General features: G+C 42.2%; 5 protein-coding genes across 5 annotated transcripts; all 5 read left to right on the forward strand.

Moving 5' to 3' along the window:
• The first annotated feature begins 463 nt into the window (after positions 1–463).
• Positions 464–1411, forward strand: LOC141102313 (olfactory receptor 1G1-like). Its single transcript, XM_073591273.1, has one exon. The coding sequence runs from the start codon at positions 470–472 to the stop codon at positions 1409–1411; it is 942 nt and encodes a 313-aa protein (XP_073447374.1). The 5' UTR covers positions 464–469.
• Positions 1412–17856: 16445 nt separating this feature from the next.
• On the forward strand, positions 17857–18798 carry LOC141102314 (olfactory receptor 1G1-like). Its single transcript, XM_073591274.1, has one exon. The coding sequence runs from the start codon at positions 17857–17859 to the stop codon at positions 18796–18798; it is 942 nt and encodes a 313-aa protein (XP_073447375.1).
• A 6277-nt stretch (positions 18799–25075) lies between these two features.
• On the forward strand, positions 25076–26023 carry LOC141102315 (olfactory receptor 2A2-like). The gene has a single exon (XM_073591275.1). It carries the CDS (start codon positions 25082–25084, stop codon positions 26021–26023), a length of 942 nt encoding a protein of 313 aa, XP_073447376.1. The 5' UTR covers positions 25076–25081.
• Positions 26024–42592: 16569 nt separating this feature from the next.
• Positions 42593–43450, forward strand: LOC141102316 (olfactory receptor 5V1-like). Its single transcript, XM_073591276.1, has one exon. It carries the CDS (start codon positions 42614–42616, stop codon positions 43448–43450), a length of 837 nt encoding a protein of 278 aa, XP_073447377.1. The 5' UTR covers positions 42593–42613.
• A 12082-nt stretch (positions 43451–55532) lies between these two features.
• LOC141102317 (olfactory receptor 1G1-like) lies at positions 55533–56495 on the forward strand. Its single transcript, XM_073591277.1, has one exon. It carries the CDS (start codon positions 55554–55556, stop codon positions 56493–56495), a length of 942 nt encoding a protein of 313 aa, XP_073447378.1. The 5' UTR covers positions 55533–55553.
• The last annotated feature ends 15594 nt before the right edge of the window (positions 56496–72089 follow it).

Genomic DNA, 72089 nt, shown 5'->3' on the forward strand with positions numbered 1-72089 from the left:
TGACTATAAACTGTGCGATCCAATGAAGTTTTCCATTGGCAGCCTATATTAAGATGTAACTACAAAATGATGGAAGCTAAAAGAAAAGCAATATTCCTTTTACAATGCTTTAGATCACTCTGTCCACTAGCCAATAAAAAATAAAACAACTTCAGTGGATTTTATTTACAATTCAAATGTTTATAACTGTACAAAATGATATTAAAAGGGCTCTCAAGTCACAAAGGTGTTATAAATTAAATCTTAAGAGACCTTTAATGAGACTTTCAGCTTTGTGTTCTTACAACACGGGAGATGGTCCTACAGGACTTCCAACATCTTATATAAGAATAAGCCACTAACTGGCACAAACACCTTTAAGCATACTGTGTAGAGAGACCATATCTGTTTTCCTTTTAATAACTCCTCAGAATGATCATTGTATTCCTGTTCAATTAAAATAAATTTAAACAGACAAAAAAAAAACATTATGAGGAATCTTACAAAGGTTACGTCACTTACTCTTGTGGGTCTATCAGACCATCCACAGACCATGAATGCACTATTTGTGCTCTTCCTTCTGATCTATCTGATGACTCTTATCACAAACCTTCTTATTTTTTTCTTGGTCCTCACTGACTACCATCTGCACAACCCAATGTATTTTTTTCTTGCCAACTTGGCATTTCTGGACATGTGCTATTCATCTGTGACGGCACCAAGGATGCTCTTTGATTTGGTCACAAAAAGCCGATCAATATCCATTCCTGCCTGTATAGCCCAAGTCTTTTTCTACATCTCCTTTGCTAGCTCAGAAGTTTTCTTGCTCTCGGCTATGTCCTACGACCGTTACATTGCCATTTGCCACCCTCTACATTACAAACTAATTATGTCTTGGAGAGTCTGTGCTCGTATGTCCTCTCTGTCCTGGGTTGCAGCATGTTTTCACTCTTTGATTCATACTTTATTTTTGCTCAGGTTGTCCTTCTGCAGAACAACTTCCATCCACAACTTCTTTTGTGATCTCCCACACTTATATCAAATTACATGTACTGACCCCTTCATAAACATGATGGTCATATTTTTATTTAGTGGTAGTATAGGATTGGGAGTCTTTCTTTTGACCTTTATTCCATATGTCTATATTTTCAGTACCGTCCTTAGAATCCATAGCAAGACTGGAAAGAGGAAAGCATTCTCCACCTGCACATCACACCTCACCGTGGTCTTCATCTTTTATGGCTCCTTCATTTTTATTTACTTTGTTCCCTCCTCCAGTGATATGTTCAGTTCAAACAAACTGTTTACAGTCATATCTGCCCTCATTAACCCCTTACTGAATCCTCTGATCTACAGCCTGAGAAACAAGGACCTTATGGAGGCACTTATGAGATCCTATTATCACTTAAAGTTAATTCCGATATCATTCTGAAAACAAATATGTGAATATTGATACTTTTGCATTTCAAGCTAACTAAAAGTTTTAGTAGTGTCTTTCATAAAATGTAAAAATGTCAGTCACTTGTAGTTGTACTTAGCCCTTTCATGACCAAGGTTCAGTGTTACATAGTTACATAGTTGGTCAGGTTGAAAAAAGACAAGTCCATCCAGTTCAACCATAAAAAAAATATATATATATCGTACAATTCAATATACCCAATTCTATACCCACAGTTGATCCAGAGGAAGGCAAAAAACCCCAACAGAGCATGCTCCAATTTGCTACAGCAGGGGAAAAAAATTCCTTCCTGATCCCCCAAGAGGCAATCGAATTTTCCCTGGATCAACTTTACCTATAAATGTCAGTACCCAGTTATATTATGTACATTTAGGAAAGTATCCAGGCCTTTCTTAAAGCAATCTACTGAGCTGGCCAGAACCACCTCCGGCGAGAATCCTCTGATCTACAGCTTGAGGAACAAAGATCTCATGGAGGCACTTATGAGGTATTTTTATCATTCAAAATTAATCTGGGTGCAATGATGATAATAAAATTGTGACATTTAACACTTTTGTATTATGTTGACCAAATCTATATATTATGAGATTTAATATTTTCCTGATATGGTGCGGTAAATGAGAGTTCTTACCCCGAAGTGAAAGCTTCAACACAACAACAGCAATTTATTGGTAAATAGTATGAACTAATCTATCTCGTTACATAAAAGAAGAGCTCTAACATATTATTAATTACTACAAACATTTAGACATAAGTGCAAGTTATACATTCCATAATTAAAACGCCCCTGCACATGAGGGCCCCGTTCTGGTAACTGGTGTTCGGAAGATTTATCTTCCTACACCATCTAGTGTGTGCATTATGTGGATTTATTTAATCAGTGAAACTGCGGGGTACATTATGTTTATTTATTGTTTAAGCGGATGGAGTTGCATATAGATGTCTAATCACCCTGAGGAACGGCTCCCTGATATTCAAGGGTTGAAAACATGATTGGCCAACTGAGCCTATCGAAGGCTTTCTCAGCATCTAAACTGAGCAGAAGCGCTTCGGTATTTTGTCTATTATGATATCTATTAAGTTGATGACTCTCCTAGTGCTATCTCCCGCCTGACGTCCTGGGAGAAAGCTCACCTGATCTTTATGGATCAAGGAGGAAAGGACTAAATGTAAATGGAGGGAAAGCAGTTTCATAAAAAATGTCAAGTCTGAATTCAACAGAGCTATGGGTCTATAATTCCGAAACAATGTGTGGTCTTTATCAGGTATGGGTATTAGCATCAAATGAGAGGTCTGCATGTTCCTCGGAATGTCGTCTGTGCTCAATAATCCATTTAAAAAGCGAGCCATATGTGGAATTAGGCTGGGCAGAAAGGTCTTGTAATATTCATAAGGAAGACCATCGGGGGCCTGGCTGGGGCCTCACTCTTTGGCAGGAGAGTCTCATAAATCTCCTCTTCAGTTATCGGCAGCCAAACATTTTTCACTTTCATTATGAGCTTTGTATTCTGTGTGATCGATGCTGTTTAGTTTGCTTCTTAAGATATTTCTTTTGTCCTAAGAAAGACACAGACAGGAATAACACTCTTATAGAAGATCTAACTCCTCCCCACATTAGCAATAATAAAAAAGATAAATCATTGTTGGTTTTTAACTGGTTCAGGCAATAAGAATAAGAATAAGAATAAGTATCAATTCCACACAAAAAAGAAAAGTATATATCTAACCTAACTTAAAAATAATCTTATATACTGTATATACTCGAGTATAAGCCGACACGAATATAAGCCGAGGCACCCAATTTTACCACAAAAAAAGTGGGAAAACTTGACTTGAGTATAAGCCTAGGGTGGGAAATGCAGCAGCTACTGGGTAAACAATGCCCATCTGCAGCCTCACTGTGCCCATATGTAGCCTCGCCGTGCCCATTTGCACCCTCACTGTGCCCATTTGCAGCCTCACTGTGCCCATTTGCAGCCTCACTGTGGCCATCTGCAGCCTCGCTGTGCCCACCTGTATCATCAGTGCCCATCTGCAGCATCACTGTGCCCATCTGCTGCCTCATTGTGCCCATCTTCCTATCAATGACAGTTTGATCTAACATTTGCAGATGCAGCCATGGAAGGTCTTGGTTCCTTGGCTTCTCCACAAACCATTTCTTTGCCTACTATTTTTGATTCAAATTAAACTTTTGATGAGTGAAACATGGAAGCTTCCAATACAATGTATTATTAAAGCGAAACTAGAATTAAAATTGGGTTTACTGATAGTAAAAATCTTTTTTTATTTACACAGAATTTTATTTTTTTTATATAAAATGTTTTGTCAGAAATGTCAATAATCAATCTCTGTAAAACCAAGTATTGGTCACTTGGACCAAAGCTTGAGCATTTCTCTTATAGGGTTCACATAACATGGGCCTCTGGAGCAGGGACGTTCAGTCAGGGGAGGCAGGTGAGGCAGAGCCATGAACATAAAAAAAAAAATTATTGAGCTTCAAGGGTCATAGCTTACCAAAAAAAATGATCGAGCTTCAAGGGTCATAGCTTGGCGACCTGGGGTCACATCGACCTCCTGCCACCCATTGTTCTGGAGATTCGGGGGGTTCCTTGCGCAGCCTGTCAGAAGCTACATACAGAGCGGCCAGCTTAAATACAAGCTGGCACACTCTGTTTGCAGCAGACTGAGAGGATGAGCTCTCAGTGCCTCGCCTCACTTCTTGTCAGAGGCACCGAGCTCAATGGACAGCTTGGAGCCTTGGACCAATGGTAAAGTACCATTGGTCCAAGCTGTCCAATAAAAATGCTGCAGTGGAGGCTGTCCTCTCACTGCAATGTCATAGAAGGGGGCATGTGTGTAAAAGACACATACTCCATTCGGAAACACCATTTGATTCCACTTCAGTTTTAACTTCCCTCCACCTCACCTTCCAGCCCAGACCTCTTAACTAGAAGGAAAAAAACATGGGTTTATGTGTATAAGATTTACCCATATTCCCATGTTTTTCTCACATAGTTAAGAGAGATTGAGAATCTGCTGCTGAAAAGGTAATTTTTTTAATCAAGCTATATCATATATTATTATGCTATACGTTATAACATAATAATTTATTATTTATCTATTTACTGTGAAATTATTGGTTGGATGTTATAACTTCAAACTTTGAAAATATAGTAAATTACCTTAAATGGCAATTAACCCCTTGCCACCCAGGCCAATTCTGACACTTCATCATTTTTTGCTAGAAAATTACTCAGAACCCCCAAACATTATATTTTTAGCAGACACCCTAGAGAATAAAATGGTGGTCGTTGCAACTTTTTATGTTACACAGTATTTGTGCAGCAATTTTTCAAACACCTTTTTTTGGGAAAAAAACTTTCATGAATAAATAAAATAACACTAAAGTAACCCCTTTTTTTTGTATAATGTGAAAGATGATGTTACGCCGAGTAGATACCTTGCATGTCACACTTTAAAATTGTGCACACTTGTGGAATGGCGCCAATCTTCAGTACTTAAAAATCTCCATAGGCGACGCTGTAAAAAATTTTACAGGTTCCATGATTAGAGTTGCAGAGGAGGTCTAGTGCTAGAATCATTGCACTCGCTTTAACGTTCGCAGCATATATATCCTGTGTGTATCTGGCTCTGGCCTCACCAGTCACTGACCTCACCGCACATGTAAGAAATCTTAGTGATGAATCTCTGTAAGAGCGAGCATTGACCACCTGGACCAAAACTTGAGCCATTACTCTTCAAGATGGTCTCCAGGGTTCCACACTGCAGCCTCTCCAAGACCTCTGAGTCGACTAGGGTTCATACAACATGGACCTCTGGAGATATAAGCAACTACTGCACTTTTTATCCTCTAAATTCCTACATTACATTTCTGCTCCATTTTACAAGGAACATTGTGGACACATTTCCCTTTTGTTGGCTCTGCTGCTTAATCCTGAGCGAAACGTAATGGTGCTGTTGAGTACCATCATAGCCACCTTCTGACACCTAACCTCTTTCTCCTTCTTCCTTTTCTTGGCAAAAACGTAAAAAAAGAGCTGAAGCTTTAATTTTATTAGGAAGACACTGGGGGTCATTTACTATAGCGCCAAAAAATGATCCTGCAGTCCCAGAAAATAGCGCCCAATTAAGGCCAATTAAGACTTCAACTCTCATAAACTGAGCACTAATGCAAATGGAAAGCAGCGCTATTGTGGCAAAAATGCCCGTCAGATCACATATGCGGGAATAGTGGAAGTCAATGGGGCTCGAACCTGCAAAATCCAAAGTTCTCACTGAAGGCTTATATGCTAGTTATTTGCGATAAAAAGTGTATAGGGACCTGGGTCCTGCCCCAGGGGACATGTATCAATGCAAAAAAAAGTTTTCAAAACAGACTTTTTTTTCAGGAGCAGTGATTTTAATGATGCTTAAAGTGAAACAATAAAAATGAAAAATTCCTTTAAATATCTTGCCTGGGGGGTGTCTATAGTATGCCTGTAAAGTAGCGCACCTTTCCCGTGTTTATTACTGTACCGCAGCAAAATTATATTTCTAAAGGAAAACATTTAATCCAAAATTGCTCGCAGCTGTAATGAATTTCCGGTTCCCGGCAATATAGAGTTAAAATCAAAGATAAAAAGGGTGTAGGTTCCCCCCACCAGTCCATACCAGGTCCTTCAAATCTGGTATGGATATTAAGGGGAACTCCATGCCAAATTTGAAAAAAAAAATGGCGTAGGGGTCCCCTCCAAAATCCATACCAGAACCTTATTCGAGCACGCAACCTGGCAGACCACAGGAAAAGAGGGGGGGAGAGAGTGCCCCCCTTCTGAACCGTACCAGGCCACATGCCCTCAACATGGCGAGGGTGCTTTGGGGTCCCCCCAAAACACCTTGTCCCTATGTTGATGGGGACAAAGGCCTCATCCACACAACCCTTGCCCGGGGGTTGTGGGGGTCTGCGGGCGGGAGGCTTATCAGAATTTGGAAGCCCGCTTTAATAAGGGGAACCCCAGATCCAGCCTCCCCCATGTGAATGGGTATCGGGTACATTGTACCCCTACACATTCACCAAGAAAAGCAGTGAAATGTGACAAAAGTCAATAGCCGGTTTTTGACAATTCCTTTATTAAAAATGTCTTCTTCTTTCCCCGCTTCTTCCTTCGGTCTTCTCCATCTTTCTCCAGCTTCTTCTTCTCCCCGCTTCTTCCTCCATCTTCCTCTGCTTCTTCCTCTGATCTTCTCCATCTTCCTCTGTCTGGCTTCTTCTTCCCCCCGCTTCTTCCTCCATCTTCCTCCGCTTCTTCCCCTGGTCTGTCCTCCGGTCTTCCTCCTCCGCCGCTCCTGCTGAACATTCAAAAAATGAACCTCCTCTGATGCTGCGATGGGGCGGATGACATGACTATGAGACCTCGTCCCTTGTGACATTACCGCATGGGGCATGATGGGTCAGTGATGTTACAAGGGGGTGGGGTCTCCTGATGACATCATCTGGCTGCCACACCCCATGGTTATACATGAATTTGCGCTATGGAAGTGGACAGATCGGCTGGCCGCAGCGTTGCAAGTGGTTCGTTGTTTCCATATTCAGCAGGTCGGTGGCAGGAGCAGCGGAGGAGAAAGCCCGGAGCCAGAGGAAGATGAAGAAGACCAGAGGAAGAAGCGGAGGAAGATGGACGACAGAGCGGGGGAAGAAGAACCTGGAGGAAGAAGAAGAAAACCGAAGGAAGACCTGGAGGAAGGAGCGAGGGAAAGAAGAAGCTGGCGGAAGACCGGAGGAAGGAGCGGGGAAAGAAGAAGACATTTTAAATAAAGGAAATGTCAGAAAATGGCTATTGTCTTTTGTCACCTTTCAATGCTTTTTTTGTGAATGGGTAGGGGTACAATGTACCCAAAACCCATTCACATAGGGGGGCCAGGATCTGGGGGCCCTTTTGTTGAAGGGGGCTTCCAGATTCTGATAAGCCCCCCGCCCACAGATCCCCACAACCACCGGGCAAGGGTTGTGGGAATGAGGCTCTTGTCCCTATCAACATGGGGACCCCAAAGCACCCTCCCCATGTTGACGGAAAGTGGCCTGGTACAGTACAGGAGGAGGAGGGCGCTCTCTTGTTCACCCCCTCTTTTCCTGTGGCATGCCAGGTTGCATGCTCGGATAAAGGTCTGGTATAGATTTTGGGGGTGCCCCCCACGCCATTTTTTTTCAAATTTTGGTGCAGGGTTCCCCTTATTATCCATACCAGACCTGAAGGGCCTGGTATGGATTTTGGGGGGACCCCCACGCAATTTTCAGCGGGGAAGCCGCTGACAGCTGAAGATTCATTCAAGCACGCGGCAGCTGGCTTCCCAGTCCCCCAATTAGCAAACAGCTATATACAGTGTTAAAATAATAAACACATAAAAAATCACATCACAAATACAACAGTTGCGTTTCTGGTGCAGTTCCATTGAAATTTATTTCCCGCAAATCGCGCGGAAAAAGTCCCCGACCATTTCCAAAAATGCACTGGCCGCAAAACGCATAGATGTGAACTAGTACCATAGGAAACCATGTTAAATGAACTGTAGAGTGCTTCTGAAAACTGCAAAATGCACTAAAAAATGCATAGGTGTGAACCTAGGGTCACGGCCAGTTCGAACTGAAGCGATGCGGGAACCCTGCGAATCCAGTGCGGGTTCTCGCATCGCATACAACTCGCAAGCAATTCACACTGCCATATGCAAACTGCTGGGAGGGTCAGTAGAAAGCTAATGACCTCCCCAAATCAGTTCACATATCGCAGAGCGAACTGCAAATTCAGACAACACCCATGTGATCCAATTCTGCTGCGGACCAAAAAAAGGGTCCTGTGCGAGTTTGTTCCAAATGCAATGCAAATTCAACCATGCAACCTGTATGGCTGAGTTTGCATCACACAGACATCGCATGTGATTTGCAGTGCGGGGCAAATCACATCCCATGTTGGACAGCACAGCAGTGTGAACCTCGCCCTAAGGCCCCTTTCACACTTGTGTGACTTGTCCTGCGACTCCTGCATCCATAGACCTCAAGATTACACTGGCATTGCTTCAAATCACATCAAATTTGTGGCAAAAAGCACTGCAAAATCTTGGGACTTTTAAGTTGCACAAGTATGAAAGGGTCCTTATGGACCACAAGTTGTATGAAAAGTCAGCCAAGTGTGAAAGGAACCTTTGAATTAGGCAACATTTGCACTTGTGCAACCAATGCCTGTGTAATCGTACTGTATATGGACCTTAAGTCACATCAAAGTCAAACCAAAGTAGTGCAGGGACAAACTTGACCCACATGCAGGATGCACAAGTGAGAATAGGGCCTAATTCAAAAAGGTATTATCCATGAATCTCATTCACACTGCTGCAACCTGAAAGTCACACTATTTTGCTGCCACTTTGCTGCTGCAACTTGGCCCCAACTTCTGGGAATGCCTGTGCAATATTGCGCCCTATGTACCTCAAGTCACATGAAAGTCACACCAAAGTAGTACAGGGACTACTTTGAAGTTGTTGCAACTTGAAGTAGCACTGATCTGGTTGGTTATCATAGAGAATCATGGGGTACAACTTGTCATGCAACTCGGAGGTCCAAATTTGCTGGAAAAGTCACCCAACTGTGAAACAAGTCATATATATTTTAATAGAAAGGAGCTCTCATTTATACCTGCATAGTCCTTATTGATTTACATCAGCAGAACAAATGCAGGAAGTGATGTGTGCATATGGGCCAGAAGCAGACATGTGGTGATGTCAAACAAATCAATGAACCCCACCCACACCAAATCTAACTACCACATCCACCCCACATTCACTAAGTACATATCCTAGACTTACCCGGAAAATCATCAGCACCTCCTCTTTGCTAAAGAGGGACCTCGCCATGTCCACCTAGATGGAGATCCCGACCAGCACAGGAACTTCCGGGTGATTACAATGACTCATTTCCAGGTCAGAAGGTGAAACCACGCTCTTTTGATCGCAGCTGCGAATATTTGATCGTAACCACGATTAGAATTTTTTAAATTTTGTTTATTTGCAGATATGCAAATCTGTATTTCTACATATAATGATATTTGAAGGTAAACTTAAGGGAGTTCGATAGGAAATGGTGTCTCTGGGATAGCAGTAGGTGAATTACAAAGACAAAGGCCCAGTTTGAGCCCTGGTTCACACCGACAGCGGGAGGAAATCATGCAAGCTCAGCTGAACTCACACAATTCCATTCCATTGTCAGTCCCGACTGCAGGGGGAATTTCAGAGACATCTGTGCAGGTTTCTGCACTGATGTCAATAAAAAACGCCCACCAGTATCTTTCAATCCGTCTCTTCGTGTATGTCTAAAGTGATTGCACCTGATGAGCAGAAACACATAATAGTATTTGCAACTGTGTTAGCCCTTGGCTATGTGCATCAAATCTACAACTACAAGACAAAGATCGAAGTCCATTTGCATCCACATAAACAAAGCAACAGTTTTCTAAGCATATGTACCTGTGCAGTGTAAACCCTACAATTTGAAATGTCCAAATCCCTGGGCATGATTAGTGCTAATAAACATTAACATCAGTCCCTGGCTGCAATGAGCTTCCAATCTAAAGTCCAAAACTAACTTTCTTACATTAGAGACTATTTTGACAAGAGACAAATAAAATGCCGCTTATTTCAACCAGCACTATTGCTTATCATTACTATAGATAAGCAACAGAAGTCGTTTTTCTTCTCCTCGTTGGTACGCTGATCGACCAGGTCTGAGATTCCTAAGGATATGTGTATATGATGATTCCCATTATTGGTATCCATAAGGCTACTGAAAAGCAGAGGTGCCCCATACCTACAGTGAGGGGTGAAGCTCACTAAGATGAACACAGACCTTGATAGTTCTAACAAACTGGTAAGACGCTATATTGTGTTGATTTCTAAAGGGAAGCACCGGGTTTTGCACCCTGATTAAGAATCAGAGGAGATTTGCATGCACAATTTGGTTTTATCACCAGATGGACTTTATTCATTTTCTGGACACTTATTTTTTGATGGAAGCTAAAAGAAAAGCAATGTTCCTTTTATAATGTTTTAGTAATACTGACATATAATCACACACATAGGTTGGACTTGATGGACTTGTGTCTTTTTTCAACCTCACCTACTATGTAACTATGTAGAACACTCTGTCCACTTACCAATAAAAAAAATGACAAAAAAAGTTTAAAACTATTTCAGTGGATTTTCTTTCTTCTTCTTCCTCTTCTTCTTCTTCTTTTTCTTCTTCTTCTTCTTCTTCTTCTTCTTCTTCTTCTTCTTCTTCTTCTTCTTCTTCTTCTTCTTCTTCTTCTTTTGTAAATGTACCAAGTTATAGTAAAATGGCTCTCAAGTCACAAAGGTGTTATGAATTCAATCTTAAGAGACCTTTATAAGAGACCTTTAATGAGACATTCAGCTTTGTGTTCTTGTGTTCTTACAGCACAGCAAACGGTCCTGCAGGACTGCCAACATCTTATATCATCATCATATTAATATAAACCACAAGCTGAAACAAATGTCTTTAATGTGCAATTCATAGGTAGACCATACGTGTTTTCCTTTTAATAATCCCTCAGAAAGCTCATTGTATTACTGTTCAATTAAAATAGATTTAAACTGACAAAAAAGCAATATTATGAGGAATCTTACAACGGCTATGTCTTTTTTTTTAATACACGTTTTTATTGAAGATTAGTACAGAAGACATAGTGTGTCAGCAACATTAATTGTGGAAACTGAAGACTCTAAATTTAGTCCAAAGTCAATGTGAACAATATGGAAACATGACAGTTCTAGAAATCGTTATATCAAATATATATATAGTAGTCAAATACTTAGAAGTTACTAAGTGAATCATATTTAGCTGAGGAGGATTCCAGGTGGGAAAGGTCCTGTAGCCTAAAAAAGTACCTGAGAGTCTCTTCAAATATTTTGACACTTATGCAGTAATATTAAATGCTAGAAAATTTGTAAATCATAAAAAATAAAAGCAAAAAGAACAGAAACAAACGGATTTTCAACCACTAACGTGTGGAACAGAGAGGGTTACGGGAGACCAACTTGGGGCAAGCTGTAACTAATGCCACTAAATTAAGGGGTCAGTATTAATTTGTCCTTAAGGACGCCAAGTGCTTAAGGAACCCATGATTTCCATTTCCGGTAATAAGTGTGCATAGTGTCTGTAATTGTATGAGAGATTTTTTCCATAAGTTGGATGGCAGACATTTGTCTAAGGACCCGGTCCCAGGGGATCCCAGGTGGGCGCCAAAACAGGGCTATACTCCAATGGACCGCACTAAATAGTGTGTGGGAAAGTTTTTAGTCATGGGGAGAGGCCCCAGGGATATCTGCGAAAAGTAAGCCCATCTGGTAGGTTATAGTGACCTATACCACTGTGATCTCTGCCACCTTGGCTGTAACTTTCTGCCCCTCAAAGCAATACAATACACAAAAATGTGTAGATGGGTCCCCTGCTCAGGGCATCCTCTAAAGCAATTCTCAGAAACAGTGGGGAAGAATTTATGTAATTTTGCAGGGGTGTAGTACCAATTGTGTGAAGCTTCATCACTGTTTCTTTAACCGCTACGGACTTTGTACATTTATGTCAATTAGTTATCCTGTCTATCCATTTCTCAGGGGACACCACCTGTCCAGTCTCAGCTTCCCATTGGATCATGGCAGAGGATTTGTCCGGGAGGCCTAAGCCACCCAGATAATTGTATAACAGTGAGATTATCCCCTTGTCTCTGGATGTGGGGCCACAAAGACCCTCAAATGTGTTAACAGATGTGGAGTCCAGCCTAGGAAAGTGTGAGTTGTAAAAATTGTCTGATCTGCAGATATCTGTAGAATTCTGACCGGGGCAAGCAATTTGTTTATATCTCTTTGGATTGATTCAATCGTTTGTTGACACATAATTTGGAAGGGCTCTGAAAAAAAATAAAGGTTTGGGAAGAATCGACATTTTTATCGCCTGGATCACTGAACATTCACCCAACATTCACCAAACACCATTTGCTGAACATTCACCCTTCACTGAACATTCACCGAACATTCACCCTTCACTGAACATTCACCCAACATTCACTGAACATTCACCCAACATTCACCCTTCACTGAACATTCACCCACCCTTCACTGAACATTCAGAGTTACAGCCCGGTAGTCTAATCCAGGTGCAGGGCTGATGATATAATCCCCGAAACCCATGAACAAAGGCTCCCAAGAAACAACGGCTACGTCTTTTACTCTTGTGGGTCTATCAGACCATCCGCCAACACCGAAAATTCACCCAACATTCACCAAACATTCACCAAACAATATCTTCAGTGAAGGGTGAAGGGTGAATGTTTGGTGAATGTTGGGTGACTGTTCAGTGAAGGGTGAATGTTCGGTGAATGTTGATGTTGGCGGATGTTTGTGGATGGTCTGATAGACCCACAAGAGTAAAAGACGTAGGTTAGATTGCTAAAACTTGTTGATCAAAATCTAACAATCTTTTTTTCGACTTAATCGGCTTTTATTTTTTATACTATTTTAACCGCTTCAGATCCGGGCCATTGCCAAATGATGGCAACAGCGCGGATCTAAATTGCCGGGACGACGTCTATTGACGTCGTCCCGTGCACGAGCGGCCTGCGCGCCCCCTGCAGGGCACGCGCGGCGCGCTCGGTGATCAGTGAGTCTATGAGACTCGCCTGATCACGGATCAGAGTAAAGGGTCGGTCCCGACCCCTTACCACATGATCAGCTGTCAGCCAATGACAGCTGATCATGTGATGTAAACAGAGCCGGTAATCGGCTATTTTTCCTCCTCGCACTGACAGCGTGAGGAGGAAAAAAAACAGATCACCGGCGGCCGTGATCGGGACATCAGTCCCGATCATGGCGATCTTCTGACACAAAGCAATAGGCAGCAGTGCTGCTTACCAGTGCCCACCAGTGTTACCCATCAGTGCCCACAGTGCCATCAATCAGCGCCACCCATCAGTGCCCACAGTGCCACCCATCAGCACCCACATCAGTGCCACCCATCAGCACCCACATCAGTGCAACCTATCAGTGCCCATCAGTGTCACCTACCAGTGCCCATCAGTGCAGCCCATCAGTGCCCCCCATCAGTGCCACCCATCCGTGCCCCCCATCAGTGTTACCTATCAGTGCCCATCCTTGCCACCCATCCGTGCCAACCATCCGTGCTACCCATCCATGCCGCCCATCCATGGCCATCAGTGCCGCCTTATCTGTGCCCATCAGTACCGCCTTATCTGTCCCCATCAGTGCCGCCTTAACTGTGCCTATCAGTGCCGCCTTATCTATGCCTATCCGTGCCCATCAGTGCAGCCTATCAGTGACCACCAGTGCCGCCTCATCAGCGCATATCAATGAAGGAGAAAACTTACCTGTTTGCAAAATTTTATAACAAACTATTAAACATGGTTTTTTTTTTTTTTTTTTTCCATCTTTTTTTGTTTGTTTAGCAAAAAATAAAAATCCCAGCTGTATTTAAATACCACCAAATGAAAGCTCTACTTGTGGGAAAAAAATGATAAAAATTTCATTTGGGTACAGCGTTGTATGACCGCGCAATTGTCATTCAAAGTGCGACAGCGCTGAAAGCTCAAAATTGGTCTGGGCAGGAGGGGGGTTTAAGTGCCCAGTAAGCAAGTGGTTAATAAATACCCTGTTCATTTTTTCGTAATTTAAGCTGAAATAGACAAAATTTGTATTCTGTACGTCCAAAACTATATCTAAAGTATCACCAACAGAAAGTCAAAAGCTTGATTATTTTAGATTTTCAAGTAACAATTTTGCTTGTTTATTAAGGGTTTAACTTGTAAAGAAATCATCTTGCAAGTGATTAGACATGTGCAATTCTTTTAGTTACAAATTCGTTTTCAGATGAAATTTGACATATCCGTTCATTCGGAAACATCGCAATGAACGAAAGACTCTTCGACGAATGCGTACGAAAACGAATTGTCAGAAAGAACAAAAAAAAATCAGAAAGAACGAAAAATGATTCAACCTACAAGCTTAACAAATCTATTGCATTCGGATAATTTAATTTTTACGTATTTTTCGTTCTCTACGATCATTCGTTATCACTGAATATAAAGAAATAATAAATGCATTTTTTTTCTTTAAATACATGTGTTGTAGCCATTAATTAATCCCAGCACTGCACGCCGACTCCCAAATAATGAATAAAATTAAAAAATTCAAACTAACGAAGATTACGAATACAACCAATGTCCGAATGAAAGAATGGTCCGAGTCCAAAGTAACGAATGCCGCATCTAAACAAATGGAAAAAAAACAATATGAATGCATCCGAAGTTACGAATGCCGATCATAACGTATGATCCGATAAACAAAAAAAAATGAATGAAATGAAAAGAAACACATTTTTTCAGCAGTGCACATGTCTACAAGTGATACATTTTTTTTTAGATGATATATTTTGTGAGATTTTTACAAAAGTGTACTGCTTTTTGCTCTTAGAGAGGACAGACAGTTCTCTTGGACTGCAGAAATGTTTGTATCTGAAATGTTTGGTAGCTCGGCAAATTTCCACTTGAAAACAGTTCCTTGGATTGGTGATTGTATTACTGCTCTATGGCAATACTTTTATATTGAAAGTAATTAGTGAATAACTTGAACAATCTCATAAAGATTACTGCTCTTATATTTGTAGGCTGATCGGACTATTTGATGTTGTTGGACCCTGGCATCCAGGCACATAACTCAAAGTTTTTTTGGATGTTCCCAGCTTCTGGTCTTCAAATTTATTCAATGACAGTTTGGTCTAACATTTGCAGATGCAGCCATGGAATGTCTTTGTTCCTTGGCCCTGAGACAAAAAATAAGTGTAGCGCTAAAAAAATTAAAAGTCCAACATAAGGACAATGTAGTCCAACTAATGGTGAAAACATCTAAGGGAAACTTAGAAGAAAGTCCTCCATGTTTATAAGTCTCATGAAAGCTAATGGCTAAATTAAGTGACTTCATGTGAGGAACAAATCAATCAATGCGTGACATCTGGAGTGAAGACAAAAGAAGCACACCACCACCGACAATGAGAAGGCTTACCAGATCTAGTGGACTCGAGAGGACATACGCCCAATTGGGTCAAAGCAGGCTTGGGTGGTGGGTGATGGTAGATGTTCCGGAAGGGTGGTGAAGATGGAAATCCGAGGATGAACCATGGACTAGTATGTCCCTCAGGAGGATGTTGAGAAGCAGATAGCAATGATGTAAGGCAGGAAGAAAAAAGGCCACATAGTGTAATTCCATAAAACAGATCTGGTAAGCCTTCTCATTGTCGGTGGTGGTGTGCTTCTTTTGTCTTCACTCCAGATGTCATGCATTTATTGATTTGTTCCTCACATGAAGTCACTTAATTTATATGGACCATTAGCTTTCATGAGACTTATAAACATGGAGGACTTTCTTCTAAGTTTCCCTTAGATGTTTTCACCATTAGTTGGACTACATTGTCCTTATGTTGGACTTTTAAGTTTTTTAGCGCTACACTTATTTTTTGTCTCACTGTTATATGCTTATATCCTATCGGCCGTGTTATAATGTATATAATGTAAATATGTGAATTATGTTTTTGATGTTTGTCTTTGAATGATTAACCTTTTTTTTATTTTTTTTTATTTTTTTTTTTTTTGTTTTTCAGGGTGAGTACAGATGGTGATAAAGGGACAGTGTGGAGAAAGAATATAGGAGTGTTTTTGTTTGTGTAGGGATAGGGTGGAGGGATAGTATATAATAGGGATAGTTTGTCATTTATTCGCTATGAGGGATGGGAGTGGGTTGTTTTGTTAATGTTCTTTGTTATTTTTATTGTTTGTTTTGAAACATTCTTGATATATTTATTGTTGTGAGATGTCTTTATTTTTGCTGTTGTTATGTACATTTTTGGTTTTTGTGGGTGGGTTTTGGGAGGGAAGTGGGTGGGTTTTGGGAGGGAGGTGGGAGGGTTATGTAAATATTGTAAATACTTGTCTGATAAATGTACTTCAATGTTATTTTTATTGTTCAAACATATTCTTTTGATTTATGTTATCTATGTATTTTACTTGTGAAATTTTAAATAAAAGAATTAAAAAAAAAAATCGGCCGTGTTAGCTGCTTATTCATTTTTTTGGGCAGCGCAGAATTATTTGGTACACTGTCTTCTCCTTGGTTCCTTGGCTCCTCCACAAGCCATTCACTTGTCTACTATTTTTATTTCAAAGGAAACTTGTGATGAGTGAAACATGGAGGATTCCAATACTAACTTCTTTTTCTAAAAATTTCAACTTACTGAATGTACTTTGTTTCCTCCTCCAGCAATGTGTTAGGTAGAAACTGTTTTTGCCTGATTTTTTTTGTCCTCATCTCTTGTTGTTTTCTGTTGCCTGATTATTATTAAAATGTAAAGAGGCCCTTAGACAATCAATTTATTTTTAAGACTGAACAAAAATTTAAAAATTTAAATTGGGTTCACTGAAAGCAAAATTTATTATTTTGTATTTACACAGAGATTCAGTGGGTTTTTTTTATGCTTTTGTAAGAAATTTTAGTAATGAATCTCGAAGCATTGATCGCTTGAACAACAGCTTGAGCCTTTACTCTTAAAGATGTCCTCAGGGCGTTCCACAATGCAGCCTCTCCAAGACCTCTGAGTCAAATAGGGATCACATAACATGGACCTCTGGGGGGGACCAGCAACTCCTACGCTTTATATCCTGCCAAAAAGTTAAAAAGGGGCTGAAGCTTTACTATTATTAGGAAGACTCTATGACTTCTGTTTCTGCATCTTAGCTTGTTTTTTCTGCCACAGTTTTCAAACTGCGGTGCTACTGATAAATGTATATCCAATAAAACCAACCAAAAAAAAGGGGGCTGCAGTACTAATTTTTTAGGAAGATTGCTGACTTTGACATGTGTCTCCACTTTTAGGCCTCTTGGTTCAGCCACTAGCCAATTTTTACCTATCTATAAATGAAGGATATTTTTTTAGGATACCTTTCCCTTAGCCAATTAAAAAGTGACAAAAATATTAAAACAATTTCAGTGGATTTTATTTACAATTTAAATGTTTATAACTGAACCAAATTATTTTGAAAGGGCTCTCAAGTCACAAAGGTATTATAAAATAATTCTTAAGAGACCTTTAATGAGACTTTCAGATTTGTGTTCTTACAACACAGCAGAATGTCCTGTAGGACCATCAACATTTTATATAAGAACGAATCACTAGCTTGCACAAATATCTTTAAGTATAATTTGAAGGCAGACTGTACATGTTTTAATTTTACTAATTCCTCAGAATGATAAATGTATTAATGTCCAATTAAAAAAAATTTAAGCAGACAAAAAGCATTATGAGGAATCTTACAAAGGTTATGTCTCTTACACTTGTGGGTCTATCAGACCATCCACTGACCATGAATGGACTTTTTGTGCTCTTCCTTCTGATATATCTGATGACTCTTATCACAAACCTTCTTATTTTTTTCTTGGTCCTCACTGATTACCATCTGCACAACCCAATGTATTTTTTTCTGGCCAACTTGGCATTTCTGGATATCTGCTATTCATCAGTGACCACACCTAAGATGCTCTTTGATTTGGTCACCAAAATTGGATTAATATCCATTCCTGCCTGTATAGCCCAAGTCTTTTTCTACATCTCCTTTGCTGACTCTGAAATTTTTTTGCTCTCGGCTATGTCCTATGACCGCTACATCGCTATCTGCCACCCTCTACATTACAAACGAATTATGTCTTGGAGGGTCTGTGCTAATATGTCCTCTCTGGTCTGGGTTGCAGGATGTTCTCTGTCTTTGGTTCATACTTTATTTTTGCTCAGGTTGTCCTTCTGTGGACCAACATCCGTCCACAACTTCTTTTGCGACCTTCCACACTTATATCAAATTACCTGTACTGACCCCTTCGTAAACATAGTGGCCATGTTCTCGACAGGTGCTAGTCTTGGATTGGGAGCCTTTCTTCTTACCTTCCTTCCCTATGTCTATATATTCAGTACCATATTTAGAATCCGTAGCAAGACTGGAAAGATTAAAGCATTCTCCACCTGCTCATCACACCTCACCGTGGTCTTCATCTTTTATGGCTCCTTTATTTTCATTTACTTTGTTCCCTCCTCCAGCAATATGTTCAATTTAAACAAACTGTTTACAGTCATATCTGCCCTCATTAACCCATTGCTGAATCCTCTGATCTACAGCCTGAGGAACAAGGACCTTATGGAGGCACTTATGAGGTCCTATTATCACTTAAAGTTAATTCAGATATCATTCTGAAAACAAATACAGGTATGTGAATATTGATACTTTTGCATTTCAGGGTGTCTAAAAGTTTTAGTAGTGTCTTTCATAAAATGTAAAAATGTTAGTCACTCGTAGTTGTACTTAGCCCTTTCATGACCAAGGTTCAGTGTTACCTGGGTGCCCAGGCAACATTTAGCAGATTCAATGTGCATTGCTTAACTTCACAATCACTCTGTGACTACTTAAGCTCTTTCAGTTTTATTTATTTGGTTCCCATCTCAAGCAATATGTTGAATTTGTACAAACTGTTTACAGTCATATCTGCCCTCATTAACCAATTGCTGAATTATCTGATCTACAGCTTGAGGAACAAAGATCTCATAGAAGCACTTATGAGGTATTTTTATCATTCAAAATTAATCTGGATGCAATGATGAAAATAAAATTGTGACATTTAACACTTCTGTATTATGTTGACCAAATCTATATATTATGAGATTTACCATCCTTAGAATCCGTGGCAAGACTGGAAAGATGAAAGCATTCTCCACCTGCTCATCACACCTCACTGTGGTCTTCATCTTTTATGGCTCCTTTATTTGTATTTGCTTTGTTACCTCTTCCAGCAATATGTTCAGTTTAAACAAACTGTTTACAGTCATATCTTCCCTCATTAACCCCTTGCTGAATCCTCTGATCTACAGCCTGAGGAACAAGGACCTTATGGAGGCACTTATGAGGTCCTATTATCACTTAAAATTAATTCAGACGTGCTACTGAACATAAATAGCTGAAGATTGACACTTCTGTATTTCTAGTTGACTAAAAATTTCAGAAAGTGTCTTTCATAAAATATAACAAATATCAGTTACTAGTAGATGTACTTAACCCTTTAATGACCAAGGGTCAGTGTATTCTGGTTGTCCAGGCCACATTTAGAAGATTCAATATGCATCACTTAATCTCACAATACCCTGCCAAAATGTTTTACACATATTCTATGGACAAGGATGTTTACTGGTGTACAGTTTAAAAAAATAAATAAAAATTAAACCATGTTTTTTGTCAGATATATTATGTTTTGCATCTTACAAACATGTGCCACTGTATAAACAAACTTTGTATCAGCTTCTTCTGTTCACCTTACTTGAAGGAAGCCTTGAACTTCTTCTACAAAAAATTTAGGTCATTATTTTTGCTAAAAACTGACAAATAGAGAAAAATGTGAAAAAAATACAGTTTTAGTTTGAATAACTCTCCACTTGCACATTTCACAATATGATGATCTTCCTCTGTAATGGTTCTTTCATTTTTTCAAATGTAGCTGTTATTTATTTGGTCCCCTAGCCCCAGCAATGTGTTCCGTTCCAAACTAACTTTTTTTTCAGTGACAAATGCCATCGTCAATCCACTGTTTAACCCTCTAATCTACAACCTGAGGAACAAGGAACTTATGAGATCTTATTATCATTTAAAGGGTAACGCCACTTTCATGGTGATAAATAGCAAATACAAAAAAAAACAATATAGTGTATACCGTTGTGACACAAGTCCTATTGTAATTGAATGTTTTTAAAAATTACCTTTCTTTTTCGATTTGCAGCTGCTGTAATTTTCTGAAAAAGCAATATGGCCACCTGGAGGTGTTCTATACACAGAATGTGTACAGACCTCCCCCCCCCCTCAAATAAAAAGCATAATTTCCTGCTTGTGTAATTGGCTCACCGATTTTCCCAGAAATCTGCACTAAAATACAAGTCAGATTTCTGGCATCCCCTGGAATAAAAATATAATCTTTGGTGAGATACTCCCATTAGGAACACATCTAAAGGGATGCAGGCCCAGCAGGTTTCCTCATGCAGGCCCTGCAGCTGATTGATAATTATGAAACCACTCCCATTAGATTCACTTTCCCACATGGATACAGAGAAACACACAGGAATTTCATCAGAATAATAAATGGTGGGAATCTGCAACAAAGTTTGTTAAAATATTTGCAATGCACATAGATCACCCAGGGGGCAATGTTTTTTTTTCAATAAAAATGGAGTTAGGCTTTAAAGTTAATTTGGGTGCAATGCTACAAAAAAAATGTGGAATTTGACATATTTATATCAAAATTAGATCAAAATGAGGTGGTTGTGAATAAGATATTCGAAGTTTCCAAATTTTGTAAATGTTTCATTGAATTGTTTAAAATTACTGATAGCGTATCAATAGACATGATGCCAATGAGTTTGTTTTAATGGCTTCAAAACTTATCATGAGTTTGGTGGCTGTAAATATCTAAATGTTTGATGGGATTGCTGAGTAAAACCTCAACAAGATCCATTTCTGCAATTACTAACTGTGATAGAATATCCAACTACTCCTCATCTTTCAGGCTAAGGGGCCTGTAGCATACCTCCCCTATTAATTTTTCCACTTGTTTCTTCCCTTTGAAGTTCCACCCACACGGATTTTGCCTCCCCCCTTTCCCTATTTGCAATGTCATCCCTCACGTTCATTAGCAAATAATTCTTGATATACAGGCATACCCATCCTTCTCTTTTACCCTCCCTGTCCCTCCGATACAAGGAATAACCCCTGGATAGTTGCCAGACAGTCATGTGAGCTGTCAAACCAAGTTTCTGATATTCTCACAAAGTCAAAATCCTCCTCGTGTATCACCAGCTCCAGTTCTTCCATTTTGTTAGCTAGGCTCCTGGAATTCATGTACATGCCTCTCAGTTTTGTACAAGCACATGTTATTTCCTCCTTATTTGTTCTGTGGCTGTAATTTTGTTTTGCCAATCCACCCAGGGTTTAAGTATTATGGTTATACTACCTCTAATGCCTCTATTAGCACCCTCTGACCTTCACTCACTGCTGGTTATTACTTCCTCTAAACCTGCCCCCCTCACCAGTTTAAAAGCACCTCCAACTTTTTGGCCATCCTCTCCAACTTTTTGGTTTCAGCCTCTCCATTACGGTGCAGTCTGTACCTACTATAGAGCCAGTAACCAAATGAAAAGTCAGCCCAGTTCTCCAGGTACCTGAAACTCTATTCCCGGCACCAATTCCTCTGCCACTTGTTAAGTTATCTGAGTTCCTGCTGCCTCTCTGGTGTGGCTCGAGGTACAGGCAATATCTCTAAAAAGACCACCTTGGAGGTCCTTCTCTTCAATATAGCCCCTAGATCCCTGAAATAATTTTTTTAGGACTGCTGTTGCGAAACTACAAGTCCCATCATGCCTCTGCTCATGGGAGTCATGCTTCTAACTGTCAGCCTTGCAATGCCTCATGGGACTTGTAGTTTCTCAACAGCTGGAGGGCCACCAGATGGAGACCCCTGGTTTACAGTCATCAGTGCTGGTCATGGACATGGTGCAGGTGGCCGCGGGGCATGCTTTTTTTCTGCTACTGGCCGTGTTATTGAGCCAGAACATACAGAAGAGTTGGTGGAGTGGATAACAAAGCCGTCCTCATCCTCCTCATCCTCTGTCACTCAGGCTCAGAGTAGTTTGCCTTCCAACGCAGCTGCCAAAGCAGCCTATTCCACCAGCTCCTTGTCCACAGTCACTCCTTCCGTAGTCCCACCATCATGCACGGAGTAAGTCCCCAGAGTTATTCAATCACAGCATTGGTTATATGCTGCTGGAGGATGCGCAGCATTTTGAAGGCTCCGATGTTGGTTCCCAAGCTGAGGAAGGGCCTAGAGAGGGGGTGCCACAGAAGAACAAGAAACTGGCAGTCATTTTTCACAGCAGGGCCCATTCCTGCACCAAACAAGAGTATCTGTGAGGTGTTACAGTCTTGTGGCACCACCAATACCCAAGGCCCAATTTTTCTGCCCTTGTTTAACAATGGGCATGTAATTACAATTCTTTATATAATATTTCACAGCAGTGCCTGTGCTTAAAAAGAGTAACTGTGAGGGCTTACAGTGTTCTGGTAAGGCCCAATTTTCTACAGAGTATATAGGGCAGGCCATATAGTATATATACTGCTGCTCAGAGTATATAGTGCCTGGGGGACCCCCACACTATTTTTTAAAAAACTTTAGGTGTGGGGCTCCCTTTAATATCCATGCCTGACTTGAAGGGCCTGGTATGGATTGGGGGGGACATTCCTACTCTTCTCGGGTCCCACACTGGCGCTCCTGGCCCCTCCCTTCCTGCCGGGTGCCCCCACGGCAAGAAGCAAGGCACCCAAGCAGGCGCGCTCCTGAGCCGTGGCTCTGTGTGTCCATTCACACGGAGACATGGCTTGGCCCCACCCCTTCTCTCACCTGATTGGCTCACTGACTGTGATTGACAGCAGTGGGAGCCAATGGCTCCCGCTGCTTCCAAAAGCCAATCGGGAGTGCGAGTCCCCAGAAAGCCAAGGCTCTTGTGGACATCATTGGATCAATATGGGGCTCAGGTAAGTGTTGGGGGGGCTGCTACACACAGAAGGTTTTTACATGCATGAAAAAGGTAAAAAACCTTGTGCCTTTACAACCACTTTAACCACCTAAGGACTGCCCCATGTACATTTACTGGGGCAGGGCGGCCCTTAAGCACAAAATCACGTACCTGTACGTGATTCCTGTTGTCAGCTCTGGACACAGTGGGAGCCAATCCTCGGGTCCAGCGGCTACGATGGCCGCTGGCCACCCACGATCGTTCATAGAAGAGGCAGAACAGTGGTCTGCCTATGTAAACAGGGCAGACCGTCGTTCTGTCAGACAAAAAAATGTAATGAGATTGAGATTTAAAACATGAGTCCATCAATAAGTCCTGGAAATGGATACTCATTATATGTGGAGGGGGAGAGATGAAGAGGGGAGGAGACCTGTATAGATTACTTTAGCAGTCCAAAACAACCTTGGCAGCCTTTGAGGGGGGAGTTGAAAGCAGACCCCAGATATGCAAATGAGAAGACAAACACAGGTGCCTCCAAGTGCATTATCCACTTACATGGAGGTTAAGGAAGTAAGGCACGATTCCATCTCATCAGCAGGAACAGAGAGATCCTGTGTTCCTGCTAATCAGCAACACAGATGTCCCCTCTTCCTCCAGTCAGTCCATCCCCCACTCAGTTAGAAAGTACTCCTTAGGAGCGCATTTAACCCTTTGATTGCCCCTGATGTTAACCCCTTCCTTGCCAGTGTCATTTATATCATGACAGTGCATATTTTTTAGCACCGATCACTGTATTGGTGCCACTGGTCCCCAAGAAAGTGTCACTTAGTGTCAGATGTGTCCACCGCAATGTTGTAGTCCCGCTAAAAACCTCTGATCGCTGCCATTACTAGTAAAAACAATTAAAAAAAATTAAAAGCCTATAAATCTATCCCATAGTTTGTAGACGCGATAACTTTTGTGCAAACTAATCAATATACGCTTTTTGGGATTTTTTTTTTACCAAAAATATGAAGCAGAATACAAATTGGCCTAAATTGATGAAGAAATTTTTTTTTTTTTTTTTATTGGATAAGTATCATAGTAGAAATGTTAAAATATTGGGTTTTTTTCAAAATGTTTTATCCTTTTTTTTGTTTATAGCGCAAAAAAATAAAAACCACAGAGGTGATCAATTACCGCCAAAAGATTTGTGCGGAAAAAAAGGACATCAATTTTGTTTGGGTACAGCGTCGCACGACCACGCAATTGTCAGTTAAAGCAACACAGTGCCGAATCGCAAAAAATGTCCTGGTCATGAAGAGGGGGAAAACCTTTCCGGGGCTGAAGTGGTTAAAGCAAACACAGTTTGGTTTCAGTTTCCTGAGTGCAGCTACATAGAGCTGGTCATCCCTGGTGCTGGAAGCCCTGCATTCAGTATCCCTGACACTACCTGTGCCTTGTGTCTCTGCATGTTGTTGCTGCTACCAAACGGTGTTGGCCCTGGACAAGTTTTACTTTCCTTATTGACTATCAACTGTGTGATTCAATGAAGTTTTTATTCGACAGCCCTTAAAAAAATGTATCTACAAAATGATGAAAGCTAAAAGAAAAGCAATGTTCCTTTTGTATTGTTTTAGATCACTCTGTCTACTAACCAATAAGTAATAGAGGCGATAAAAAGATAAAAACATTTTCTGTGGATTTCAAATTCTAATTTTAAACACTCTTTCCAATTATCGGAGAGGGGATCCCAAGGCTTTTATAAATTAGATCTTTAGAGACCTTTAATGAGGCTTTGTGTTCTTACAACGCAGCAGACCGTCCTGAGGGAATGCCAACATTTTATATAAGAATAAATCAATAGCTGCGAGAAATGCTACAAGCAAACCTGAGTGTACTGTATTTTCCTATCACTCCTCAGAGATCTAAGAGAAAGGAAAAAGAATAATATGAGAAATGTGACAGAGATTACATCTCTTACTCTTGTGGGTCTATCAGACCATCCACAGACCATGAATGCACTTTTTGCTCTCTTCCTTCTGATCTATCTGACTACTCTTATCACAAACCTTCTTATTTTTTTCTTGGTCCTCGCTCACTACAATCTGCACAACCCCATGTATTTTTTTCTTGCCAACTTGGCATTTCTGGACATGTCCTATTCATCAGTGACCGCACCAAGGATGCTCTTTGATTTGGTCATAAAGAGCCGATCAATATCCATTCCTGCCTGTATAGCCCAAGTATTTTTTTACCTCTCCTTTGCTCATTCAGAGCTTTTCTTGCTCTCGGCTATGTCCTACGACCGCTATCTTGCCATCTGCCACCCCCTACATTACAAACTAATTATGTCTTGGAGGGTCTGTACTTGTATGGCCTCTCTGGTCTGGGTTGCAGGATGTTCTCTCTCTTTGGTTCATACTTTATTTTTGCTCAGGTTGTCCTTCTGTGGACCATCTTCTGTCCACAACTTCCTTTGTGACCTTCCACACTTATTGCAAATTACATGTACTGACCCCTTCATAAACATGGTGGTCATATTCATAGCAAGTATTGGTGTTGGATTCGGAGTCATACTTATGACCTTTCTTCCCTATGTCTATATTTTCAGTACCATCCTCAGAATCCGTAGCAAGACTGGAAAGAGGAAAGCCTTCTCCACCTGCACATCACACCTCACCGTTGTCTTCATCTTTTATGGCTCCTTAATTTTTATTTATTTGGTTCCCTCCTCCAGTGATATGTTCAGTTTAAACAAACTGTTTTCAGTCATATCTGCCCTCATTAACCCATTGCTGAATCCTCTGATCTACAGCCTGAGGAACAAGGACCTTATGGAGGCACTTATGAGGTCTTATTATCACTTAAAGTTAATCCGGGCGTCATTCTGAAAATATCACTGTGAGCTTTGACATTTTTGAATCTCTGTGCCATGTTTAACTGATGGTCAGTTTTGTCCTGTATAAAATGTAAACTTGTCAGGTGCTCATACATGTACTTACCCTTGCATGACCAGAGGTCATGACCAGACCAAATGTAGCAGTTTTAATACACTTTGGTTATTCCCGAAAATAACTGAGACTAATTTGTCTGCCATTTTCTATGCACATACGAAGATATTAATTAGAGCAAAGTTTTTATAAATGCCCAGATCAGATTGTTTAAAAGCTGACAAATAGGGAAACATCTGAGTTTAGTTTGATTAATGAGCAACATATAATACTTTGATAAATATCATCACTAAATTATTTTCTCCTTTTTGCTCTGGTTAACCTCAAAATAACTAATAATAGACTAATTTGTCTACCACAATTTTAAAGAGCTTTTTTTATGCACCTAAATTGCTTTTAAATGCAACATTGTTTTTAATCAATAATCAGATCAGATTCTTTTAAAGCTGACAAACAGATAACTATTTTGAAACAAAAATGCAGTTTTAGTCTAAGTACTGAACAACATATAATTAATGATTTCTCAAATATTTTCGACAAATAATTTTCTCCTTTTTCTCCCAAGTACAGGAACCCCGATGTAGGTTTTGATAGACATTAGATCTTTTTGGTTGATAAGTAATATACTGTACTCAATGGATGGATAGATCAGATCATTCCTTACAACAGCCCTTAAAATAAAAAAAGAATAAAGAAAAATAAGTTTTTACTAAATCAATAGGACCTTTTAGATGCCAAAGAAGACCTTTAGAAAAGCTAAATGTATGACTTACATTTTCAGAGGAAGTCCATTGCAAAATGTGTCAACTTTCAGCCACCATTTCATCATTTATTTTGTTTTTTTTTATTTTATAAATAAGGATTCCTTTATTGTTACATAATGTTGTGTTATAAATAAGATAAACGACCAAACAATATTAAAGGTATGGCTATAAGTATACAAAAACAGCATTTGTGGTGCACCACAAATAGTAAGTGAGCCAATCTGGATGGTTCATTTCAGATAAATCAGTAAGGAAAAAAGGAGGAAGTGGGAGAAAAGGAGGAGGAAAAATGGACAATAAGAGGGGGAAGAGAGAAGGAGGGCAGGGTAGGAAGGGGCAGTGGTGGTCTCCAACGCTTTCCTGGAGCCCTTGGTAGCGGAGGAGACAATCGGGCCCTCTTTCCTGCTTGGATGGCTGCTGAGTGAGGTAAGATTGACTGGATTGACTGGACTGGCTCCATAGCATTGACTGGAGGAAGCAATGTCAAAACTTCACTTCCACACAGTGCTCTTAAAGGAGATTTTTTTAAATTTTTTTTCCAAATTAAATTAAAAAAAAATTATTGCATTTTAGTGTAAATATGAGATCTGGGGTCTTTTTGACCCCAGATCTCATATTTAAGAGGTCCTGTCATGCTTTTTTTCTATTACAAGGGATGTTTACATTCCTTGTAATAGGAACAAAAGTGACCCAAAACATTTTTTTTTTAAAAGTACAGTGTCAAAATACAAAAACAAAAAGTAAAATAAATAAGAAAAATAAATTTAAAAAATTTAAAGCACCCCATCCCACCGAGCTCATGCGCAGAAGTGAACGCATACGTGAATAGCGCCTGCATATGAAAACGGTGTTCAAACCACACATGTGAGATATCGCCGAGATCGTTAAGTGAGAGCAATAATTCTATCCCTAGACCAAAAAAAAAAATGATTTTAACTTGTAAACACCAAATCTCAAAACGGACATTTCTCTTGAAGACACTGTGTGTGGTAAGGGCAAGACCCATCAATAAAGAATTTCTTTATTAGCATAATACATTTACTATGATGTTAGCAATTTAGTGTGATGAGGTCTCTGTTCATCCTTGTGTATACTCAAAAGGGCCAACGCAAGAGATACCAGTAAGGTCAGTTGCAAGCAGGTATTTTTTAGAGTATCATATACTGCTTATCATGTCACTAAAAGTGATGCAATTTGGTGTAAGTCCAGTACATGTTCCAGGGGCTACCTGGCAATGTGGACAGCTAGGAGACCTTTGGGGATAGATCCTATGTAAAAACTTAAACTGGATCAATTCATCCCTGAAGGATATAACCAGCTTAGAACCGTTTTCATGTCTTCCCAGACCTTTCAATCCAGATTGGGAATGTCAAGTTTGCATTGCTCCCACCCTTTAAAAATTTTAGGTGAATCTACACAGAGAGGGGAAGAATGGAGAGATGAAACAAGTTTTTGAAGAGTACTATGGGAAAAGAGTTTTGATTGGATCAGCCTAAAGGACCGAGCTGCATGCCATATTTGGAAGTATCGGAATAGCATCCGACTAGGAAAGTGAAATGCAGAGGTTAAATACTGAAATGTAGAGATTTTTCCAGTGGGCAATATGTCCTGACCCAATTGTGCCCATATCTGGGGATCTGTGATGGAGAAAAAATATGGCAAGGAGATCTGGGGATCTGGATGATTCTAAAATGAGACAAGGGGGGCATGGCCAAACTTGGCATATGAGTAGTGTAGCCTCATGGAGCTCTCGAGTTTAATCCTGCAAACGATCCTCTTCCTGGCCATCTAGAGCTTTTCAACAATTCCAAGGGTGCCTCCTGTGTCACGATGCAACATCGCCATGACACGCAAAAACAAGAAAGAAGCAGCCGCCCATGACACACCACATGGTGCAGCTGCCTCACCTTGCCTCAGTGAACACAAGGAGCTGATAAGCCTAAAGATCCTGGAGCTAAAAGTGAGTTAACTCATGCTGCAGGGAAGGACAATCCTGGGGACATTCAGTATTACACAAAAAAGCTTTCAGAATTGCTGAGCCAGGGCACAGCTGAGCAGGACACAGATGCTACAGAGGCAGAGCAGGAGACTGGGTTGGAGCATGGAGCTGAGGCAGACGTCATGCCCCTGCCAGACTTTGACCCAGCACCAGGCACTGAAGAAACATCTGTGGGTGAGCCTACACTGATCCAGATTCTACAGGTTGTGAATAAATGTACAGCTTCAGTCAATACAGTCAAGGAGCATCTGGGTGGGTCTGACAGAGGAAAGACAGGTTCTGCAAAAGATTTGTGAGTGAACCACCGCAGTGGAAAGTCGCATAAGCGACCTGGAAGACAAGCTCCCTTCCCTGATTGCTGAGTCCCATTCAAATGCCCGTTTAGCACATGAGAACAAGGACAAAACAGATGATATAGAAAACAGGTTGCGTCGCAACAATGTTCGCATAGTGGGGCTCCCGGAAAAGGTTGAAGACAGGGATCCTACTGAATTAATTGAACATTGGCTAATAGATACCTTTGGTAAATAAGCTTTTACGCCTATGAGAGCATTACCGGCAATGCCCCCAGGCCAGTTCTTGCCCGCCTTCTTCACTACCGTGATAGAGAAAAAGTGCTATGACTGGTGAGGGAAAGGCCCAACATTCAGTATAATGGAGTGAAGGTATCCTTTTATCCTGCTGAGGTACAGCATCAGCGTGACAAGTTCATGGATGTCAAGCAAAGATTGCAGCCCCTGGGGCTGCCATATGCCATGCTGTACCCGGCTTGTTTGCACGTAACAGTCAATGGATGGGCACACTTCTTCAGTACTGCCACCGAAGTGGCAGGCTGGCTGGATGTCAACGAACCCATGAAGGCCAAATCTTTCCCCATATGGTTACCATTAGACATGTGCACACTGAAATAATTAATTTCGGAATTTCGCTTTCTTCCGAAAAATAAATTTATTTAGTTATTCCCAAAATTCGTTTTTATTTATTTTGTTTCGTTAAAAAATGCATTCGTCCGAAAATCCAAAATAATTAAGGTCAAATCTGTCATTGAAGGCTTATGGAGTCTGTCGAATGTTTTAAGAAGATTCGACGGAGCAGCTAAACTTTTCGACGCCGCAATTGGACATTTCCGGTCCAATGCTCCGCCTACAAGCTATAGTAGAATTCTGATGTTGTATGACACTAGTAATAATTATATTTATTAATTATTATTACTAGTCAACCAACATTAGAATTCTTCTATAGGATGAACTCATCCCATGGGATGCATTCAAATGCTATCTTAGAAGCATTTTTATCTCATCCATTAAAACTAACACTAAGCCCCATGAATTGCAGCTTACCCAGCTTGTTCATAGGTTGGAGGAGGAGTATCTAGCCAACCCTTCAGAGCAATCAAAGGCTTCTTGGTTGTCAGCTTAGGATGTTCTAACGAAATTACACAATTCAAAGGCAGAGAAGAAACTTTTCTTTTCTAAGGTCACTTTAAAATTTTGCTGTGGTACTGTTCTAAACACGGGAAAGATGCACTAATTTACAGGTAGACTAAGGAGACCCCCCAGGCATGATATTAAAAGGAATATTTCATTTTTATTGTTTCACTTTAAGCATTCCTAAAATCACTGCTCCTGTAAAAAACGGCCATTTTTAAAACTTTTTTTGCATTGATACATGTCCACTTGGGCAGTACCCGGGTCCCCAAACACTTTTTATGGCAATAAATTGCATATAAGCCTTTAAATGAGCACTTTTCGTTTTTCTTGTTCGTGTCCCATAGATTTTAACTTGTTCGCATGTTCACACAAATTTTTTGCCTGTTCGCAAGTTCTGGTGCAAACCGAACCGGGGGATGTTCAGCCCATCCCTAATTAAGAGTAAGTCACCACCTCACTGTGGCCAGGACTACACCCCAATATACACTTTGAAGGTTTGGTAAGGCCATCCCACCCCCTGAACAGGCAGATGTAGGGTAGACTTCACCAATCTCAGAAGATCACCATTCTATATGAATGAACTAAGACATTGATCCACCAATCTAAAGAATGTTTTGGGTCCCCAGGTAGGATAATTACGAAAAACATAGTTAAACTTTAGAAGAAACATCATTTTGAGAAGGTTGACATGTCCATTAAATTAAGCAGAAGATTAGCCAAGGAAGCACATTTCTCCCTTAATGGAAACAGAGCAGGTTACACATTGAGAGTATAGAAACTATTCAGTTCTTTGCACACTTGGATACCCAGATATTTGAACTCCTCTACCCATTTGAGTGGGGGAGTGACCACCATGACCTTTGATTGAAGGTCTGTTGGGAGAAGGATAAACTTGCATTTATTAATTCCTAAATTTAACATTTTTCGGTTCCTGAGAAGGAATCAAAAATGTTAAATATAAGTAAGACAGCTTGGAGAAAAGAAATCACATTGTGTAGAAGGGCATCATTTTCATATAACGATTTTTCTCAGTAGAGCCTATATTCGCACCATAATATCCATGGGCTCTAGGGCTATGGCAAAGTGATGAGGTTAAAGGGGGTAACCCTGACAGATGCCCCTTTAAAGACTATTGAGATCTTATTATTTGTACAGACCTTGGCCTTGGCTGCATAACAATACATGTAGCCACCTCCAAAAATGTAGGCCCAAAGCTATATCTACATAGCACTTCCCATTGGTAGGTCCACTCCATCAAGCACCCTTGAACCCCTATTGGTATGTTGTATTTCAAAGTTCAGAAACAATCTCCCAAGACTGATGTTGGTGCCTTTGCTGGGCATAAAACCTGTTTGGCCTATACACATTAAATTATGCAGGATTGGATTAAGGTGGTTGGCCAAAATTTAGGCTAGAATCTGAGCATCTATGTTTAACAGAGATATAGGTCTGTACAATGCACATTCCCCCTATCCTCACCCAGGCACCAACACAATAATAGCCTCAGACATCGACTTAGTTAGGGAACCTCATTGAAACATGGCTGTGAAACTAGGAGCAAAAAAGTCCACATAATGTGAACAACATTTTTTGGGTATGCCATCTATCCCTCCAGGAAGCAGCACTTAGAGACAGAAGTCTCCTAGAGCAGGTGTGGTGTAGTAAGGAATTTAGAGAGGAGACTGAAGTGTCATCATGAGAAGGCAATGGCTCAGCAGCAATGGATCCTGACTAGGGATGAGCTTCGAGTTCGAGTCGAACTCATGTTCGACTTGAACATCGGCTGTTCGCAAGTTCGCCGAACAGCAAACAATTTGGGGTGTTTGCGGCAAATTCGAATGCCGCGGAACACCCTTTAAAAGTCTATGGGAGAAATCAAAAGTGCTAATTTTTAAGGCTTATATGCAAGTTATTGTCATAAAAAGTGTTTGGGGACCTGGGTCCTGTCCCAGGGGACATGGATCAATGCAAAAAAAAGTTTTAAAAATGGCCGTTTTTTTCAGGAGCAGTGATTTTAATAATGCTTAAAGTCAAACAATAAAAGTGTAATATCCCTTTAAATTTAGTAGCTGGGGGGTGTCTATAGTATGCCTGTAAAGGGGCGCATGTTTCCCGTGTTTAGAACAGTCTGACAGCAAAATAACATTTCAAAGGTAAAAAAGTAATTTAAAACTACTCGTGGCTATTGCATTGCCGGTCCGACAATACACATAGAAGTTCATTGATAAAAACGGCATGGGAATTCCCCACAGGGGAACCCTGAATCAAAATTTAAAAAAAAAATGACGTGGGGGTCCCCCTAAATTCCATACCAGGCCCTTCAGGTCTGGTATGGATATTAAGGGGAACCCCGGCCAAAATTTAAAAAAAAATGACCTGTGGGTCCCCCTAAATTCCATACAAGACACTTCAGGTCTGGTATGGATTTTAAGGGAAACCCCGCGCCAAAATTTGAAAAAAAAAAACGGCGTGGGGTCCCCCCAAAAATCCATACCAGACCCTTATCCGAGCATGCAACCTGGCAGGCCGCAGGAAAAGAGGGGGAGATGAGAGAGCGCCCCCCCTCCTGAACTGTACCAGGCCACATGCCCTCAACATTGGGAAGGTGCTTTGGGGTAGCCCCCCAAAACACCTTGTCTCCATGTTGATGAGGACAAAGGCCTCATCCCCACAACTCTGGCCGGTGGTTGTGGGGGTCTGCGGGTGGGGGGCTTATCGGAATCTGGAAGCCCCCTTCAACAAGGGGACCCCCAGATCCCAGCCCCCCCTGTGTGAAATGGTAAGGGGGTACCTACCATTTCACACAAAAACTGTCAAAAATGTTAAAAATTACAAGAGACAATTTTTTACAATTCCTTTATTTAAATGCTTCTTCTTACAAGACAATACCAGGTAGGAAAAGTGGACTCTGAATAAATCCCTTTGTGTTATGTGTGTGTAGCAATCTGTTGCAAGAATATAAGGAGGAGCACAATTAGGGGGTACAGAGTGAATTAAGGAGACTTAAGAAGTCATACAAGAGAGGTGGAAGGAGGGGGAAGAAGAATATGAAAGGGCGCACCACTAAGGCTGCAGAGGCTAAAAAATCAAGGGACAGTTTAAATACAAGCACCATCCAAAAATACATGACAGAAACGCAAGCCAGAAGCCCTAGTATGGATATTAAACAGCAAAAAGGCAAAAGACAAAAAGAAAGATCCCACTAAAAATAAGTGAGCGACAGGAAATAATTCCAGATTAGTAGCCTCGCCTGAGCCTGAATCAGAAGCAAGTACAGAAGTAAATATGGAGGTTTTACCTACAAGAACAGAGATTTGGGATATGTTTATTAAGTTAGAAAACGTGTTGAAGGCAGAGATTCTTAATATAAGAGAAGATCTGGGACATCTATTGAAAAGAGTGGAAATTGTGGAAGATGTAACAAAGCAGCATATGACGGCGATCGAGGACTTGAAAATACAAGTTCAAAACCTGCAATCAGATCAGAGGGAATTGCTCCTAAAACTTGAAGAGCAGCAGAATCAAAAGAGAAGGCAAAACCTTAGAATTAGAGCTATCCCGGAACAGAGAGGAGAAGATCTGCTCTCCATAATGAGGGAAATTTTTAATCCATTATTGGGAAGAAATAAGGAGGAGGAGCTTAAAGTGGAGTGAGTGCATAGAATAAGAAAAACCTGCAAATGCTAGAGAAGACTCACCCAGGGATGTGATTGTGAGGTTTCACCATTATGAAGAAAAGGAAAGGATTTGGAAGAATTTGAGAGGAGTCCAGTCGCTGAAATACAACAACGGGGACATTCAAATTTTCACAGACTTGTCTGCTAGAACCCTGGCAAGGAGAAGACAGCTAAAACCTCTGTTGGACATTTTAAGGGAGGGTAACATGAAATATAGTTGGGGTCATCCTTTTTCGCTACTGGTAATAAGAGAGGGTAGAAGCTTTAGACTAAAACGGATGGAGGACTTACAGGACTTCTGCACACATTTAAACATAATGATTCCACAGGACTTGGAAGGAAAGATTTTTTGAGGGGGGGCGGGACTGGGGGGATGGGTTAAAAAGCAAAAGTGAGGTTGACAGATAGGCTACGTGTATTGGGAAATTCCTCTGCCCTAAATCTCATATAATGTGGGGGGAGGGGGCCCCATGGTGGGAGCAACACCCTGTACACCAGGGGTCGTAGGCGGTAAGGTAACATGGCAGAAGCCACGGTCCCGAGGTCAGGAACTGACAAGGGGGGAGGGGGGGGTGGTGGGGGGGAGCAGGAGGGGGTGGGGTGGGGGTGGGGTGGGGGGGTTGGGTGGGGGGGAGTGGGGGGAGTGGGAGGGAGGGGGGGTGGTGGGGGGGTGGACACCCGCAGATTCTGGGTACAACTTATGGGTCCTTTTTTTTGCTTTTGGTTTATTCATTCTCTTCTTGTTTTAGCCCTTTCACTCCCTTGTGTAACGGTGGAAGGCTTACTCAGGGAAAAGTAGAGGTGATTCTGCGGGATATGAAGGCATATACAATGAGGGGTGGCAATGGAAATTAGATGCCTATCATACAACGTGAAAGGACTTAATTCACCAGGGAAAAGGTGGAAATTAGGTCAAGAATTACAGAGATTGGATATAGATATAGCCTTTCTGCAGGAAACACACCTAGTGCACGAGGAGGGTATTAAGCTGACCACAAGAGGTCTTCCGGTATGGATATATGGCGATTCCCCATCTAAAAGGGCGAAGGGAGTGGCTATCGGATTCTCAAAGTGGATGAAATTTAATTTAGTGGACAAGAGGGTGGATCCAGAAGGACGATTTTTGTTTGTGAAAATAAAAATAAATGAAAAGCTTTATATATTGGCCAATGTGTATTGTCCAAATAGAGATTCGATAGGATACTTTGCCCGGACCCTGACTAGCCTGGAGGAATTTAAAGAAGGGGAAGTGATCCTAGCGGGTGATTTTAATTTTTGTCTAGATCCAGCCTTGGATAGGTCAATTGGTTCCCAGTGGGTAGATAAAAGGGGTTGTGTAAGAATTGGGAAGAGATTACATGAAGAGGTCCCAGAGACAATTATTTGGGAGACTTTCAAGGCCTACATTAGAGGGGTGTTAATATCAATCGGTACAGGGGAGAAAAGGGAAAGATTGAGCAGGCAAGAGGGACTAATAGAACAAATACACAAATTAGAACAACTTCACAAAGCCAACAAGGAAACGGGTAAAAAGGTATTAAGTGAGCTGATAATAAAAAGGGAGGAGCTGAGAGATCTGTTAGAAGTAGAAGCCCTCAAAAGAAGGTATAAACACTGTAAGGATTTCCATATAAAGGGGAATAAAGTAGGGAAACATCTGGCCGCAACTACCAGGAAAAAGATAGTGGAGAACTACATAGAGAGGGTAAAAAGCAAAAAGGGGGAAATGAGACACTCAACGAGAGAAATAGTGGAGGAATTCCGAAACTACTTTTCTTCTATTTACGCAGTGGGACAAAAAGAAAAACAGGGGGGGGAAGAAGGAGCAGAAGGTAAGAGAATTCTTAAAGGAAGCAGCCCTCCCCACTCTGTCACAAATAGACTCAATGGAACTGGAGAGACCAATTATGGAAGATGAGGTCCTTAGAGCTCTGAAACAATCTCCAGGGCGGCTTCACGGCAAGTTTTTATAAAAAATTTAAGGAATCCCTGGTTCCAAGGCTTTGCCGGATGTGGAATGGCCTGGGAAATCAAGAAATGTGTGGGGAAGCCTTACTGGCAGCAGTGACACTAATTCCCAAGGAAGGGAAAGACCGCACCCTATGCTCGAGTTACTGGCCAATCACGTTATTAAACGCAGACACCAAATTATATGCAAAAGTGCTGGCACTTCGGCTGAGGGAGAAAATGGCCTACCTGGTTCATCCGGACCAGGTGGGATTCGTTCCCGGAAGAGAGGGAAGAGACAATGGGGTGCGGTCTCTCCTTATAATGGAGGCATTTAAGGCAAGCAGATCCCCAGGGCTACTCCTGTCGATCGATGCCGAAAAGGCGTTCGACAGGGTAGACTGGGGATTCATGTTTAACACGCTGGAGGCAATGGGAATAGGGCCAGCAATGTTAAGAAGGATAACAATTCTATATAACCACCCAGCGGCCTTTGTAAGGGTGAATAATGTGCCTTCTGCTAGTTTCATTATGCAGAATGGCACCAGGCAGGGCTGTCCACTGTCCCCGCTCCTTTTTGTCTTGGCCTTGGAGCCACTCCATAATACAATCAGAAGACACCCGGATATCAGTGGATGTGCAGTAGGCGAGGAGGAGCACAAATTGGCGGCATTCGCCGATGATATACTCTTTTATATCTCAAATCCCAGAATTTCAATCCCCAATGTGTTGGCCATAATGAGGAGCAACAGTGAATTAGCAAACTTTAAAATTAATATAGAAAAATCTGAAGCATTAAAGATCAATATAAATAAGCTAGAAGCTAATAGATTAGCCGAGGTGTTCCACTTTCCATGGAGAGATAATATTAAGTATTTGGGAGTGAAGCTGACGGGCTCCAGGGGTAGCCTGTATAGGATAAACTACATACCTCTTCTGAACGAAATAAGAACTGAAATAAAAAGAATATCGCATGGCCCTGCCTCTTGGACGGGGCGAATAAACATTGTAAAAATGGTGCTCGCACCTAAAGTGCTATATAAAATGCAGATGTTGCCCATCCCAGTCCCCCGGGAGTTCTTCAGGGTCCTGTCGGAGTTAATTAACAGATATGTGTGGGGTAACAAGAAACCGAGAATTGCGCACAGGGTGTTATGTAGAGAGAAAGCACGTGGGGGGTTAGCTCTCCCCGATTTTAGAAATTATTATAGAGCAATTGTAATAGCTCGAGAATTTGAGTGGGGTAAGAGTAGTAATAATAAAAGGTGGGTGAATTTAGAAATAGGGTTGAGTAAGGTATGTTTGAGCCATATGATTTGGAACCCACCACACTATAGGAATTTAGGTAAAGACACACACTATATAACGCACCATACATTTAAATTGTGGGACCAGATTCACCAATTACATAAATGGGACTATAACTCACCTTTAATTTATATAAAAAATAACCTGTTTTTTCCCCCAGGGATGGGATCGATAGGAGGGAATTGGATTTTTGAGAAGGGAACACAGATAAGGGATATAATAAGTAGAGGTAAATTAAAAACACTGGAAGAATTGAAAACACTAAGGGAGGTATTGTTAATAAATGGGTGGCGGTATAGTCAATTAAAACACTTTATTAGAAGTCTCCCAGGCCCCTTAAGGGAGGAGGCGAACTACAGGGGGTTAGAGAAAATGGCACTTAGAGAAGAATTAAAAAAGACGGTTTCGGAGGTGTATAAAATTCTGATGAGTAGGGGCAGACAGGATCCGCCCCCGTTCATCAGAAAATGGGAGGAGGACTTGGGATCTCAATGTGACAGGGAAATGGAGAAACTAATCCTCGAAGCTACGCATGGGACGGCAGTAGATATGAAAACAAGGGAGAGCAACTACAAGTGTATAGCCCGGTGGTATATGACCCCGGCTAGAGTGAGTAAATTCTCTCTAGATAAATCCCCTAACTGTTGGCGAGGGTGTGGAGGTCCTGGTACAATGGCGCACTTATGGTGGGATTGCCCCAAAATCAAGACTTACTGGCAGGAAGAGACAGGGTTGAGAGGGGATAACAGGGAAGAGTATACGGTTTGACCCTTGGAGCTGCCTGTTTCATGGCCTGGAAGGAGGGAAGAAGGGGTATAAGTACTCATTCACACCAATTTTACTTAATGCCGCTAAAAATGTAATCCCAAAGAAATGGCAAGAAGTAGAACCTCCAAAGATTATGGATTGGATCACAAAAGTAGACGAAATTTATAGATTAGAGAGAATGGAGTGGAAAGAACACCTAGATAGGAGCCAAGAGGGAGAGAAGGGAAAGTGGAATCCATGGGGGGCTTTCAAATAAACAGAGAAATTTGCGGAAGCAGTGTTAAGATAGCCCAAGGGGAGTAAAGTAAGGTTGTTAAGGACTGGAAGAGAGGATAAGAGTCTGCGGGGGAGAGGGGAGAGGAGGGCTGGGGGCATGGGGGGGGGTTGGCGGGAGGGGGGTCCAGTGGGAGAGGTAATCTTAGAAAGTAGATTAGGGGATATGGAGAGATGATGTTATGAGATGTATCAAGACCTTCCTAGCTGGAGGGGTTTTATGTGTATGTAAAATATTTTTTTTTTGAAAATTAAATAAAGATTTAAAAAAAATAAATAAATAAAAAGACTACTTTTCATCAGCTTGCAGAAAAAATGTCAAAGATTTCGAAATTGACTCTGAGGGATATCCTGAGCGTTGGCTTAGAGAATGTGCATGACGAACCACCAAAAACTGTAGAGGATCTTCCCTGGAATTACTTGAGGAAACTCATGGCCCTAAATAGGACTGCAAGAGACATTCTTCTTGAGAAAGATCAGTCTACTGGTGTTGATCTGTACGATAATGATGATGATGATGATGACAACCTAATTAATGATTCTTTAGTTCCAGATGATAAAAAAAAAAAAAAAAGAAAGCATTAATTTGTTTACCTTGGAAAAAATTACAACTTTCATAATTATGAAAATACAGCTTTGTGAGTGATACTAGAGCCCTACTAAAATAGCTAATACCCCTGAACTTTTGAACTGGTGCGTGGATGTGTGCAGAGTGTGTTGCAGTCGCAAAAGTCATTTAACCACTTCAGCCCCGGAAGATTTTACCCCCTTCCTGACCAGAGCACTTTTTACAATTTGGCACTGCATCGCTTTAACTGACAACTGCGCGGTCGTTCGACTCTTGATCACCTCTGCGGTGTTTATTTTTTGCGCTATAAACAAAAAAAGAGTGACAATTTTGAAAAAAAAAACAATATTTTTTACTTTTTGCTATAATAAATGTTCCCCAATTTAAAAAAACAAAAAACAAATTTCTTCATCAGTTTAGGCCAATATATATTCTTCTACATATTTTTGGTAAAAAAAATTGCACGTTTTCTATGGAATTTTATTTTTTTTTACTAGTAATGATCTATGATTTTTAGCGGTACTGCGACATTGCGACGGACAGATCGGAGACTTTTGACACTTTTTAGGGACCATTGGCATTTATACAGCGATCAATGCTATAAAAATGCACTGATTACTGTGTAAATGTCACTGGCAGGGAAGGGGTTAACACTAGGGGAACTCCGCACCCTCTGGTGGCCGAAAAATGGAAAGATGTACCCGTATGGGATTTCGCCCAGGGGAGCCATTCTGCCGCAGTATTTCTGCGTGACTTTTATTAAACATCTATGAACTATACTTTAGAATTTCTCTGATGATAAATTGGGAAACCAACAAAGGTAAAGCTGTTACTCCATCAAGTTTAGGATGTAATGCTCACTAACATATGAGAATGGGTGCCACTGCCAACCCGTATCGGAGAGTGGCCTGATGTCAGCAGGGGAGGAGACACAAGTGCTGACGTCAGGCCACTGTATGATATTGGGTCAGCAGTGGCACACATTGTTATATGTTTTTATGATTAATTTTATTTTGGCTTTTAACCTACAAATCCAATAAATACTACACTATGGAGACTTCATCTGGCTCCCGGTGAGCGTTATTTACCACAACTACATCTGGATGGAGTGAGTTGCTGAACAGCCTTCCCCACAACAGGTGGCGGATCTGCACTGAGTGCGTGTTTGCTGCTGTAACGGCAGCCAGCTTTTCCGGTGAGTGTCCATTTCACAAGGAGTGCGGTGGATGAATCTGGAGCACTGTACTGGATTTTCACCTTTTCACTTTTCAAGTCACCACCATTTTTTTGCGCACTATTTTGCACTGAACTATTGTATTTTCACCAATAAGTTTATACTGCTGATCCTATCAAGGGATTGTGCATGTCAATTTATATTTTTCACAATATCGTTTTTTTTATTGTTGATTTCCATTTAAGATTGGACTTATATATATTTTTCACTTCAGCATTTTTTTCACTTTAACACTTTTTTGAACTTTACTTCAATGTGCTGTCCATTTATAACACAGTATTCCCATTTTATCGCTGTTCATTTACTTTTGGCGCTACACAGTTTTTCTTAAGATATAATTATATAGAAGATGGTACATGACCCCTTAAAATCTTTACACCATTTTCCTGAAATATCTTGGGGTGTTTTAGGGGACGCCTCTCTGCGGGGTCCTGTGAACACATTTTTTGGAGCTGTTCCATTGCTAGGCACAATGTTACAGCTTGCCTAATTGACAGTGTAACCCATTACTCTATCTTTTCCTATATGTTTATTGTTTGCCCTTATCCCTTCCATCTCTTACCATCATGAGAAACTTTTTACATCTCCTTTTCAGTGTGATACAATAAGTTATCACCATACATTGGCATTCACAATAAACTCCCATAGCTCAAGTCTATAACAGAATGCCTAATTACTATTAAGAGAATTCATTCCCCTATCCATGACACCATTCAACAATTCCATGACAAATGGGACAGCTGGTCACCTTTTTGACCAATCTATTCATTTTGGTACCTTCATCTTTGTTTCCGTCTGCTACATCCCCCTGGTATAAGTAGACGACTATTCAGATACAGGTCCTCTTATTAATGATTAATATTATTGATCTAATATTGGATTGAATTGTGTACTATTTGTGAAACAACTGAAAACAAATGTTTGTAGACAAAATAAAAACCCATTAAAGGGGTTGTAAAGCTTTGTGTTTTTTCACCTTAATGGAACCTATGCATTAAGGTGAAAAAACACCTTGCAGTCACCGGCCCCCCCGAGCCCCCGATTTACTTACCTGAGACCCGAATCTCCTTGGGCGTGATCCCATGTTGCTTTCACTGAGCTCTAGTCGGCTCTTTATTGGATGATTGATAGCAGCGCAGCCATTGGCTCCCGCTGCTGTCAATCAAATCAATGATGCGGCGCGCCGGGGGGCGGGGCCGAGTCATACACTTGGCGGCTATGGCCGCCGAGTGCATCACATGGGAGTGCACCCGCAAGGTAACTCCCGCAGGAGAGAGCTTCCCAGAGGGGGTTAGCTCTTGCGGCGAGGAGCCGCGAGAGCCTCAGTGAGACACCAGAAGAGGACCTTCGGGGCCAATCTGTGCAAAATGAACGGCGCAGTGGAGGTAGGTATGACATGTTTGTTTTTAAAAAAAAAATTAAAAAAGAACCCAAAGTATCCCTTTAAGTTTAAAATGGCTGAAGCTACAGTTTGTTTATAAAGAGTCCTCACTATGACTTCTTTCACTGCATTTTGGTCCATTGTGCTTCCATCTAACTGTGAGGCTTCTGGTCAGTTTCCCCCGTCCCCCTCCAAAACCCAAGGCCTGTTATTCTTTGAGTAGATTGCTGACTGTGGCTTGTGTCTTCACGGCCTTCAGACTGTGTTTCCACTGACCAATTTTTACCCAACCAAACTTAAGGGCTGCAGCTCTAATTTTTTTAAGAAGATTTCTGGCTTCACTTGGTGCAGCCTTCAAACTTTTTACCACTCCATACCTAAGGGCTGTCTCTCCATTTAGTTTAAAATGACACCTCTCTGGGACTCGTGTCTCCAATTTTAGGCTTGTTGGTGTTTCCGTCCATTGACCACTGGTCAGTTATTAGCTACCCCAATGTAAGTTGCTGAAGCTCTCATGTTTTTCAGCAAGACAGCTACCTGTGTCTTGTGTTTCTGCATTTTGGACTGTTGTTGCTTCTACCAAACTGTGTTGACCCTGGAAAATTTTTACTTTCATTACTATCAACTGTATGATTCAATTAAGTTTTTTTTTGGAAGCCCTTATGAAATGTAGCTACAAAATGATGGAAGCAAAAAGAAAAGCAGTGTTCCTTTTATAGTGTTTTAGGTCACTCTGTCCACTAACCAATTAATAAACATAAATATAAAAACACTTTCTGTGGATTCTAAATTCAAATGTTAAAGACTGTTCTCAATTATAGTAAAGGGGCTCCCAAGGTGTTATAAATTTAATCTTTAGAGATAAATAATTAGACTTTCAGCTTTGTGTTCTTACAACACAGCAGATTATCTTGTGGGAATGCCAACATTTTATATAAGAATAAATAATTTGGAGCTAGAAATGCCTACATGTAAACCTGAATGCATTGTACACTGTACAACTTTTCCCAATAATCCTCAGATCCATAATTTCATTATTTTTCTATAGTGATACATTTAAAGAGAGAAGAAAAGAATAATATGAGAAATATGACAGAGATATCCTCTTTCACTCTTGTGGGTCTATCAGACCATCCACAGACCATGAGTGTACTTTTGTGTTCTTCCTTCTGATCTATCTGATGACTGTTATCACAAACCTTCTTATATTTTTCTTGGTCCTCACTGACTACCATCTGCACAACCCAATGTATTATTTTCTTGCCAACTTGGCATTTCTGGACATGTGCTATTCATCAGTGACGGCACCAAGAATGCTTTTCGATTTGGTCACAAAAAGCCGATCAATATCCATTCCTGCCTGTATAGCCCAAGTATTTTTCTACATCTCCTTTATTGGCTCAGAAGTTTTCTTGCTCTCGGCTATGTCCTACGACCGCTACATTGCCATCTGCCACCCTCTACATTACAAACTAATTATGTCTTGGAGGGTCTGTATTCGAATGGCTTTTCTGGTCTGGGTTGCAGGATATTCTATCTCCTTGGTATATACTTTATTTTTGCTCAGGTTGTCCTTCTGCAGAACAACTTCCATCCACAACTTCTTTTGTGATCTTCCACACCTATATCAAATCACATGTACTAATCCCTTCATAAACATGATGGTCATATTTGTATTAGGTGGTAGTATAGGATTGGGAGTCTTTCTTTTGACCTTTCTTCCCTATGTCTATATTTTCAGTACCATCCTTAGAGTCCGTAGCAAGACTGGGAAGAGGAAAGCATTCTCCACCTGCACATCACACCTCACCGTGGTCTTCATCTTTTATGGCTGCTTCATTTTTATTTACTTGGTTCCCTCTTCCAATTATATGGTCAGTTTAAACAAACTGTTTACAGTCATATATTCCCTCATTAACCCATTGCTGAATCCTCTGATCTACAGCCTGAGGAACAAGGACCTTATGGAGGCACTTATGAAGTCGTATTATCACCTAAAATTAATCCAGGCGTCATGATGAAAATATCATTGTGAACATTGACACTTTTTATTTCTGTGCCATTTTCAGTTGTTTAAAAAATTCAGCATTGTCCTTTATAAACATGTCGGGTGCTTATAGTTGTACTTACCCCTACATGACCAGGGGTCATTGTACCCCACAAACCAAATGTAGCAATTTCAATAGTTACACAGTTACATAGTAGGTGAGGTTGGAAAAAAGACACAAGTCCATCAAGTCCAACCTATGTGTGTGATTATATGTCAGTATTACATTGTATATCCCTGTATGTTGCGATCACTCAGGTGATTATCTAATAGTTTCTTGAAACCATCAATGTCCCTGCTGAGACCACCGCCTGTGGAAGGGAATTTCACATCCTTGCCGCTCTTACAGTAAAGTACGTAGTTTAAGGTTAAACCTCTTTTCTACTAATTTTAATGAGTGGCCCCGAGTCTTGTTAAACTCCCTTTTGCAAAAACTTTTTTCCCTATTGTGGGCTCACCAGTACGGTATTTATAAATTGAAATCATATCCCCTCTCAAGCGTCTCTTCTCCAGAGAGAATAAGTTCAGAGCTCGCAACCTTTCCTCATAACTAAGATCCTCCAGACCCTTTATTAGCTTTGTTGCTCTTCTTTGTACTCGCTCCATTTCCAGTACATCCTTCCTGAGGACTGGTGCCCAGAACTGGACAGCATACTACAGGTGTGGCCGGACCAGAGTCTTGTAGAGCGGGAGAATTATCGGTTTATCTCTGGAGTTGATCCACTTTTTAATGCCAATATTCTGTTTGCTTTGTTAACAGCAGCTTGGCATTGCATGCCATTTCTGAGCCTATCATCTACTAGCACCCCTAGGTCCTTTTCCATCCTAGATTCCCCCAGAGGTTCTCCCCCTCTATAGATTGCATTCAGATTTTTGCCACCCAAATGCATTATTTTACATTTTTCTACATTGAACCTCATTTGCCATGTAGTTGCCACCCCATTAATTTGTTCAATTCTTTTTGCAAGGTTTCCACATCCTGCGGAGAAGTTATTGCCCTGCTTAGCTTAGTATCATCCACAAATACAGAGATTGAACTGTTTATCCCATCCTCCAGGTCGTTTATGAACAAATTAAATAGGATTGGTCCCAGCACAGAACCCTGGGGAACCCCACTACCCACCCCTGACCATTCAGAGTACTTCCCATTTATCACCACCCTCTGAACTCGCCCTTGTAGCCAGTTTTCAATCCATGTACTCACCCTATGGTCCATGCCAACGGACCTTATTTTGTACAGTAAACGTTTATGGGGAACTGCGTCAAATGCTTTTGCAAAATCCAGATACACCACGTCTACGGGCCTTCCTTTATCTAGCTGGTTAGTAGAAGGTTAGTAGTTGTATATAGTCCCTTATCATCCCCTCCAAGACTTTACATACTATTAATGTTAGGCTAACTGGTCTGTAATTCCCAGGGATGTATTTTGGGCCCTTTTTAAATATTGGTGCTACATTGGCTTTTCTCCAATCAGCTGGTACCATTCCAGTCAATAGACTGTCTGTAAAAATTAGGAACAATGGTCTGGCAATTACTTGACTGAGTTCCCTAAATACTCTCGGGTGCAAGCCACCTGGTCCTGGTGATTTATTAATGTTAAGTTTCTCAAGTCTAACTTTAATTCTGTCCTCTGTTAACCATGGAGGTGCTTCCTGTGTTGTGTCATGAGGATAAACACTGCAGTTTTGGTTACTGAATCCCCCCAATTCCCTCGTGAAGACTGAGGAGAAGAATAAATTCAATACCTTTGCCATCTCCCCATCCTTTGTAACCAGATGTCCTTCCCCATTCTTTATGGGGCCAATATGGTCTGTCCTCCCTTTTTTACTGTTTACATACTTAAAGAATTTATTGGGATTTGTTTTGCTCTCCTCCGCTATGTGTCTTTCATGTTCTATCTTAGCTGTCCTAATTGCACCCTTACATTTCTTATTGCATTCTTTATAAAGTCTGAATGCTGAGGATGATCCCCCAACCTTGTATTTTTTGAAGGCCTTCTCCTTTGCTAATTGACCTGTGATCGCTGTTACCTAAATTGCCCCGTATTTCCACATCTGTGATCAGGTCTGTATTGTTGGTAATCAGTAGATCCAGTAATGTTTTATTTCTAGTTGGTGTGTATACCATCTGACCCATAAAATTGTCCTGCAAGACATTTAGGAACTGACGAGCCTTAGATGAGTGCGCGGTTCCCTCCGCCCAGTCTATGTCTGGATAATTAAAATCCCCCATTATGATAACACTTCCCATCATTGCTGCTAATCCAAATTGTGATAGGAGATCTGTCTCCCCCCTCCTCCCTCAGGTTAGGGGGCCTATAGCATACTCCCAGTATTATTTTGCCCTTAGCTTCATCCCTTTGGAGCTCTACCCATAAGGATTCCACGTCCTCCCTAGCTCCCTCAGTGATGTCATCTCTCACATTTACTTGTACATTATTCTTGATATATAGGCATACCCCTCCCCCTTTTTTACCCTCTCTATCTTTGCGATAAAGGGTGTACCCTTGAATGTTTGCCAGCCAATCGTGAGAGCTGTTGAACCAGGTCTCTGAAATTCATATATAATCCAAATCCTCCTCGTACAACAGTATCTCTAGTTCACCCATCTTGTCCGCCATGCTCCTGGCATTGGTGAACATGGCACATAGTTTAGACCGGTCGCATCCTCTTATTGGGTGTTCTGAGATTGCAACTAGGACTTGTTACTATACTTAGTTTGAGTTTAAGTGCTTTGGTCAGCCTACCACTAATGCCCCCAATACTGCCCTCTGGAATATGTTCTACGCTGACTATCTCTACCTCTGGACCCTCCCCCCATCACCTAGTTTAAAAACCCCTCTAACTTACACTTTGGTTATCCTCAAAATATATGTGACTAATTTGTCTACCATTTTTATGCAACTAGAAGGTTAATAATTAGAACAAAGTTTATATAAATACCCAGATCAGATTATATACAGTAAAAGCTGACAAATAGAGAAAAATCGGAAAAAAAATCAGTTTTAGTTTGATTTATGAGCAACTTATAATACTTTTTCAAATATTTTCACCAAATTATTTTCTCCTTTTTCTACCAAGTACAGAAACCCTGATGTAGGTTTTAATATACATTGGATCTTTATGGTTGATAAGCAATATATTGTACTCAGTGGGCGGATGGGTGATCATTCTATGCACATCCCTTACAATAGAAAAAAAATAAAGACAAATAATTTTGACTAAATCAATAGAACTTCTTAGATGCCAAAGAAGACCATTAGAAAAGCTTTATGTAAAACTCATGTTTGTCATGTCAGGCACCAAGGCCAGCTATAGCACCTAGGAAGAAAGCCCTGCCAGACCCTGGAACTGGGTCCAGGCTGGCAGGAAAGCTTTTTTTATGTACAGAGAGCATGCACCACATATCTCAACCTGGTTGAAGATCAGTTTTAGTGTGATTTGTGGGTGGGTAGTTTGTATCCATGGGGACACCAGGGAGTACTCCCTAGTTCCAGTGTCCATGGCTGTATCTTTGTGACACAAGAGGTTGGGGTGGAGAACAGTCTGATACATGACATCATAGTGGGATGGGACTGTCCATTGTTTCTTGAACTATGGGAACAGGTACAGAATGGACTTCCTAGACATTCAAGAAAATTAGAGACTCAATTATGAGGGGTCCGGTCCAGAGTCACCCACAACAAACCCCACTAATGTTGAGATACATACTGGTGATTGTAATATTGTGAATAATAGTGATGCTGTTGTTGATGCTCATGTTCCAGTTCTCTACCTCTGAGTGGGGGGGTTCCTTTCCATTACAGGTCAGGTCAGGTACGTTATTGCTGATATGTATGTAAATATTCTGGTTAAAACAATGTGATATTGTGAAATTATAATACTGTCTATTTCTAGTGTTGTTCTTCCCTGAGGAAGAACGTATTACAAATTGGCGTTTGAAACGCGTTGGGTGATTCCGGTATGAAGTTTGCTGTGGGCGTTCACCTCTCTAACAACAAACAACAACTGGATGTACCACATACTGTGAAGCATAATTATGTGATGTTGACCCTATTTTTGTCTGTTTTTTAATATATTATTGTGATCAAGTATGTTTCAGTACTCCCACACTAAAGGGAGGGGTTTTTATTATGTGCTAGGAAATAAAAAAATGTAACCTAAAAAATATATATGTATATTGTTTTTCTTGGTTGTCTACAAAATTCCTTAAATAGGTTTTTGTACAGAATGTATATAGAGGGATGGTTGCAACCATTTCCTGCGTTTGAAGTGATAATTTTCTATTTAAAATGACTACATGTAATCCTGAGTATAATGTGTAGGTACACCTTACAGGTTTTCATATTAATCCTCAGAACCATAATTTTATTCTTCTTCCATAGTGATACATTTAAAGAGAGAAAAAAAAAGAATAATATGACAAATATGACACAGATTTCCTCTTTCACTCTTGTGGGTCTATCAGACCACTGACCATGAATGGACTTTTTGTGCTCTTCCTTCTGATATATCTGATGTCTCTTATCACAAACCTTCTTATTTTTTTCTTGGTCCTCAGTGACTACCATCTGCACAACCCAATGTATATGTCCTACGACCGCTACATTGCCATCTGCCACCCCCTACATTACAAACTAATTATGTCTTGGAGGGTCTGTGCTCATATGGCCTCTCTGGTCAGGATTGCAGGATGTTCTCTCTCTTTGGTATATACTTTATTTTTGCTCAGATTGTCCTTCTGCAGAACAACTTCCATCCACAACTTCTTTTGTGACCTTCAACACGTGATTCAAATTACATGTACTGACTAAGGATGGTCCCGATGTTCGAGTCAAAAGTAAGTTCAACTCGAACATCCGGTGTTCGCTTGTAGAATAAACGAACATATAGGGCGCTTGCGACAAGTTCACTGGCAGGGTGTCTTTGGTCAATCATGGCTCATGGGCTAAGTCCACGCTCCACACTACATAAGGCTTCTGCGTACACGGTGCCTGTATATAGTGAATAAATGGAGGTTAGGCAGGTAGTTTGTGTAGTGTGCAATCCGTTGTGTTGTGTAGTATACATAATACAGTACATGTAGTGTAGTATACATAATACAGTTCAGAGTATATAGTGCAGTCCGTATAGTATATATATATAATGCAGTTCAGTGTATAGTGCAGTCCGTATAGTATATATAATACAGTTCAGAGTATAGTGAAGTCAGTGTAGTATATATAATACGGTTCATTACTACACTAAAAGGGGGCCCGCGGTCCCTGCCTGCAAAAGGTTGGTTTTAGTAAGTGTGCATAGTGTGTATCCATGGGAACACCAGGGAGTACCCTCTGGTTCTTGTGTTCATTGCCTATGGCTGTACCTCTGTGACACAAGAGGTTGGGGTGGCTGTCCATTGTTTCTTGATCTATAGGAGCAGATATAGAATGAACTTCCTAGAGAGTTAAAGAAATATGAGATTTTGGGCCTTTGAGAACCCAATTTTGAGGGGTCAGGTCCAGAGCCGCCCACAACAAATCCCACTAATGTTAAGGTATGTACTGGTGGTTGAGACTTGTGAATAATAGTGATACTGTTGATGATGCTCCTCATGTTCCAGGTCTCAAGACCGAGTTTACCTCTGAGTGGGGGGTCCATTCCATTACAGGTCACGGTGGGGGAGATCGAAAAGGAAATGTATCAAATAAGAGGTCATGGAAAAGGAGGATGAAGGGAAGATTTCCTCTGGTCAGCTGGATCCTGACTTGGTTGGGTCCAGTTGTGCATTTGGCACTGCCCACTTTGGTTAACACTAGATAGCAGATTATTGTTATTAATGGGGCTCCACAAATGCCTGGTTGAAATAAAATAAAATAAAAGGTAATTAAGTGATTCACCAAACCACACATGTAAATTGCCACCATCCCTTGGTAATACATAAAATTAACCTCAGAAATTGGGAATTTTATGGGCAATTGAAAAAAAATATGTATAGAAAACTTCACAAATAGAAAATGTAATTTAATATAGATTTTTTTTTTTAAGTCTCATATTAATAATACAAAACATTGTAAGATTAGCAGTATTAACATTGCACATTGCATAAATAATGTTTGTGAACATTGCACATTTGGCTGTTTGGCCATGAAGTGGTAATCCCCATTTACTTGCTGTTCCCTTGAATCATGGATTTGGACAAGGAATATTGCAGAGGGGGAAACCAACGCGTTTCTAAAATATTGTTATAAATCTTCTTCATAGAATACTACCACTTCTGAAAAAAACTGCTTAAACATTGATACAAATTCACATATGAGTATGCATCTAAATTATCACTGACATGCACTTACAGAGAATGTGTATGTTTAGCAGAAGCAGGGTGAGGACATGGCACCGAGGTGGTAAAGCGGTTGCAGACCAAAAGGTTTTAATAAGGAGACATGAAATACATTTGAAATACGCATATTAGAAGGAAGGTCTAATGCGTAAGCCACTGGGTTAATCCTGCGAAGAATACAGAAAGGCCCAATAAACTGAGGTGCGAACTTCAGTGAGGGAACAAGAAGTCAGAGGTTGCAAGATGACAGCCAGACCCTGTCCCCCACCTGGTAGGAAGGCACAGGCAGGCGTCTGCGGTCAGCAATGAGCCTGTACCTATCATTAGCATGATGCAAAGCCTCCTAGATTTGTGCCCAAGTGGAACGAAGACCACGGAGATGCTCCTCTAATGAAGGAATACTCCTTGGAACAAATGAGTCAGGCAACATGGAAGGTTGGAAACCAAAATTTGCCATAAATGGGGACAATCAGGAAGCAGAATTCAAGGCACTATTGTGAGCAACCTCTGTCCATGGTAATAGGTCTGATCAGTTGTTATGATGGTGAGAAATATAGCAACGTAGGAATTGCTCCATGGACTGATTGGCTCGTTCTGCTGCCCCATTAGACTGAGGGTGATACGCAGAGGAGAAAGCAAGCTGAATTCCCAACTGTGCACAAAAGGCTTGCCAGAACCGGAAAACAAACTGACTACCCCTGTCCGAGACTACCACCTTGGGTAGCCCATGTAAGCGAAAGATTTCCCAAGCAAAATTGGAAGCCAGTTCCTTAGAAGTGGGCATCATCTTAAGTGGAATACAATGACACATCTTTGAGAACCTGTCAACCACCATAAGGATAACAGTGTTGCCTTGGGAATTGGGTAACTCCACAATGAAATCCATAGACAGGTGGGTCCAGGGCCTCTCTCCATTGGGTATGAGTTCTAGGAGGGACACTGGAAGGTGTTGTGGATTCTTACTCCGAGCACCCATGGAACAGGCAGCTATGAAGGCAGTTACATCAGCACGTAGACTAGGCCACCAAAATTGTTAGGAAATAGCCCAGATGAGTTGATTCTTCCCAGGGTGGCCAGCTGCCTTGGGAGAATGGTAAGTCTGGAGCATGGCAGTATGGAGACTCTCTGGGACAAATCAGTGGTCACAAGATTTGCATGGACCTGAACATCTAGAATGTTGTCACCCAAAGGAGAAGTGAGACTGGTGCGAACCGTAGCCAGAATACGATCAGGAGGAATCACAGGAACCGGAAACCGACTCCAACATGGAAGTGGAGGAAAATTGTCGTGACAAGGCGCCAGCCCTTACATTCTTAGCACCAGGTAAGAATGAGACAATGTAATAGAAACTTGACAAGCAAAGAGCCCATTGCGCCCTTCTGGGAGAGAGGCGTTTAGCCTCAGGCAAGAATGTGAGATTCTTATGGTCAGTAAGAATGAGAACCGGCACAGTGGTACCTTCGAGGAGATGTCTCCATTCTTTCAGGGCTAAAATGATCGCCAACAGCTCTCTGTCACCAATCTCGTAATTGCACTCTGTAGGAGACAATTTCTTTGAAAAATAGCCACAAGGATGCATAGCGCTCTCAGAGGTAGGACGTTGAGACAGAAGGGTGCCAACACCAGTCTCAGAAGCATCAACCTCAAGGATAAAAGGTAACGTAGGATCAGGACACAGGAGCAGAAACAAAGGCAGCCTTGAGACTTTTAAAGACCTTAATGGACTCCGGAGACCAACTCTGTGGGTTACCATCCTTTCTGATCATATCAGTAAGGGGCTTGACCAGAGACGAGAAGTTACGAATAAACTTCCGATAATAGTTGGCAAAGCCCAGGAAACACTGCAGAGGACGTAAACCCATGGGTCGGGGCCACTGTAGGACTGCTGAAAGTTTCTCTGGGTCCATCGAAAAACCAGCAGTGGAAATGACATAGCCCAGGAATTTAACCCGTTCACGATGGAACTTGCAATTGTGCAGTTTACATTAGAGATTGTTCTCTCTTAGTTTCTGAAGCACACGACAGACATCTGTTTGGTGGCTTTCCAGGGACTTGGAAAATATGAGGATATAATCGAGATAAACCACCACACATAACTGCAACAAATCTCGGAGGACATTGTTAATAAATTCCTGGAAAACCACAGGGGTGTTACAAAGACCAAAAGGCATTACGAGGTACTCATAATGGCCTGTTCTGGTATTAAACACAGTTTTCCACTCGTCGCCCTCCTTAATCCTCACAAGATTGTATGCCCCTCTCAAATCAAGCTTGGTGAAAGCCGTTGCTCCCTTGAGGCGGTCAAATAACTCTGTAATCAACGGAATTGGATAGGCATTCCTAATCGTGAAATGATTGAGACCACTATAATCAATACAAGGTCTTAGTTCACCACTCTTCTTCTTCACAAAGAAGAAACCAGCACCAGCAGGAGACGAGGATTTGTGGATGAAACCTCGAGAAAGTGTGTCTGCAACATACTCCTCCATGGCCTTATCCTCCAAGACCGACAAAGGGTAAACTCGGCCACGGGGGGTATGGCACCAGGTTGAAGGTCAATTGCGCAATCATACAAAAGGTGTAGAGGCAAACTACTGGCTTGACCGTTGTCAAAGACATAGCTAAAATTGTGGTGCTCCTCTGGCATGGAGGAGAGTGAAGAGGTGCACAGGACCTTGGCTGCCTTTTGGAAGCATGTCTCACTGCATTGTGGTGACCAGGAGAGAACCTCAGCATGGAGCCAATCAAAAGAGGGGTTGTGCCTCTGTAACCAAGGATAACCAATAACCAGCGGAAACTTAGGTGAGGAAATAAATTGGAATTGGATTATTTCATGGTGAAGAGCCCCAACGGCCATGGACAATGGAACTGTCTCATGGGTCACATGGGCAGGCTGTAGAGGCCCCCAGTCAAGAGCCTCAATGGCAAGTGGAGTGTCACGTAGCTGCAGCAGAATTGAGTGCTTCGATACACAGGCAGCATCAATGAAAAGGCCTGCAGCCCCAGAGTCAATTAGAGCCTATATCTCAATGGACAAATCAGCCCAAGAAAGGGTGACTGAAACCAGGGGCTTATCCTTCTGGATAACTGGGGACGAAACAACACCACCTAAGGTCTGTCCGTGACAGGACCTCAAGGCTCGGGCATTCCCTGGATGGGTAGCACAAGACTTCAAAAAATGACCTGCATGACCACAATAAAGGCAGAATCTCTCCCTCCTCCTAAAAGTTCTCTCATCCACAGAGAGACGCATGAAACCCAAGTACATGGGTTCATCTTCACTGACTGACTTGGTACCAGGAGGCATAGGAGATGAGGGAGGCATGGGAGGGACTGCAAAGCTCGGAGGCAAACGTACAGGAGGCTTCTGCAAGCGCTCCTTAAGAGAGTCTTTCTCTGAGTCTGGAGTCAATGAGGATGGCAAATGAAATCAAGCTCTCCAGCTCAGTGGGTATATCTCGGGCTGCTATCTCATCCTTGATGGAATCCGAGAGACCATGAGAAAAAGCAGCCATGAGGGCCTCATTGTTCCAAGCAACCTCTGCTGCCAGAGTATGGAATTCAATGGTGTAGTCAGCAACAATTCTCATATTCTGTTTCATGGACATGAGGCACTTGGCAGCTGAAGTGGAGCATGCAGGAACGTCAAATACCCTTTTTAAAATAGGCCATAAACTCAGGGTAACTCAAGACAACAGGTTTTTGCATCTCCCATAGAGGGTTTGCCCAGGCCAAGGCTCTCTCAGAAAGCAAAGATATCACGGAACCTACTTTGCTTCTGTCCATGGGAAATGCCTGGGGCAGCATCTTAAAGTATATCTCAACCTGGTTTGCGAAACCCTCTGCATTAAACTGGATCGCCCCCAAATCGCTGGAAAAGTGGAGCAGAACCAGACATACCTCTTATAGAGGTAATACTCGGTGCCTGCACAGAGATTGGTGCAGCAGCAGGGACGGCCTGCAATTCAGGTTGTACCAGAGCAGCCAAAGTGGGAGATTCCAGGTGCGCCGCGCAACTCAAGAGTGTTTGTAACGCTATGGCAAACTGATCCATGCGGTGATCTTACTCGTCCAGTCTAAAAAAAATATTACCAACAAGTGGATTGACTGTATCTTCTGAATTCATGGCCTTCGCCTACTGTCAGAAACCATGAAATCAGACCGAGACAGAAGTACAGTTAAATCACACTTGTTTAATAATAGAAATAAAAGAACAAATGTAGTCAAAACATAGCCAAAGTTCAATAACTGGAACAGATAGTCAGCCAAGCCAGAAGTTAGGGATCAAAGTAGTGGAACAGCAAGCAGCCCTGACAGGCAGCAAACTACAGCTTGCCGAGTTGACAGTGTAACCCATTACTCTAACTCTTCCTATATGTTTATTGTTTGCCCTTATCCCTTCCGTCTCTTACCATCATGAGAAACTTTTAACATTTCGCCTTTCATTGGCATTCACAATAAACCATCCATGACACCATTCAACAATTCCATGACAAATGGGACAGCTGGCCAACTTATTGACCAATGTATTCATTTTGGTACCTTCATCCTTGTTTCCCTCTACTACATGCCCCTGGTATAAGTAGGCGACTAATCAGATACAGGTCCCCTTATCAATGATTAATATTATTGATCTAATATTGGATTGAATTTTGTACTATTTGTGAAATAACTGAAAACAAATGGTTGTAGACAAAATAAAAACCCATTAAGTTTAAAATGGCTGAAGCTACAGTTTGTTTATAAAGACTCCACACTGAGATTTCTTTCTCTGCATTTAGGCCTATTGTGCTCCTATCTAACTGTGAGGCTTCTGGTCAGTTCCCCCCCCCCCTCCAAAACCACCCAAGGCCTGTTATTCTTTAAGTAGATTGCTGACTGTGGCTTGTGTCTTCACGGCCTTCAGACTGTGGTTCCACTGACCAATTTTTACCCAACCAAACTTAAGGGCTACAGCTCTAATTTTTTTAAGTAGGTTGCTGGCTTCAATTGGTGCAGCCTTCAAACTTTGGTGCAACTGGCTAGTTTTTACCACTCCATACCTAAGCGCCGCCCCTCCATTTAGTTTTAAAATGACACCTCTCTGGGACTCGTGTCTCCAATTTTAAGCTTGTTGGTGTTTCCGTCCATTGACCACTGGTCAATTATTAGCCACCCCAAAGTAAGTTGCTGAAGCTCTAATGTTTTTCAGTAAGACAGCTACCTGTGTCTTGTTTTTCTGCATTTTGGACTGTTGTTGCTTCTACCAAACTGTGTTGACCCTGGAAAATATTTACTTTCATTACTATCAACTGTATGATTCAATTAGGTTTTTCGGAAGCCCTTATATAATGTAGCTACAAAATGATGGAGGCAAAAAGAAAAGCAGTGCTCTTTTAATAGTGTTTTAGGTCACTCTGTCCACTAACCAATAAATAAAATAGATGACATAAAGATAAAAACACTTTCTGTGGATTCTAAATTCAAATTTTAAAGACTGTTTTCAATTATACTAAAGGGGTTCCCAAAGTGTTATAAATGTAATCTTTAGAGATCAATAATGAGACTTTCAGCTTTGTGTTCTTACAACACAGCAGATTACCCTGCGGGAATGCCAACATTTTATATAAGAATAAATCATTTGGTGCTAGAAATGCCTACATGTAAACCTGAATGCATTGTGTACACCGTACAACTTTTCCCAATAATCCTCAGATCCATAATTTCAGTATTCTTCTATAGTGATACATTTAAAGAGAGAGAAAAAAAAGAATAATATGACAAATATGACAGAGATTTTGTCTTTCACTCTTGTGGGTCTAGCAGACCATCTACTGACCATGAATGCCCTTTTTGTGCTCTTCCTTCTGATCTATCTGATGACTCTTATCACAAACCTTCTTATTTTTTTCTTGGTCCTCACTGACTACCATCTACACAACCCAATGTATTTTTTTCTTGCCAACTTGGCATTTCTGGACATGTCCTATTCATCAGTGACCGTACCAAGGATGCTCTTTGATTTGGTCATGAAGAGCCGATCAATATCCATTCCTGCCTGTATAGCCCAAGTCTTTTTCTATCTCTCCTTTGTTTGCTCAGAGGTTTTCTTGCTCTCGGCTATGTCCTACGACCGATACATTGCCATCTGCCACCCTCTACATTACAAACTAATTATGTCTTGGAGGGTCTGTACTTGTATGGCCTCTCTGGTCTGGGTTGCAGGATGTTCTGTCTCTTTGGTATATACTTTATTTTTGCTCAGGTTGTCCTTCTGCAGAACATCTTCCATCCACAACTTCTTTTGTGACCTTCCACACCTATATCAAATTACATGTACTGACCCCTTCATAAACATGATGGTCATATTTTTATTCAGTGGTAGTATAGGATTGGGAGCCTTTCTTTTGACCTTTCTTTCCTATGTCTATATTTTCAGTACCATCCTTAGAGTCCATAGCAAGACTGGAAAGAAGAAAGCATTCTCCACCTGCACATCACACCTCACTGTGGTCTTCATCTTTTATGGCTCCTTCATTTTTATTTACTTGGTTCCCTCCTCCAGCAATATGGTCAATTTAAACAAACTATTTTCAGTCATAACTACCCTCATTAACCCATTGCTGAATCCTCTGATCTACAGCCTGAGGAACAAGGACCTTATGGAGGCACTTATGAAGTCGTATTATCACCTAAAATTAATCCAGGTGTCATGGTGAAAATGTCATTGTGAACATTGACACTTTTTATTTCTGTGCCATTTTCAGTTGTTTATAAAATTCAGCAATGTCCTTTATAAAATGTAAACATGTTGGGTGCTTGTAGTTGTACTTACCCTTCCATGACCAGGGGTCATTGTACCCCACAAACCAAATGTAGCAGTTTCAATACACTTTGGTTATCCTCAAAATAATTGACTACCATTTTTATGCACCTACAGGGCTATTAGTTAGAACAAAGTTTTTATAAATACCCAGATTCTCTACAGTAATAGCTGACAAATAGAGAAAAATCTGAAAAAAATGCAGTTTTAGTTTGATTAATGAGCGGCTTATAATACGTTTTCAAATATTTTCACCAAATAATTTTCTCCTTTTTCTCCCAAGTACAGGAACCCTGATGTAGGTTTTGATATACGTTGGATCTTTATGGTTGATAAGCAATATATTGCCCATTGCTGTTAGGGGGATCTATTGTTGCTGACAGGGGCTCTATTGTTACTGGCTGCAGGGGATCTATGCTACTACTTTTCTTGTTCTAATCACCTAATGCCATACAAATTACTTAGCACCACAAAAATGATACTTGGTTCTGTATTGTCTGAAAAGGCAGTACTGGGAGGTGGGTAGGGGATGGAACCAAGGAATGGTGCTAGGAGGTGGGTAGGGGGTGGAGACAATGGGTGACTCGGAACGGGGGAGTTCCTGCACCTATTCTCTGAGAAAAAAAGCCCTGCATGGAGGTGTACCCTACCTTCCTCTCATCATTGCCTGGGCTCTGTGCTCGGTTATGAGGCTATAGATGATAGCACATGTGATTATGATGTACGTTATTGCTGATATGTATGTAAATATTCAGGTTAAAACAATGTGATATTGTGAAATTATAATACTGTCCATTTACTTCTAGTGTTGTACTTCCCTGAGGAAGAACGTATTACAAATTGGCGTTTGAAACGCGTTGGGTGATTCCGGTTGGAAGTTTACTGTGGGGGTTCACCTCTCTAACAGCAAACAACAACTGGATGTACCACATACTGTGAAGCATAATTATGTGATGTTGACCCTCTTTTTGTCTGTTTTTTAATATAATATAGGAATTGAGTATGTTTTAGTACTCCCACACTACAGGGAGGGGTTTTTATTATGTGCTAGGAAATACAAATTGACTTTTTTTAACCTAAAAAATATATATGTATATTGTTTTTCTTGGTTGTCTACAAAATTCCGTGAGGAGGTATAGATTAAGATCGGATGAGCTGCCCCTTCCAACAAATATCTCCACTCTTCCAGAGCAGCTTTAATCGCCAGAAGCTCACGGTCTCCCATGTCATAATTCTTTTCTGCCGGAGACAACTTGTGAGAAAGGAATGCCACAGGGTGTAGTAAGGCCTTGGCCCCTTGATTTTGGGACAGAACTGCCCCTACTGCTGTCTCAGAGGCATCTAGCTCTAGGACAAATGGTAGAGCAGGGCCTGGATGCCGAAGTATAGGTGCAGCTGTAAAGAGTCCCTTCAGAGTCTCAAATGCGGCTTGTGCTTCGGAAGACCACTGGAACCATTGGGATTGTCTTGTCAATTGGGTGATAGGGGAAATTATGGCGGAAAATCCTTTGATAAACTTCCTATAAAAGTTTGCGAATCCTACAAACCATTGCACCCCTTTCTTGTCTGTAGGGGTACAATTCACGTCCAGATTTTGGAGAGCTTTGTGTGAGACCCTGAAAATTGAACTGTCCTTTTCCTCAGGGTACCACCCACAGTCCAATGGTCAAACTGAAAGGACCAATCAAACGCTGGAACAGTACCTGCACTGTTTTTCTTCCTTCTCACAGGATGACTGGGTGGCGCTGTTACCATTAGTGGAGTTTGCGTACAACTCAGAACATTCTGCTATCAAGCAATTCCCGTTCTTCGCCAACTACGGGTTCCATCCTTCATTTCTGACTACCACAGCTTCAGAATGCCTTATTCCGGCAGTTCAGGATACAGTAAATTTCTTCAGTTCCAACAATCAGTTGTTGCAGAAGACCATGGCCAAAGCCCAGGAAGACTATAAAAGATCCTTTGATTAGGAGCGCATGAGCAGCAGCTCCAAGATGGCCACCAGCATCTGAAGCTCCACGCCACCACAGCCTTCTCTGTTCCCCGTGAACTGACAGAGAGCTCATCCGACCATTTAAACGGCACTGCAGGGTAGGGGAACCCCCGGGAAGCCTCCTATGTCCACGGGCACCGCCAGAAGGAACCTCACTGGCCAGATGACGGCCCCGAGCGGATCCCTCAGCTATGCCAAGATGGCCGCCGCAACTCCGAACCGCAGCATGGCTGTGACTGTTGAAGAATCTATAGCAGACCAGGACCTCCTCTCCCCACATACACCAGGTACTGTGCACGGCCCGCAGCCCCAGGATCACTCACCAGCATCCACCGAATCACTACTTCTAAGCCTACAAAATGGATTACCATCTACCCCCACGATGGATCCACAGACAGGCCTCCTGCTGTCAGTCAGTGAAGCGCAGGAGGCTACTCCCACACCCACAGACTTCCCCTCCATGATGGAAGCTTTTGCTCTCATGCTTTCAAAAAGCCTAGCTCAGAATGCAGCTCAAATTACATCCTCCATTCATGCTGATATGCAGCAGTTTGGCCTCAGATTAGACTATACTGAACAAAAAGCAGACCAAGCTGGGGCTTGCATTAACCAGAATACAGGGCGAATTCAAGAAATGCAGGATCACCTCGAGACGGCCTTTGTGAAAATAGACGATCTCGAAAACAGATCGAGACGTTACAACTTCAGGGTACAGGGGCTCCCGGAAGCCGAACAAGAGGTTCAGTCTGCGTTCAAAGACCTTATCAAAGATCTCATTCCAGGGATCCCTGAACACCGCCTGGAGCTGGATAGGGCTCACAGAACGTTACAACCCCCACGCAAAGATGGCCTCCCCAGAGACATAATTGTTAAACCTCATTTTTATGCCGTGAAGGAGGAAGTTATGCGGAAAGCAATCGGGCCTAATCAATCAGAATCCTTCCTCATCTCATACAAGCAAAGGGACCCCTTCCTCCACCAAGAGACCCCCTCCGGCAAGCCCTCTTCAACCTTCCTGGATGAAACAAGGCTCCAAGAGATCGAAGGAAAATCTCCCGACGCAATTCATTTCTATTTGATGGTGGTTTGAGACCCAACAGTAGTTGGTCGGTGGCGAATCCTAACCTTTAGGATCCCGTGGGAATTTCACCCCAGCACTTTTTTTGTTCTTTTTTACTGGTCCTCTCCAGACACTCTTCTGGATGCTATACAGGATAGTTAGCATTAGTTCCACCTGAGGGGGCCAGAAACTTTTCTTTTTTGTATCTGACTGTTTTTACCGGCCAGGGCTCCCAGGGCAAAGTTTATGGTTTTTTTCTCCCCTTTTTTTTAATTGTTATTTTTTTTTTTCCTCTGTGTTTCTGCCTGGCTCGGGGCTTTAGGGGAGGAGAGGGGAGTTCCCCGGGAGGGAATACCCATGACTGAGTCCGGTTTGGCTCAGGGCGACCTTGGCTCCCGTCACTTGTGAGGGGGATCCTGGGTCGCCACAATTATCAGTGTCTAACCGCATTTTTATTATTACCCTTCAGTTTTTTAAGGTTATCCATACATTTTGATCGCTCTGTCATATGTTTCTGATGGACTCATTTGATGTCTTCATTCAATAGAGTCAGAGGGGCTGGGGCTGTGGTGGACCCAGTGCGTTGCTCCTAGTTCCCAAGATAACTTCTGAGTCCCTTGGGACCTAAGTTGTACCCCTTTTTTTCAGGGTTGCTCCAGTCCAACTGGACGCAAGGAAGGGACCGACCTCTCGCTCCCTCCCTTGGATTTGTTTGGGGTATGTTACCTCATCTCATTTTTGCACGATCTACTGTGATAGGTTTGTTCTCATGGCTGTTTATATTGCAATGTTCACCATTTTTTCATCTTTGTCTCTTCCATTTCATCTCTTTTTCCCATCCCTCTCCCTCTACTCCTCTATACTTGATTGTAGGCTCTCCCGGACTCAAAGGGAATCTCTGGCTCAACTTCCCAGGTTGGAGCACTCCAGGTCTCCCAGCAGCTGGTCCACGCATGACTCTTGTGTCTCCAGGAGACGGTAAGGCTCAGATACTCCACATAGTTCTCTCCCCTCTGGATTATGGCTAACACCTCAGAGCAACACCTTCCCCTAAAAATTTTCTCACACAACACGCAAGGCCTTAATTCGCCAGTTAAACGTAGAAAGGTTTTCCAGTCATATAAATCCATGCATGCTGATGTCCTTCTGCTTCAAGAAACACATTTCCCGGCTATAGCTATAAACCCTCATTCATACACCAACATTACCCCCAATTTTTCCTGGCTTCCACGGAAAACAAAACCAAGGGAGTAGCGATCTGCTTCGCCAAACATATAAATGTTTCTCAAACAGAGACGGTAGTTGATATGCAGGGTCGCTTCCTGCTAGTCTCGGGCAACATTGATGGTGAACTATACACCTTCGTTTCCTATTATGCACCCAATAAGGGTCAAAGACAATTCTTTGACACAATGCTCAAAAAACTTCACATCCACCTGAAAGGCACTGTGTTTATGGGAGGCGACTCTAATATCGCCTTTGACTCCGGACTTGACAGACTTGCAAACGGACATTCTAGACCTAAATGCCCAACTAAACAAAGTATTAAGATTGCAGCTCTCCTGTTCGAGGAGGGACTGATAGATATATGGAGGGAAGCTAATCCACACAAAAAAAGATTATACTCACTTTTCCGCCCCCCACAACTCATACGCCAGGATAGACCACATCTTCTCAGGATCCCGCACAATCCCACTTGTCATTAATTCAAAAATCTTGGATTCCCCTTTGTCAGACCACAAAGGGACCTCCTCCATGGAGATTACAGGAATCACTCCTCAGTGATCCGATACATTTCACGGATATTGAAAGAGCCATTAAAGACTATTTCAGTATCAACCAATTGGCGGATGTCTCCCCGACAATGGTATGGGCAGCACACAAAGCGGTTCTCCGTGGACACATCATTAGTTTATCTTCCCAACTCAAAGCAGCACACAAAGCCGAAGTCCTTAAACTAACAGCTGAATATAATGCCGCGGCGAGGGCGCACAAGTGCCATCTTACAGCTGAATCACTGAACAAACTTGACAAATCCCATACCCTCCTCAATCTCGCTCTGGCAGCAGAAAAACACCTAAGATGGACTGGAGCCACATTCTACCACCAATCCGACTGAATAGGCTCTAGATTAGCGACCAAACTCACCCCTAAACCACGCACTTTAGCTTTCCCCAAAATTAAAATGCTTGCAGGTGACTTGACCCAAAACCCGACGAAGATTATGGAGGCCTCTTCACAATTTTACTCTAAGCTGTACAGAGCCATTGACCAGCCCCCACATCCACAACGTGACGGCTTCTTAGACAATCTTCCACTACCTAAACTGTCTACAGAGCATAGAGAGCTTATGGAAGACGCTTTTTCAGTGGAGGAAGTAGTGCCAGGAAGCTAGCTGTTAGGTAATTTGGACAGGGTAAAATCCCCAAATCCTCACTAAATTTAATAGGTACGATGCCCGGAGGGTGTGGAGAGGAGACTCTTTGTACATCTTGCCGCATGTATGCGTTCCTTGATCATCCGATCGAGGGCGAATACTGCTGTGCAAAATGTAAGCACATTGTTTCCCTGGAAGCCCAGGTTCTGAATCTGGGGAAGCAACTGTCAGCACTGAGAAGTCCCTCCATACTAAAGGTGAGCCAGGAACGTACACAGCAGGTGCCGGCAGGGGCCAGCACAGAGGCGGGTGGAGACAAAGAGGTGCAGGCACTAGCAAAGAGTAGATGGGTGACAGTCAGGAGGGGTAGAGGGGGAAGTGCCAGAGAGGTCAATCCAGGACTGGAGCATCCCAATAAGTACGCTCCATTGAGTGACATTGGTGAAACCAGTCAGGGACCAGCACTGCTGGAGATGAGGGACTCTCCTAGCTGCCAGGGGAAGAACTCCTCCAGTGAGAGTGGGGGGGGCAGCAAAGGGAAAGGAAAGACAGATTCTGGTGGTAGGGGACTCAATTCTTAGAAGGACAGAGAGGGCAATCTGTAACCAAGACCTGAAGCGCCGAACAGTATGTTATCTACCGGGCGCTCGGGTTCGGTACATCACGGATCTTGTGGACAGATTACTGGGAGGGGCTGGGGAAGACCCGGCTGTCATGGTGCACGTTGGCACCAATGACAAAGTCAGAGGCAGATGGAGTGTCCTAAAGAACGATTTTAGGGACTTAGGTGCTAAATTGAGGAAAAGGACCTCCAAGGTAGTAGTCTCAGGAATACTACCGGTACATCGAGCCACACCAGAAAGCCAGAGGGAGATTAGGGAAGTAAACAAGTGGCTGAAGAGCTGGTGTAGTAAGGAGGGGTTTGGGTTCCTGGAGGACTGGGCCGACTTCTCAGTCGGTAACCGGTACTATAGAAGGGACGGACTGCACCTAAATGAGGAGGGTGCAGATCTGCTGGGAATGAAGATGGCCAAAAAGTTAGAGGGGTTTTTAAACTAGGCGATAGGGGGGAGGGTCCAGAGACAGTGATAGCCAGCGTGGAAGATATTCCAGAGGGTGGTATTGGGGGCATTAGTGGTAGGCTAACCAGAGCACAAAAACACAAGGTGAGTATAGTAGCAAGTCCTAGTTGCAATCTTGAAACACCCAATACGAGGACAATATGCGACCGGTCTAAACTATGTGGCATGTTCACCAATGCCAGGAGCATGGCGGACAAGATGGGTGAACTAGAGATACTGTTGTACAAGGAGGATTTGGATTTTGTGGGAATTTCAGACACCTGGTTCAACAGCTCTCATGATTGGCTGGCAAACATTCAAGGGTATACCCTATACCGCAAGGATAGAGAGGGTAAAAAAGGGGGAGGGGTATGCCTATATATCAAGAATAATGTACAAGTGAATGTGAGAGATGACATCACTGAGGAAGCTAGTGAGGAGGTGGAATCCTTATGGGTAGAGCTCCAAAGGGATGAAGCTAAGGGGAAAATAATACTGGGAGTATGCTATAGGCCCCCTAAGCTGAGGGAGGAAGTGGAGACGGATCTCCTATCACAAATTGGATTAGCAGCAAAGATGGGAAGTGTTATCATAATGGGGGATTTTAATTATCCAGACATAGACTGGGCGGAGGGAACCGCACATTCATTTAAGGCTCGCCAGTTCCTTAATGTCTTGCAGGACAATTTTATGGGTCAAATGGTAGACGCACCAACTAGAAATAAAACATTACTGGATCTACTGATTACCAACAATACAGACCTGATCACAGATGTGGAAATACGGGGCAATTTAGGTAACGGCGATCACAGGTCAATTAGCAAAGGAGAAGGCCTTCAAAAAATACAAGGTCGAGGGATCATCCTCAGCATTCAGACTTTATAAAGAATGCAATAAGAAATGTAAGGGTGCAATTAGGACGGCTAAGATAGAACATGAAAGACACATAGCGGAGGAGAGCAAAAAAAAATCCCAAGAAATTCTTTAAGTATGTAAGCAGTAAAAAAAGGAGGACAGACCATATTGGCCCCATAAAGAATGAGGAAGGACATCTGGTTACAAAGGATGGGGAGATGGCAAAGGTATTGAATTTATTCTTCTCCTCAGTCTTCACGAGTGAATCGTGGGGCTTCAGTAACCAAAACTGCAGTGTTTATCCTCATGACACAACACAGGAAGCCCCTCCATGGTTAACAGAGGACGGAATTAAAATTAGACTTGAGAAACTTAACATTAATAAATCACTGGGACCAGATGGCTTGCATCCGAGGGTACTTAGGGAACTCAGTCAGGTGATTGCCAGACCGTTGTTCCTAATTTTTACAGTCTATTGACTGGAATGGTACCAGCTGATTGGAGAAAAGCCAATGTAGCACCAATATTTAAAAAGGGCCCAAAAAACATCCCTGGGAATTACAGACCAGTTAGCCTAACATCAATAGTATGTAAACTCTTGAAGGGGATGATAAGGGACTATATACAAGATTTTAGTAAAAAGAATGATATCATTAGCAGTAATCAGCATGGATTCATGAAGAATCGTTCTTGCCAAACCAATTTATTAACCTTCTATGAGGAGGTGAGTTGCCATCTAGATAAAGGAAGGCCCGTAGACGTGGTGTATCTGGATTTTGCAAAAGCATTTGACACAGTTCCCCATAAACGTTTACTGTACAAAATAAGGTCCATTGGCATGGACCATATGGTGAGTACATGGATTGAAAACTGGCTTCAAGGGCGTGTTCAGAGGGTGGTGATAAATGGGGAGTACTCAGAATGGTCAGAGGTGGGTAGTGGGGTTCCCCAGGGTTCTGTGCTGGGACCAATCCTATTTAATTTGTTTATAAACGACCTGGAGGATGGGATAAACAGTTCAATCTCTGCATTTGCAGATGATACTAAGCTAAGCAGGGCAATAACTTCTCCGCAGGATGTGGAAACCTTGCAAAAAGACCTGAACAAATTAATGGGGTGGGCGACTACATGGCAAATGAGGTTCAATGTAGAAAAATGTAAAATAATGCATTTGGGTGGCAAAAATATGAATGCAATCTATAGACTGGGGGGAGAACCTCTGGGGGAATCTAGGATGGAAAAGGACCTGGGGGTCCTAGTAGATGATAGGCTCAGCAATAGCATGCAATGCCAAGCTGCTGCTAATAAAGCAAACAGAATATTGGCATGCATTAAAAGGGGGATCAACTCCAGAGATAAAACAATAATTCTCCCGCTCTACAAGACTCTGGTCTGGCCGCACCTGGAGTATGCTGTCCAGTTCTGGGCACCAGTCCTCAAGAGGGATGTACTGGAAATGGAGCGAGTACAAAGAAGGGAAACAAAGCTAATAAAGGGTCTGGAGGATCTTAGTTATGAGGAAAGGTTGTGAGCTCTGAACTTATTCTCTCTGGAGAAGAGACGCTTGAGAGGGGATATGATTTCAATTTACAAATACTGTACTGGTGACCCCACAATAGGGATAAAACTTTTTCGCAGAAGAGAGTTTAATAAGACTCATGGCCACTCATTACAATTAGAAGAAAAGAGGTTTAACCTTAAACTATGTAGAGGGTTCTTTACTGTAAGAGCGGCAAGGATGTGGAATTCCCTACCACAGGCGGTGGTCTCAGCGGGGAGCATTGATAGCTTCAAGAAACTATTAGATAATCACCTGAATGACCGCAACATACAGGGATATGTAATGAAATACTGACACATAATCACACACATAGGTTGGACTTGATGGACTTGTGTCTTTTTTCAACCTCACCTACTATGTAACTATGTAACTATGTAAGTATTAGCTACGATCCGATCCTTAAAGACGTGTTCAGCCCCGGGATCGGATGGTTTTTCAATGGGTTATTACAAAAAGTTTGCCCCTTCCCTGGCCCCTCACCTAACTAAATTTTTCAACTCCCTTAGGGATAAAGCCCCCCTGGAACATGAGCTTAATTCAGCATTTATAACAGTAATCCCGAAACCTGGGAAAGATCCTAGTGAAATAATCAACTATAGGCCCATCTCGCTTATTAATAATGATATTAAAATCTTCACAAAGATTTTAGCGAATAGGGTAGCAAGCTTTATTCCAACCTATATTCATAAGGACCAGGTGGGCTTCATCCCGGGGAGACAGGGGCCAGACCAAATCCGTAGAACAATAGACGTTATATCCCTGCTCAAGTCCGGATGGGACGGTGGCCCCCGTCAAAAGGGTTTCCTCCTTTCCATTGATCTACATAAAGCATTTGACTCCGTACACTGGGCTTATATGACTGATTTACTTCACAGATGGGGGTTTGGCCCCTATTTCCTGAACACATTTAAGTCCCTGTACTCTACCCCTTCGGCCCAGGTCCGGCTCTTAGGCAGATACTCAGAGAAATTCGCAATTGGCAGGGGGACCAGACAAGGATGTCCTCTCTCTCCTCTCCTGTTTGCGATCGCCATTGAGACCTTGGCGATAGCCGTCAGGATGAATCCTGATGTTAGAGGCGTGCGCTGTGGAGATCAGGAGCATAAGTGCACACTTTACGCGGACGACCTCCTCCTCTATATCACTTCCCCCCTCACCTCCACCCCTGTGATCTACAAAATATTACAGAATTTTAGCACGGTCTCTGGCCTAAAGGTCAATTTATCTAAATCGATAGCATTAAACATTTCGGCTCCGCAAGATATTATAACACAACTATCCACCTACTTTACTTTTTCGTGGGCTCAAACAGAGATTCCATACCTGGGTATTAAAATAACACCAGATCTAATCAACCTTTACAGCGCGAATTACCCCCCTTTGTTTCAAAAGTGCAGAGGGGACCTGGAAAGATGGGCTAGATGTGGTCTGTCCTGGCTGGGTAGGATTCATGCGGTAAAGATGACTCTTCTCCCGCGCCTCCTATATCTGTTTCGCTCCCTCCCTATTCCGATTAGGAAAAAAGCCCTCCTCAAATTTCAATCGGAAATTCTCCACTTTGTTTGGGGTCATAAAGGTTATAGATGTCCATCCAGCATTCTCTACCGTCTGAAGAGTCAAGGGGGGCTTGGACTGCCGGACCTATGGGGCTATTTTCAAGCTGCTCAACTATCACAAATCTCAGTAGTCTTCACAAAAGGCCCAAAACCGAGCTGGGTGTCTATGGAACGTCAGGCCACTCCGCTAGACACTATAGACTACCTTCTCTGGTGTGACCCTAAAGTTAGACCAGCTATCATGTCCCCAACCTTCTCACATTCTATCACCCTTGGCACAGGCCTTTTTAAACATCACAACCTGATCTCCCCTATGAGACCGCTATCACATCTTTTTCACAATGCAGACTTTCCACCAGGGATGGTCATTAAGGCGTTCAAATGGTGGACATATAAAGGCCTCTATAGAATAGGACACTATCTTTCTCATAAGGGCCCGATAACACTGTCCCAATGTAGAAAAGACTTAGAAATGCCAGATTCTGAGAAGTTCAGATTCTCTCAAATTTCCCACTTTCTACACTCAATATGGTCACGTAGCCCTGAAAACACCTCCTTGACTCCTTTTGAACAATGGTGCTCCAACACAGTAATCCAGAGGGGAGGATTTTCACTAATATACACAGCTTTAAAATCTAGCCCCGGTTCTGCCTTGTCTTCAGCTTTAGTGTATCCTGTGTTCCTGAGTACCTGTATCTGATTCCTGTTATCCACCCGGCTTGTCCTGACTATTCCTTGAACTCCACCTGCATCGACCTCGGCTTGTTCTGTGACCAATCTCCTGTCTCCTCCTTGGCACCTGCACTTCTGATCCGGCTTGACCTGGCTTGCCTCCTGACCACGATCCTGTCTGAACCCTGTACCTCATTCTGCCAGCCGTGTTTGACCCTGCCTGCCTGACCTTGCTACATGTTTCTGTCATCTGCACCAGCTGCCTACCTATCGGTGACCTTGCTGTGGCCCTCCTGTGACTGCACCAGTTCCTCCAGGACCAGCCGCCCTGCCGCCACCAAAGACTTCTTGACGCTTGTACGACTCTGTACTCTGGCGCCTTCTGTCTACACTATCAGGGGCCCTGAGTCAGAGTGGTAAGGGAGGCCTTGCTCGTCCATTCAGGCTCTTCTACCAGGTATGGGATAATATAGTACATATAATACAGTTCAGAGTATATAGTGCAGTCTGTATAGTATATATAATGCAGTTCAGAAATATGAGATTTTGGGCCTTTGAGAACCCAATTTTGAGGGGTCAAGTCCAGAGTCGCCCACAACAAACCCCACTAATGTTAAGGTATGTACTGGTGGTTGAGACTTGTGAATAATAGTGATGCTGTTGATGATGCTCCTCATGTTCCAGGTCTCAAGACCGAGTTTACCTCTGAGTGGGGGGATCCTTTCCATTACAGGTCATGGTGGGGGAGATGGAAAAGGAAATGTATCAAATAAGAGGTCATGGAAAAGGATGATGAAGGGAAAATTTCCTCTGGTCATGTGGATCCTGTCTTGGTTGGGTCCAGGTGTGCATTTGGCACTGCCCACTTTGGTTATAGCAGATTATTGTTGTTAATGGGGCTCCACAAATTCCTGGTTCAAATAAAATAAAATAAAAGGTAATTAAGTGATTCACCAGACCACACATGTAAATTGCCACCATCCCTTGGTAATACATAAAGTAAACTTCAGAAAGTGGGATTTTTTGGACAATTGAAAAAAAAATATATAGAAAACTTCACATCTAGAAAATGTAATTTATTATAGAAAAATTGTTTTTAAAAGTCTCATATTAATAATACAAAACATTGTAAGAGTAGCAGTATTAACATTGCAGATTTGGCTGTTTGACCATGAAGTGGTAATCCCCATTTACTTGCTGTTCCCTTGAATCATGGATTTGGACAAGGAATATTACAGAGGGGGAAATCCAACATGTTTCAAAAATATTGTTATACATCTTCTTCAGTGAATGCTACCACTTCTGAAAAAACAGCTTAAATTAGTAAAACATTGATACAAATTCACATATGAGTATGCATCTAAATTATCACTGACATGCACTTACAGAGAATGTGTATGTTTAGCAGAAGCACTCTTCTAAAAGACATGGATGCCATATATTGGCCATTGAAGGCCTAGCCTAGGTGGATGCCCGCTGTCCACGTCCAAAAACTGCCAGACATCACTACCCTGAAAGGCATGAAGGGGCACTGTGGGCTGGGAAAAAAGAGCTAAAACATGATGATAAATCGCCGGGAAGAAATAAGTCTCAATTCCAGGGGATAAGGGGTCAGTCTGGGATGTTATTCCCCATAAGGCCGGCCCAGTACCTAATAAAAAAATTGCTTAATTAAGATCTCCTTAGATCAAACCAGCATAATCTAAAATTCCCATATTGAGATGTCAAGGTTGCCAGGAAAACAAAGTTCACAAGGTCAGCGGTCAAGGAGAAGGAGGCAGCATGGCTCTACGATGGCGGACCACGGAGGAATGACACTGAGGGACGCAGATGGCGTCCCTGATATAGTGCACATGTGCGGGAGGAAGTGACGCGATGCGCGTCATATCGTGCAACCGCGCCACTATCACTTCCGCTTCTGCGCAATGGGAAAGGGTGCTGCGTGTGTGGAAGTGACGCAATACGCGTCAGAAGAAGTGACCAGGCAACCTCCACCAACGCCAATACCACGCTGCATCCGGTCCCTCAGAAACAAACACCTCAGGGCAGACCTGAATGGATAAATTTCAGCGGAACCCCCATTGGAAAAGGAAGAGCATCCATGCCTTAGGGAGAAAAGTGCCACCCAATTCTGAGTACAGCAGGTAAGCACACTAGGACAAGTGGCCGAATGTGTCCCATGAGCCATGAGGGATAGACATTACTTGCAGAAACTGACACCCAGTGATGACATGGAGGCATTTCCAACAACGTTTGTGATTATAGCAGACAGAGAGGAGTGGCTTCAAGACCAATGGGCTGGCCTTATCGCCCTTTTCCCTATTGGTGGTCTGCTAAAGGCCTATTTTGACCTTCCAAAATTGAAGCTATTTACATTTGCTATTGAAAGCATTAATTTGTTTACCTTGGAATAAATTACAGCTTTCATAATTATGAAAATACAGCTTTGTGAGTGATACTATCTATATATATATTTGTAGTCAGAGTCTTCAAGTGGGAAAGTGATACTCCTAAGCACCAAGGCCTGAGGTGTGCCTTGGCCTGGCTGGTCAGTATGCCTGAAAAGAGGGCATACCCTGAATCTAAGAATAATAAAAAGTATTATGAGTATGTATGAAGACTGGGGGAAGCGGGTGGGTGGGAACCCAGAAATGCTGACGAGCCCTGGCCTGACAGAGGAGGAGGCTTAAATAGCCCTCTCAGACTCCTCTCACAAATACAGGCTAGCCTCCAGCTAGCCTTTACACTTGTAGTCAGAGTCTTCGAGTGGGAAAGTGATACTCCTAAGCACCAAGGCCTGAGGTGTGCCTTGGCCTGGCTAGTCAGTATGCCTGAAAAGAGGGCAAAAAAGACACAAATTTAGGTGAAGAAGGGAAGGTAACAATCCATCAAGTGGAGTAGCGCGCGCCCGGATGGCAACAGTATATATCTGATAAGTGTCCACTATGACAGGAGAAACCCCCCCCCGACTCCTGACTTGGTGATGAGACAGAACCCCCTATAGAACCTACGAAGCTACCCAGAACCCAACTAAACATCCCGTGAGCGATTGGATAGAGCCTGAAGCCCGAGACCCAGACATGAGAATGAACTGCTTGTGAATGAGAGGATGCGTGGGGGAAGGGGAGCAATGGCCGTCCCGAGGAGCCCCTGCAAAATGATAACCGAGAAGATCGAAACTTCAACCGGACACCAGTGAAGTGCTCAGTGAAACCCCCCCAACCCCTGGCCTACCCATACTGGTATGGGGAAGTGCGAGGGTGAGTGCCAAAGGACAACTGGCAGGAGTTCAAAATGCTAAATACCCAAAGAATGTGATGGAGTAGGTGGATGAGGCCCATGCACTATGGCAATAAGCATTGTCAACATGGAGAAACCATGCCAGACACAGAATACTGGTCCTACCTGATTCGATCGGGTCTTGCTTCAGCTTGTGACCTGGCAACCAAGTCTGAATCCTGAACCGAAGAAGGAGGGCCAGACTCCACCCCGGGGAAATAAGTCCCATGGCATGCAACAGACATACCTAGTGACTGAAACCCCCCTACCTGGGAACGGAAAAGATGACTGAACTGACATCCCTGAGCAGTCTTCCAGGCAATATCCTAGACAAGAGTTCAGAGCAGAGAGTGGAATCCAGAATCATGGCGACGTTTGCCCAAACCTACCACTTAAGGACCAACAAGGGGATGATGGAAGCCAATACAGCCCAACCTGAGAACACGAACAAGAGAAATGACAGACAAGACATGAGAACAACGTCCCTCCGTGCCTACCTAAGTTTGAGAACATGAGCAGAAATGTCAAGACCACTTTGCGTGAATGAACCTGATGACAGATCCCCCCCCTCGTGTAAATGGTAAGTGAGCTCGAGTAACCTGCAGCATAGAGACAGGTAACTAATCTAAAAACTCAGGGCTGGTGTACCCACAGACCGTGGTGGGTGATTGTACAGGTGTGGTGAATGAACGTGCATCGTATGACGTATGGTATACGGGCGAGAAGATTGTGGACAACAATCATTAACAAACGAAACCTCAGCCCGTATGGATCTGTAGACATGACAGATCCTGACATGTGAGCCCTAGCTAACTGACCCAGGTACAAACATGAACAAAGATACGACAAGTCATGACAAACAACGAAGATAAAAACAACTACTAGAGTATGAAACAATGAAGGAAACGGTGAAGGCTGAAACACCGAGCCTGAAACGCTATGACAGAAATGCTGAGACTGAACGCTGAGGCAGAAATGCTATGACATAAATCCTGGGGCAGAAACGCAAGGACAGTAACGCTGTGGCAGAAATGGTGAGACAGAACGCTAAGGCAGACTGCTACGACAGAAATCCT

The sequence above is a fragment of the Aquarana catesbeiana genome, linkage group LG07, assembly GCF_042186555.1.
Source record: "Aquarana catesbeiana isolate 2022-GZ linkage group LG07, ASM4218655v1, whole genome shotgun sequence".
NCBI lineage: Eukaryota > Metazoa > Chordata > Amphibia > Anura > Ranidae > Aquarana > Aquarana catesbeiana.

Coding starts and splice junctions, on each gene's coding strand:
- LOC141102313 (XM_073591273.1), top strand. CDS start 470: ATGAGGAATCTTACAAAGGTTACGTCACTTACTCTTGTGGGTCTATCA.
- LOC141102314 (XM_073591274.1), top strand. CDS start 17,857: ATGAGGAATCTTACAAAGGTTATGTCTCTTACACTTGTGGGTCTATCA.
- LOC141102315 (XM_073591275.1), top strand. CDS start 25,082: ATGAGAAATGTGACAGAGATTACATCTCTTACTCTTGTGGGTCTATCA.
- LOC141102316 (XM_073591276.1), top strand. CDS start 42,614: ATGACTGTTATCACAAACCTTCTTATATTTTTCTTGGTCCTCACTGAC.
- LOC141102317 (XM_073591277.1), top strand. CDS start 55,554: ATGACAAATATGACAGAGATTTTGTCTTTCACTCTTGTGGGTCTAGCA.